The sequence below is a fragment of the Adiantum capillus-veneris genome, chromosome 4 (genome assembly GCF_014529385.1).
Source record: "Adiantum capillus-veneris isolate H3 chromosome 4, ASM1452938v2, whole genome shotgun sequence".
Taxonomy (NCBI): Eukaryota; Viridiplantae; Streptophyta; class Polypodiopsida; order Polypodiales; family Pteridaceae; genus Adiantum; species Adiantum capillus-veneris.
In genome coordinates, this window is record NC_140934.1 from 134,253,809 (window position 1) to 134,325,897 (window position 72,089).

At 41.7% G+C, this 72,089-nt stretch overlaps 1 protein-coding gene across 1 annotated transcript; it reads left to right on the forward strand.

The window, feature by feature from the left end:
• Positions 1-20,438: 20,438 nt before the first annotated feature.
• On the forward strand, positions 20,439-39,395 carry LOC147460009 (uncharacterized). Its single transcript, XM_086511664.1, has 3 exons — positions 20,439-21,890; positions 23,160-23,318; positions 39,282-39,395. The coding sequence occupies exons 1-3, from the start codon at positions 20,439-20,441 to the stop codon at positions 39,393-39,395; spliced, it is 1,725 nt and encodes a 574-aa protein (XP_086367790.1).
• Positions 39,396-72,089: the final 32,694 nt, after the last annotated feature.

Genomic DNA, 72,089 nt, shown 5'->3' on the forward strand with positions numbered 1-72,089 from the left:
ATAGCCATTGGAGCTGTTTTAATGCAGGAGAAGACCCAAGGGTGGTTTAGACATGTGTACTATGCTAGTAGGGTGCTTACATCTGCTGAGAAGAACTATGCAGTGACTGAGAGGGAGGCACTAGGGATGGTTTATGCTTTAAACAAATTCAGACATTACCTCTTGTGCAATAGGGTCATATTCCATGTGGATCATCAAGCATTGCTTTATCTTCTTAAAAAGCCTTTACTTACAGGTAGATTGGCAAGGTGGATGCTATTGTTGCAGGAGTTTGACTTCCTTATTGTTCATACACCTGGCAAGGAACATGCAATAGCTGATTACCTAAGTCGGACTGAGACAGGGGAACAACCGACAGGGATTCCGGATCAATTGCCAGATGCAGATTTATTTGAAGTTCAGAGTTCCATTTCTGATTCATGGTATGACCAAATGTTGGTGTTCCTGACTGATGGTGTTATGCCAACAGGGTTTACAACAGACCAAAGGAGGAAATTTGCCCTAACAAGCAGACCCTTTTTAGTGATTGTTGGAGCATTATACAGAAAAGGGATTGACCAGGTCATTAGAAGGTGTGTACCAGATTTTGAACAATCAGCTGTGTTGCAGGAAGCCCATTATGGAGCAGCAGGAGGACATTTCTCAAGGGACATTACAAGAAAAAAGATACTCCAAGCTGGTTTGTGGTGGCCAACTGTGTTGAAGGATGCTCATTCCTATGCAAAAAGCTGTCTGGTGTGTCAACAGTTTGGTCAACCTGATTCTAGAGACAGAATGATAGATCATCCTATACTGCCATTAGAGCCATTTCAAAAATGGGGTATGGATTTTGTAGGACCAGTCAAGCCTACAAAGTAAGGGATGCAAGTACATTCTAGTAGCTACTAACTATTGTACCAAGTGGGTGGAAGCTGTGGCATTGAAAGATAACAAAGCTCAGAGTGAGGCAAAGTTCTTGTATCACAACATCATGACCAGGTTCGGATGTCTAGTAGAGTTGGTCAGTGATAGAGGTACACATTTTTTGAATGAAGTGATTTTTGAGTTAACAAAAACCCACATGATAATGCACAAGAAATCTACCGCTTACCATCCCCAAGCTAATGGACAGGCTAAGAGTACTAATAAGACTCTTATAAAGATTCTGAAAAAGATTGTACAGGAGAATAAGAGGGATTGGGATGCAAAGCTGGATTCTGCTCTGTGGTCATTCAGAACAGCTTTCAAGGTGACAACAGGTGTGACCCCATTCCGATTGGTGTATGGCTTGGAAGTTGTAGTACCAATGGAGTTTGTGGTACCTAGTCTGAGGATTACTGCTGAGAAGATGAATCCAAAGCTGGCAGTTCAGCATAGAAGCAAGTATTTAATGCAGCTGGAAGAAGACAGGTTGATCAGCTCCTATATAATAGAAGTCATTCAGAGAAGAAGGAAAGCATGGGTCAGCATGAATGTCAAGTTTAAGGTTTTCTACGTAGGTGACTGGGTAATGCTTTACAACTCCAGGTTAGGTCCACATCCTGGGAAGCTCAAGTTAAGGTACAAGGGGCCATATCAGATTATGAAAGACCTAGGTCAAGGAAATTTTATTGTAGCACATGTTTTTGGCACAAGGGTAGAGAAATCTGTTAATGGATTCAGGTTAAAAAAATTTCAGGGCAAGCCACCCCATTTGGATTGGCTCAAACCTGCTATACCAGTGGTTGCATTTTGTGAAATGGTGGAGTTCTCTTCAGGTACTATGGACGAGGTCACTGTTGATCTATCATCAGAGTGCATAGGCTTTGCATTCAGGTCAGGGATCGGATTGTACTACATCAGAGTTTGTTGGCTCAGAGTCTAATGGGTCGGAGTTCACCTGATTACTTAAACAACATTTAAATTTCAAAATTTGTGTCAAAAAGGGTGCAAAGTCCCTTCCACTTAACTCCATCATACGAATTAGGGACGACATCATTACCTCACACACTTTTAGAGGCCTTCGCGCTTGTGCAATTCACGTAAGTAGCGCGCGCATGCATACTCCACAACTTGCTAAGCTTTCTACTACTTCTGCTTCCACTATGCCTAAGCCTAAACCTGTTTCTGTCATGAGACCATCGCCAGAGATGAGCAAGGGGAGGTTGGTAAGCTGCGTCCTCGCAGAAAAGGAGTAGTGCTTAGAGTTGATCTATCTGACCCAGAAGACGAGGTCGAAGTGCTGCCTGAGGAAGAATCAGCACCAATGTCATCAAGCAAGATGCTGCAAAGTTTAATGGGGCCTTTCACTGATTTCAGGGTGGAAATTGACTGTCAGGCAGAACGAAATGAGAAGTGGTTGAAGGCAACAGGTTTATATGATTTTGCTACTCTACCCTGGGGCTAGTGGAAAGGGAACATTTATGCAAAAACTCAAATGGAGCTGTTACGAAAATCCAAAGGTGCCATTTCTGAGAAGGTACATCTTAGTCCTGGTGTGGTAGCTCAGGTATTTCAGCTTCCCTTTACCTCTGTTACTGCAGTACCAAAATGTTCAGATGAAGATCTGAAAAAAGAATTTGGACCAAGAGAAGGAGGTAGGCAGTACTTTATGTTGAAGAATGTCGAGTATTGGAGGAGAGAACAATTGAAATGGTTTTTGGAAAGAGTATGTTTTCTAGCTAAATATGACTACATGTCTAAGGTAAACTGAGCACCACTGTATTTTGTTGAAAATGGGGGCAAGGTCAGTTGGGCACATTGGGTGTATGATAGGATTCATGCAGAAATCTTTACCTCGGATAAAAGAAAGACCCAGTTGAGTAGCAGGTTAGCAGCATTTCTGTCTGCTTTGTTTGCTTTTGCCCAGAAAGTTGATGTAGGGGAGGTCACAGTTTCTCTCATTACTCCTATCAATGAGGTTAGTCCTGGGCCGGAACAGGGGAGAATATCTGACAAAGCAGAGATTAGTCAAAGCATGGATGAAAAGCTGAGGACCATACAGGATTTTATTGAAGCTGCTTATGGGGAATTTGCTCAAGAGTTTGGATGTTGAGGCACAAACTCCTAGTAGGGTTATAGGCAAAACTTTTAACATGCCCAAAAAGAGGAAGCTAGATAGTGCTTTGCATGAGGTGGCCAAATCATTAGAATTCTCTCCAGCTGGTCCTAGCAGTTCTACTAAATCTGATTTGCTTATTACTGATGTACCAACAGCTCTGAAGATGTTGCAGGAATTACAGGGATTTGTAAGGTATCAGCAGCACAATATGGAGGAACAGTTACAAAATATAGCTGAATCTGGTCTATCTAAAGTAATGCTGCACTAGCAATCGGATTTGGTCGAATCTTTGAAGCAGGAATTGGTAGAGCTGAAGGAGAAGCATCAACAAGAGATGCAGGTTCAGTTGCAACTACATCAACAAGAGGTAGCAAAGGTTAAGCTCTAATTGGGAATGTTTCAAGAATGGACTAAGGACTTGGAAGGCAAAGTCAATTTTGAGCTGGATAAGATGTCAGGCAGAAATACAGAGTTGCAGGTGGAGAATGAAATGTTACAACAAAGGTTGAAACCTTTGGAAGCTCTGGAAAATCAAGTATTAGCCCAAGAAGATATCAATGTTTCTGGAGTGCTCATGGATGAAGGGGATCTCAATCTGGTAAGGCAGCAGTTGGTTGAGGGGATGCAGGATGTTTGGAAAGTAATGAGAGAAAGGCTGACATCAGTTATCAAGTATCCCTATGAGGCTGTGAGATCAGGCTTCATCAGTTCTCATGAAGCTGCCTTATTAGAGATAGTGGAATCTCTGAAGAAGGAAAAAAATGTTTATCAGGAGCAGCTCCAGGAGTTCAAGGATAAACAGTTGCAGGTGTATGAAGAATTCATGATACAAGGTGGTTCTGCACTTAAAACACTAGTGGATGTTTCTGTTCAAACACTGCAAGCTGCTGAGGAAATTCAACTTTTTAAAGACTTCCCTCCAAAAATAACTATTGAGTTTTCTATCTCTATCAAACACTATATCTGCGGGCAGACTATATAGTTTGTAGAGATGTTCAATATAGCTTTTTTCAACTTTTTGGCATTCTAACCATTTTCTTTGTGGTAATAAACTTTGCCATTTTGGTTAACCTATGCTTTAACAACCACACTGAGTCATTCCCTTGACTGGTTTTGGGTAAACCAATAATAAATTCCATGGAAACGAAGTCCATGGGTCACCCCGTAATGAAATCCATGGAAATTCTTTGTCATTATCCTTGAGGAATCTCCAAAGTATGCAGTAATCTCCCAACCTTGAGAAACATGTTTATTGACCTGACACTTATTTTTCAACCCATAATTTTGGACGTTCTTAAACAAGCTAGGTGTTGACAGGCATATCAGAGTGTCAATTTAGTAGTTAGTCGGAAGTGCTTCATCGGATGTAGTCAGTCGGATCATAGTTAGTCGGATGTTGCTTAATCGGATATTTAACAGTTATGATATATCAAGACCGAGGCCGGTTGTTATTACCAGTCTGTTTGTATGGTGGTTATAAGTCAGTTCTGTGAGTTGTGATGGCGCAGTTATATTCAGAGATGTTGTAGCTCTTCTTGATCAATGAAGTACTCTTGTTTCTTAATTTGAAGTTATCAATTTCTTCTATCTCTTATCTTCAGTATGATGTTAGTATCTCTGTGTATTATTTCTGAGTTATGAGATGTTGAGAGAATTGTGATGAACTAGCATTTTTTCTGTGTTGATGAACCACAACACTAGGCCAATAAAATTATCTTTTAGCTAGTGCATAGGTCTCTGAATCCTGAGATGACCTGCACTTGAACTATCATGGCTTTCTTTAAGAATGTACGCTTGAAAGTTGGTACACACACTCTACCCTTGTAGAGTAAGTACTCACCGTCAATGAAGTAGTTAGCATACTTCTCCTCTTGATAAATTTTATCACCCCCCTTGAATCCATAGCTAACAAAGGTCAGAAAGGGTCCTTGTTAGAGCTCTTTGGTCCCAAACTATACCCAAAAGTTTCAGTTGGTGTCTCAAAAGAAACTCTCATTTCCCTACTCATTGCACCTACAATCAATCTCTCTAGACTAGCACTACATGTTGATGAGAGAGATGGTTGCATCTGTGAGATGGTGCAATCATGTATAGTGAGAGACACTTTTGTAAAAGATGGATCATGCTCACATATGCCAAATGATGACTCCGAGAACTTGTTCTTGAAGATTGTGAAGCTCAATTCATTATTTTGTGGCATCAACTAAGTGCATCTGCCACTACGTTATATTGACCTCTTTGATAACATATTCGAAGGTCAAATTCCTATAGGATCTCCACCAACCATGAGAGATACCCCTAGTCTATGCAACACGTATTCAATTTATACTTTTATAGAAATTTCAATATACATCAGAGTTGCAAAAGCATTTGTATATGGGAGCATTTCTAAGCGTTCGACCTAGAATGGACTTTAAGCCATGAGCCAAATTGTATCAAGAGGTACCTAGCAACTAGTGCTACACCTGATGTACTCATGAAAATGACGAAGTGGAGGATAAATTTATGTATACACTGCAGTGAAAAAATAAAGAGAGAGAGATAGAGAGGGAAGTGGACGGAGAAGTAGAGTGCATAGAGACATAAGAGAACGTCAAAAGAGAAACTTTAAATGTCCCATATAAATGAAATAGATAAACCATGAATTAATGGAATAACAAAATTTGGGTACACCATAACTTTCAAAATGTAAATGGCTAAGTAGAAGCATCAGATCCTATGTAGAATTGACCGGTTCATCCATCCACTTTAACTCCTACTATGAATAGAGAAAATTTCACTTCATCGAGAGAGAGCTAGAGTACCTCCAACTTACTTGAACTCGACAAAAGTTGAGGTTTCTTCGTCTCCCTCCCTGGACCCGACCTCTAAAAGGATTCCGAATACCATCAGGTGGTAGGAAATCAACACCAACCACACAAGTTTAGGCACCACGCCTCTTCAGTGTCACATCAGGTGTTTAAGAAAAGCTAAGACAAGATCCCTAATGCATTAGCCGTGTAGGCCATTCAGCCATTGATGCATTAAGTGTAGCAAAAAAGAAGATCTAAAGAAAACCCCCAATTCAAGAAAGCCCTAAGTCATCGACCCTTTTATCTAAAGCTATCTTGCATATGCACAAACATTCCTTTCCAAACCAATCAGACTGTACAAGGTCTCTACCCTTACACATTGTCATGTTTCTCTGCTTCCACGATGGAAAATAGGCCCAAAGGAGTAGATCACGCCTATTTGTAAGGTATAGTTAGCAGGTTGGAAAGTACAAGAGTGCTTGAGAAGCTTCTTGGAATGTCTTCTCTTGTAGTGCATTGACAACAAGATATGCTAAAAGATTGTGTTTAGTGAGGCTTTGTTCTGAATAAGGTTGTGCTTGGCATTACCGTAGCTAAAATATATGCCTAATGTGGTGTCCAAGGAAAGTAGAAAAAGTTCTTAATGTGCTTCTCATTCGGGATGTCATTGTTTGGAATGCCTTGTTTGAGGATATGCCCAACATAAATGTGGCAAGGAAGCTTTATACTATCTTAATTGGGAAGGAATTTCTCCAAATCCTTTTACCGATGCTTGCACCTTGAAGATTGAAGCTTTATGTAGACCATCAATATAGTTGAGAGAATTCACAATAAGATTGTCAGTCAAGGATGGTAAGAGAAAGATGCCATGCTTAGTAATGCTTTGATAGAATATGTATGTTAGACAAGGGCTAAAGGTGAAATATGATGTGCCTCACAATGCTTTGGGTTGATATATATGCCAAATGTGGTACCCATAGGGAATCTCAATTATATTCTTGATGGGATTTTCATCCAAAATGTCATCACTTGAAATGCTTTGATTGTGATATATGTCGGATCCAAAGAAAGGGTTTTCTTCAAATGCTTTTATTTACGTCAAGGAGATTTCTCAGCAAGAGGTGTGGGAGAAGCATGTTGTACTAAGCAATGCTTTGGTTGATATGTAAGCCACGATGGAGTTTTTTTTAAGCATCCGCAATCAGGATGTTTTTTCTATAAAGCTGGAGTTAACATAAGCCTGCTCTGCTAAGCGAAGCGGCACTATTGGAGGACGAAGGGAGAAGAAGACTGAGCTGGTAATCATGCATGGCAGGTGAGTGAGGAGGCACCAAGCTTGGCATGCATTGCATGGGGAATGGGGGGCGCCAGCTACACTTGAAAATCATAAGAAGGTCACCTTCTAGAGGGAAGGAAAATATAATGGATGCTAATGGAACAACAGAGGGAATCACTCGAATGGGTCTAGGAGTATATATGGCCTGCAGAGCTCTAAACTAGTCCATTTTGATAGCATGAGTCACTTCCAACTGGTTGTTTCTATGCAGCTGCAAATCATATTCGTAGAGGGGATGGTGCTACTGTCTAAGTGGGGAACTCCAGCTGCCATAAGGGGGAAACGAGCCAGGTTGGTGGGGTGAGAAGGGATCGAGGCCGCCAATTTTGCACAGCCTGCGGGGCATGTGAGAATAGTGGGCTAGGAAAGTGGGGATAAGGTGCAAAGAGCTGGTTGGAAGGGTGGTGCAGGCCATTAATGCTCTAACGGGTCACCAAGCATGGCATGCCGTGGCATTTGGACACACCAGTAGGGGAGGGAGGGAGCAAGCAATTAAAAGGGATGCTACTACAGGTGGACGGGAGGAGGGGTATGCAGCTTGCTGGCACCTAGAGAGAGGAAAAATGCAGCTTTGGATACTTGAGTTGGCGTGGAAGGAGAGCTCCGATGGAGAATTTTTATGAAGCCCGGTTTGCCCTAGTGGGGAATTCTACGGTTGGCCTTTTTGAGTTAACCTACTTTTGATGTCAGATAGTGAGATGTTGTTGTGCCTTTTGGAGTAGCTACATTTGCATTGATGCAATGACTCGTGAATGCCAGAATGGTGAAGCGAGCGGCTTGGTGATTTCTGAGAGGAGCTGGCGGCCAAGGCAATGAAGAGGGGCGCTGCTGGTTGAGAAAGAGGGGGCCGAGAGCGGAGAAGGTGGCAAGAGAAGAGGAGCGCTGGTGTACTATGAAGGGCTACCGCAGGTGGAGTTCAACGGAGGTTGAAAGGTGGAAAAGCAACCATCTGAGGTCATCTGCCTCGTAAAGCTCAAACTCCATATCTTGCTCTGAATCAAGCTACCATAGCTTGCTTATCTTTCTCTCCCTAATACACAATCCATATCCCTCTCAAGTCTCAATCAAGCCTAAGCTCTATATATATCTCTGATCTTAATAATATACACTACAAGTTTGGATCTTTTCACAAGTTGAGAGAAAGGCCCTTTTCTCCACCCATTTTCACAGTTCATCAAAGAAATTTGGATGACGTATAAAAGTTTCATGATAATAAAATAAAGATTCTCATGAAAAAAATGAACTTTTTTATAGCAAATGTTGACTTTTCCACTCAGTTTTGGAACAGTCAGGACGCCGTGACTGTGTCAAGAGTGGGAATTTTTTTTTCGATAGGAAATTAGCTTTTCAGCCTTAAATTTTTTACGCTTGCGCATATAAAAAAGTCATTTTCTCACAAGGTGGGTGTGAATCTCGTTTTTTCCACTTGTTTTTGCAGTTGTGAAAAGATCCAAAACTTATAGTGATATGTTGTAATCTTAAGCCTCATGCCCAAGCTACCATAGCTCTCAGAATCCCTCATGCTGAGACGCGAAGATTTCATATATCTTGTTCTTCCTCATGCTCAAGAGACAAAAGTATCTCGTATTTAGCTTAAGCTCGATAACTTGCTCTCATAAGCTTCAAGTTTTCTCTCTCTATGAGGCCCCATGTTAATCAAGCCTCTTAAGCTTGCAAGAGAATTTCTTAAGCTCTCGCTCTAGCCAAAATTTTCTAAGTTTACACACACACACACACACACACACACACACACACACATATATATATATATATATATATATATATATAATATATATATATATATATATATATATATATATATATATATATATATATATATATCTTATGCTAATATCTCTAATAGCCTTATACTATATTTTGTCCAAAAGATTCAAACTCTTTGATCTCTTGATGATGGTGGACAACAAGAAGCAGTTCTATTTGTGAAGACTACAAGGAAAAGTGCTTGGAATGATCACCTTGGGTTTTTGTGTGATTCTATCAAAGTGGTCATGGAAGGGTTTGGATGAGCTCAAGTGTGAAGGGATGGATTCTAATGCTTGGATTAAGGCCAACATGTGATCATTCTGGGCTCAGGTGCATGCCGCCAATGACGGGTTGAGCATGTGATGGACAACAATCAGATTCAAGATTGGTTGGAGGGAAAGGCAATGGGCAAGTATGCTACTCTTGGTCTCAAATAGCAAGCAACCATACCATGGTAGCCAAAAAGCATCCTTCCATATTCAACTTGGTTTTGAAGATTTGTGGTATCTCCTGGGTTGAACACCATTGAGAGCACATAGCACTGAATCAGACCACAATAGACTAGAGCTTCACGGGAAACTAGTGCAATACCACATCCCATAAAATTTTGCAACTTTAGCTCATTACTAGTGCATGCATATAGCACTATGATATCCTATTTACTAGCAATCAATTAATATTACTGCACACATGCATCAAGAGGAAGAGTACCCAAACTTAACCATGCTTGTTCATAGTGTCTAATATGTGTAGGAAAATATGGCCTCCCTGCTAGTAAACCATGGCGATTTAGAGTCATCACCCCAAAGCTTCTACCTGTAAATCTTCATCACATACACCCTCCATTGTATTGGAAAATCTCTAAAAAACTTCATCATCTATCCAAGAGCTAGACATTGCTTTCTCTTGGAAAACTAATGGGAAGAATAAAGGAAGAACTCTCTCGATATCGACGCTTAAGAGGGTTTGATCTTCTTGCATCCCCTTGAAATGGGTACATATTAGAGAAAATGACCATCCATATTACTTCTCTTAATACACCTCACCCCTGCCAAGGAAACCATCAACTAGTATTCTTTTTCCTAAATACTCTGCTAAAGAAGCATCATTATTATAATCTTTCTATTCCTTTGTGAACATCATCAACTATTAAAAGCTATACATAGTAACAACATATATTTATTTAAAACCTTCATGATTACACTCTATGTTACTCTTTCATGATTTCTTGGTTTATACTCCAACATTTATTGTATAAATTCATTTATACAATAAATGTTGGAGTACAAGAAATCATGAAGATAACATAGAGTGTACATGAGGTTATAAATAAATATATGTTTGTTGCTGATGATAGGCTTATAGGTGATGATGTCACAAAGGAAGAGAAAGATTATAATAATGATGCTTCTTTAGCAGAGTTGAGGAAAGAAGATACTATTGTTGATGGTTTTCTTGGCAGGGTGTGATGTGTATTAAGAGAATAATATGGATGGCATTTCTCTTATATGTACCCATTCAGAGGGGATGCAAGAAGATCAAACCTCTGTAAGTGTCGGATATCGAGAGAGTTCTTCCTTTATGCTTTCCCATTAGTTTCAAGAGAAAGCAATGTCTAGCTCTTGGATAGATGATGAAGGTTTTTAGAGATTTTCCAATCCAATGGAGGGTGTTGTGGATGAAGATTTACAGGTAGAAGCTTTGGGGTGATGACTCTAAATCGCCATGGTTACTAGCAGGGAGGCCATATTTTCCTACACATATTTAGACAATGAACCAAGCATGGTTTGGTTTGGGTACTCTTCCTCTTGATGCTTGTGTCAGTAATATTATGGATGCTAGTAAAAGGGAGTCAGTGCTCTTGCATGCTTGCTAGTAATGAGCTAAAGTTGCCAAAATTTTATGGGATGTGGGTATTGCACTATGTTTCAGGTGAAGCTCTAGTCTATTGTGGGGCTCATCAGTGCTATGTGCTCTCAATGGTGTTCAACCCAGGAGATACCACAAATCTTCAAAACCAAGTTGAATATGGATGGATGCTTTTGGCTACATGGTATGGTTGCTTGCTATTTGAACCAAGAGTAGCATACTTGCACCAGCGATGCTTCATGTTGGTTAAGACAATTAATGTATCCTCATGTGAATATTATGTTACTCCAATGGTGTTTGGGTAGTTTCTTCTTGATCCAGGAGGAACTACCCAAGTAACTATATTCTCATGAAGCCACAGGTTGAAAGACTTCAAAAGAATGCTTACAGTGGGGCAAAGGTTGGGTGAACATATGTGTATGCTTACAATTTCAAATAATGGTTGGCACATGTTGAAGGATGTGTAGGCTCAAAGGGGGTGGATGTTGTGTTTCTCTGCTTCCACGATGGGAAATAGGGCCAAAGAATGCAGGTCAAGCCTATTTTTAGGATATGCTTAGTAGGTTGGTAAGTACAAGAGTGCGTGAGGAGCTTCTTGAAATGCCTTCTCTTGCAGTGAATTGATAGCAAAATATGCTAAAAGATTGTGTTTAGCAACACTTTCTTTTGCAATAAGGTTATGCTTGGCACTACCTTAGCTACAATATATGCCTAATGTGGTGCCCAAGGAAAGCAAAAAAAGTTCTTTTTAAGATTCTCATTTGGGATGTCATTACTTGGAATGCCGAGCATAGATGTGGCAAGGAAGATTATACTGTTTAAAATGGGAAGGACCTTCTCCAAATGCTTGCACCTTGAAGATTTGAAGCTTTATGCCAAACATTGATATAGTTGAAAGAATTCACAATAAGATTGTTGGTCAAGGATGGCAGGATAAAGATGGCAGGCTCAGTAATGCTTTGATAGAAGATGTATGCCGGGGCTAAGGGTGAAATATGATGTGCCTTGCAATGCTTTGGGTTGATATATATGTCAAATGTGGTGCCCATAGTGAACCTTATTAAATTCTTGATGGGCTTTCCATCCAAAATGTTATTACTTGGAATGCTTTGATTGCGGTCTATGCCATATCCAAAGAAAAGGGCTATCTTCAAATGCCTTTATCTATGCTTGCATCTTGAAGGAGTAGCAAGGACATTGTTGGGCAGGAGCTATCAGAGAAACATGTTGTACTAAGCAATGCTTTGGTTGATTATGTAAGCCAAAATGGAGGTTTTTTAGCATCAGCAATTGGGGCATGTGAAAGGAGGTCAACCAAGGATCTTTTTGAGTTAACATTTAAAATAAAGAATGATCACTGCTCTACTAAGCAAAGTGGCACTACACAAGATGAAGGAACAAGAAGTCCGAGTTGGTGAGCATGCATGGCGGGTCGGTGAGGAGCGACCAAGCTTGGCATGCGCTACATGGGGAATGGGGGTTCCAACTACACTTGAAAAGCGTAAGAAGGGGGGCAAACTACCTTCTAGAGGGGAGGTAGATATAATGGTTTTCGGTGGCACAAAGGGGGGGAATCATTCAAGTGGGTCTTGGAGGGTTTATTGCAAGCAAATCTCTAAACTACTCCATTTGGACAACATGAGTAGCTTCCAATTATTGTTTCTATGCAACTGCAAATCATATTCATAAAGGGGATGGTGCTACTGTGTAAGTTGGGAACTCAAGCTACCATATGGGGGATACGAGCCAGGTTGGTGGGGTGAGAAGTGAGGCCGCCAAGTGTATGCATTCTGCGGTGAGGCATGCAAGAAGGGTGGGCTAGGAAAGTGGAGATAAGGTGCAAAGGTCTGGTTAATTAGAAGTGTGGTGCAGGCCCTTAATGCTCTAAAGGTTCACAAAGCATGGCATACAGTGGCGATTGGACACACCAGTAGGACAGGAAGCAAGCAATTAAAAGGGATGCTCCTACAGGTGGACAAGAGGAGGGGTATGCTCACTAGCACTCAGAAAGAGGAAAAATGCAGCTTTGGATACTCGAGTTGGCATGGAAGGAGAGCTTTAATAGAGGATTTTTATGAAGCCTGATTCACCCAAGAAGGGAATTCTAGAGTTGGCCTTTTTGAGTTAACCTACTTTTGATGCCAAAAGAAATTTCTCAAAATGATGTGTTTAATCTTTGGTTCAAAGAGTTTGATTTTATTCATAGCGGTTTAGGAGATACGATCAAAATAGTGTGTGAAATAAAAAGTTCTTTCTTATTCACCTATGTGATCATAAACAGGTTGAAACAAATACAGAGCATCTTTGTACATATTTGATCCGGCCAAGCATGCCTATGTACAGGGAAAAGCAACCACTAAGAACATGATTTCTCAAAAACAAAAGTAGAGAGAGAAAGAGATGATGGCTATGGAGTGTAGAGATTCTTATTACAAGAAGTCATTAATACTGGTCAAAAGGCTTCTTGCTTTACCGCACGAGAGTGGTTATGAGAGCTACGTAGAGGTTTTCGCCCATGAAGTTGATGGGGAGTGTGTACACCATGAAAAGATAGGAGAATATGATAAGAAAGTAGAGAAAAATTTTCTTCTTCTTCTTGAAAATGAGAGAGAAGTTCTTATGGATATGGTGATGGATAGCATACCACTCCGTGTAATACATACATATACACCATATTAGAGAGTTTGAGACTTTAGAGCCAATTTGGGAATCATCGTGTCTTGAAGATCTGGCCATATGGACAGATCTCAAGCTATTTTTTAAGGCCAAATCCTTCCATAGGATAGTACTTGAAAAGCTCTTTCAAGCCATGCTCTCAAAGCTCTGGGTAATATTTGGCCTTGTGTTCAAATCTTAAGAACATTTTGAAACTGGGAATTGAAAAATCCCAAATTCACTAATATGGTGTCTATGCATTTGTCTATGAATTTGTCATAGTCTATGCAATTGTTGGTCCCAAAATTGAGCACTAATGATGCTTTTATAGAGTTTTTGCCAAGTTGGAGTGTTCTTCAAGGAAAAAGAAGGCCCCCCCCTTCTCAACCTAGAATAGACCCTGCTTTTGGAAAAATTTGCTACTAAAAACAAGGAACTGCAGCTGCTTTTGGAAGTCAACTCTCATCCCTTTCCCTTCAATTTTTGGTGCAATTTGAGTAATAAAGACGATATCTTGACAACTAATGTGATCGTAATCGAACTAGGCGATAGTGTGATGCTTTATCATAACTACGACATACCCATACTACCCTGATATATTTACGATGCCGCTTTTTATCAAAATAATTTCCGTAAAAATGTTGTTTAATCTCGTCTCTTCATCGTATGTCCCATATGGTGATTAAAAATATGATTTTTAGGTTTAGACTATTCTCCCACACTGGAAAAATTTGAAGTGTCCTCACCTCGACATGAAATCTGGATAATTAAGTCTCAATGCATTATCACGTTCCCAAGTTGCATCCTCCCCATGATAAGTTGACCATTTGATGAGGTATTCACTAATGGTCCAATTGAGAAGATGTTTGTTTCTACTTTGAAGAATAGGTTCAGGATGTACTTCAAAGATACTATCGATTGAAATAAACAATAAGGAATCATCAAGAATGTGATTTGGATCAAGTACATACTCCTTAAACAAGCTCACATAAAAAACATCATGTACCTTAATATAAGGTGGTAACAATAGTCAATAATCTTGGCCATTGATTGTTTCTATGATGACGAAAGGTCCAAAATGTCTTGCACTAAGTTTTTTACACTTACCCATTGACAAGTAGCTAAGGCTTTACCCTTAAAAATATCATATCTCTTTTTCAAAAAGTCAAATAGATCGTTTACGATCATCATAACTCTTATGTCTATCTTGAGAATTCTTTATATCTTGCCATACGAGGTTAGTCTGCAATTGCATCTCATCCAACATTTCCTTGGATGCTTAAACTTTTATGAGTGGGTCTGTCCATTGTAATGGAGTAAGGCACTCTTGGCCATATCACACTTAAAAAGCAGATATCCCAATTTTATATTGGAAAGAAGAGTTATACATGAATTCAATGAAGTATAGATATCGTGTCCACTCTATTCATGCATATAATAAGCTCGTAGTATATCTTTCATAATCTGACTGGTTCTCTCTGTTTGACCATCGATCTGTGGATGATAAGCACTACTAAAGGCCAATTAGGTTCCTATTGTTGAGAATAAAACTTCCCAAAAAGTTGAAGTAAATTTTGCACCATAGTTCAAAATTATATGGTGAGGTAACCATGATACATAAAGACACCTTTTATGAAAACTTGAGTCATATCCTTTGTCATAGTTGTCATCTTCACATGGAATAAATGAGTCATTTTTGTAAGCACATCAATGACCACAAAAATAGAATCATATCCTAGAGATTTAGAAAGTCTTGTAATGATATCCATAGATATGCATTCCCATTCCATTTGCAGTGCATCGATTGAATGAAGCTTACCAAGGTATCAAACTCATTTAGTTTTAATGCATTGACATTTTAAGCATTTTGCAACATAGTTTAACACATCATGCTTTAATCTTGTCCAAAAGAAACTCTTCCTTACATTTGGATATCCTACAATAGGTATATCATGAGCTTCTTGTAACATATGAACTTTGATCCCATTATCATTTGGGATACAAAGGCGACTATTAAAGTAGAGATCATTGGCTTCAACATGAAAGCCCGTAATTTGAACTCTTGATTTTCAGTGCAATTATCCAATTTCAACAGATATTGAGTCCTTTTAAAGAATGAATCACTGGACATACCTTCTTTGAATAAGGTCAATCAAACAAGTAGTAGAGTTTGTAATTGTTGTTATTGTAACTCTTCATGCTTGAAGCATAAGCAACTAAGTTTTTCTTTCTTGATTTATATTAAATTTCAAAATCATACTCGCATAATAATTCCATCCATCTCCATTGCATTTGTGAAGTTTGAAAGGCGTAACATAGAAGCATTCACCAAAGTTTCTTTGAGTCGCCCAAAACTAGTTTGCACACGATCATTCCAAGAAAACCCTTTAGTCATCTTGAGGGTATTGGTCAATGGAGAAGCTATCTTAGTATAACCTTCAATAAAAGTACTATACTGTCCCGTCAATCCAAGAAATCCATGTAATTATTTAACGGATTTAGGTGTAGGCCAAGCTATGATCGATTCAATCTTACGTGGGTCAATACAGACATCATCCTTGGAAACAATGGATCCCAAGTAATCCACTTTGTTAATGAAAAAAGTACACTTACTCTTCTTAAGGTTATTGGTCAATGGAGAGGTTATCTTTGAATAACCTTCAGTAAAATTATTATACCATCCTATCAATCCAAGAAATATGCATACTTCTTTGATGGATCTAGGCATAGGCCAAGCTATAATAGGTTCAACCTTGCTAGGGTCAGTACAAAAATCATCCTTGGAAACAATGGATCCCATTATTTCACTTTATCATAGAAAAAAGTACACTTGCTACTACACTTAGCATAAGTTGGTTTTCACATAGAAATTCAAGTACGCATCATACACGTTGTTCATGTTCTTTCCTATTCTTCGAGTAAACCAAAATAGCATCAAAGAATACAAGAACAAAATCATCAAGATGTTCTCCAAACACGTCATTCATAAGGTGATTGAAAGTTGCATGAGCATTTGTAAGTCCAAAGCGCATAATTGTAATCTCATAATGTCCAAATTGAGTATTGAATCTTGTCTTTGGTATACCTTTCTCCTTGATTCGGATTTGATAATAACCAAAATTAAGATCATTTTTTATGAAAATAGAAGCTCCATGTAATCGATCAAGTCGCTCATCTATCCTCGATATTGTATACTTATTCTTGGAAGTTATCTGATTTAATCGATGATAGTCGATACAAAGGCATAGAGTAACGTCCTTTTGATAAAAAAGAATAGGAGTAATCCATGAAGAAACATAGCTGGAATGAATCCTTGGTCAAGATGTTGAGTAAGCTCCTCTTTGAGTTCCACAAGCTTAGGTACTGGACATCTTATATGGTCTACAAGCAACTAGTTGAGCTCCTAGAACAAGCTCTATTTGTTGGAATTAGGGTTGCAAAGAAACACACACAGCTTGCAGAAGACGAAGGAAGCTCAAGGCACACAATAGAGAGTGTGTTACTTAGTGTGCAATGGAAAGATAGATAGCCCTAGAGTGATGGGCGTATGTACAATGCACGGGGGAAAAAACCTCCTAAAGAGGGAAAAAATGCCCCGACGGTCCTAGTGTGTTCACACACATCACTACCACATGTATATGGTAACAAATCCCCCCTGGAGTGATGCGGTGAACGAGAGCTGGCACATGAGTAAAGGGAAGTGCCATGCCCTAAGGACATGATCAGTCCACAAAGGGGAGTAAGCCCAAAGCTTTGCGGAAAGCTTCAAGCTTCTCACGAGACAATGCCTTTGTGAAAAGATCTTCAAGGTTGTCCTGTGTTGGCACATAAGCCAAGATGATCTCTCCTGCTGAGAGCCTTCCCTGACATAGTGGTAATGCACCTCAATGTGCTTTGTGCGAGCATGAAAAACTGGGTTCCTCGCAACTGCCAATGCACTCTGACTGTTAGTGTAGATAGTGTTGGCAATGTCTTGTCCAACACCCAAATCAGCCATAAGGCGTCTGAGCCATACACACTCAATAGTAGCTGTGAAGACTGCCTTGTATTCAGCCTCACAACTCGAAGTGGCCACAGTAGGTTGCTTCTTGCTCAACCATGATATACATGAACTGCCAAGCATGAAACAAAAACCACTTGTGGACACTCGCGTGTCAAAACAACCAGCCCAATCTGAGTCCGAAAAAGCATGTAAGTCTGGCGGCAATGATCCCCCCTTGGGATAAAACAAGCCAAGATGTAAAGTTCCACTAAGGTAGCGGAAAATCCTCTTGACATCCTACCAATGCTTAGACCCTGGGCTATGCATAAATCTACTGACCTGTGAGACTGCAAACTGAATATCTGGCCTCGTGTTGCATACATAAATGAGGCACCCAATAGCAGTTTGGTAAAGAGTGCCAACAGCAGTTTGGTAAAGAGTGACATCAGCAAGATCACCAGCATCATGTAGACTCAACTTCAAACCTGTTTCCATGGGAGTGGCAATAGGTTTGCAACCCTCAAGTCCAAACTTACATAGCAATGTCTCTATGTAAATTTTCTGACACAAGACAATACCACCATCACACTGCTTAAACTGTATACCCAAGTAATGATGCAACAGCCCCAAATCTTTCATCTTGAAAGTAGCATTCAAATCAGCCTTAAATTCAGCAATATGTCTCTCATTTGCTCCAGTGATCAACAAATCATCAACATAAAGAACCACAATGAGAAGTACATCACCCTCACGCTTTACATACAATGTGCTTTTTGTTGGACTGTTACAAAAGCCTTGTTTGACCAAATGAGTGCCGGCTTTCTCATACCAAGCACGAGGAGATTGCTTCAACCCATACAAAGCCTTGTTACATTTGCACACTTTGTCCTCTTGTCCTTTTATGGCAAAACCGTGAGACTGCGTTACATAAACTTCCTCAAATATGTCATCATTCAAGAAAGCAGTAACAATGTCTGATTGATGTACATCCCAACCAAAATGAGCTGCCAATGCACATAGAAAACATACATTAGTCATACGACAAGTGGGAGCAAAAGTCTCTTCATAATCTATGCCTTTTTGTTGTGCATAACCTTTTGCAACAAGTCGAACCTTATGGCGTGTTGAGAGGCACATGTTAGAAACTGACTCTGAATAGCTAAGTCGGATATTGACTTATCGGATATTTACTGAGCTGTATTTTGCTAAGTCGGATGTAACTGTCTTTCAGTTGCAGTCTGCTGAATGTCTTGTGACTGGGTAGTTAAGTCGGATTTATCTATAAAAGTGGGGAATGTATCTGCGCACGATGTATCTGTTCTTTGATATGAATGCGATGATGATGGTACAGTGCAGCAACTATTCAGTGTATTCTCTGCTTACTCTGATATTTAGAGTAGTTAGGTTTACTGTGTCTGAATTGTTGTTAATGAAGTATGGTGGAGTAGATGGTTATTATTGCTGTGTATGATGTTCATGTGTTGACCTAACCCACAACACATTTGGCGATCCGCTGGGTTAACGTTTATTTTCAAGTAATGATGCATGTCAGAGGGAGACAGGAGAGTAGGAAGAGTGTACTACACAAGGGCTCAAGCACAGGCTGGAAACATTGATCCATTTAACTATGATCATGACAATCAGCAATCACCGGATGCTCAGGGGCAGCAACCTGTAGACCAAGGAGGGGTAGGATCAGGAGCAGCAGGAGAAGAGAGAGTGAGGCAATTTATTGGAGCTTTATTCCTGGCAAGAAGAACCACCAGGAGAAGGATCCAGTTTGACCCACTTCAGGGGGCTACCAGGCAAAGACCTAGGAGACCACCACAACCCATTCCAATGGCTCAACCACCACCCAACCCAAAGGTCAAGGCAGCCAAGTTTAGAGCAGGGAGTAAGGAAGATGCTGACTGTCATGTGGCACAGTTTGAAACTAAGTGGCAGGCAAGTGGCTATCAGGTGATGTATGCTGATGGAGTAAAGATGGAACAGTTTGCTGCCACATTGGAAGGAAAGGCCATGAGTTGGTTCAGCCAATATGGCATTGCACATTTTGCTACTTATAATGCTTTGAAGCAGGCATTTCTGCAGAGATTTAGAAAGGAGAAGACTCCGACTGATGTCCTGAGAAAACTCAGAGACATTAAGCAAAATAAGATGCTGGTTGAAGACTATGCACAGAAGTTCAGAATTTTAGTAGAAAGATTGCAGGGGAATGAAAGACCCACTAATGAAATGTTAGCAGGTTATTTTTTGAAAGGATTGAGAAGCAGCTTAAAGGGAGCAGTAGCTAGCATTGATATTGCTGGAGGTCTGGATGACCTTGTTACTGCTGCTGCAAGGGTGGAGAAGAGACTTGGCATGACCAAAGCAAAAGGAAAAGAAGACAGTGACTCGGATTCAGAAGAAGCATCTGAAGACACAGATTCAAGTGGGAACTCAGATTCAGACTCACCATCAGACAGTGATGAGGAAACAGAAAAAAGAAAGAAGAAAAAGAGCAGTAAGAAGAAGAAAGTTAAGCAAAAGCAGAGTATTGAGCAAGATTTGGTAGGCAAACTTAAAAAGTTTGGTTATTCTGTTGTAGCACCTAAAGAAAAAGTGTATTGTCACATTTGTGAAAGGGATGGACATAGTACTGCTAGCTGTTGGTATAATCCAAAGAATAGAGGGCAGACAGCACCTAACATAGGAAGAGGAATACCAGAAATTGGAGCAAATCAAGCAGTACCATTTAGGGGAAGACCACCATTTCAGAGGGCAAGACCTCCTAGACCTCCTTGGAGAGAGCAGGAGAACAATAATAATAGGAGACCCTGTGTGTACTGTGGTGCACCAGATCACTGGGTAGGTCCCAATTGTGCTTTATGGGTGAAGCATAGGGAAGAAAGGGGAATGCCCATTGTGAGATATAATCAGCCCAATCAACCTGAAAATCAGCAACAGCAGCAGCAGCAAAATCAGCCAGCAGCTCAGGCAAATGTAATCTTGTTTGATGTGTGTTCTCAAGATAAGCAGATGCAAGATACTGACCAAGAACAGGAGCAGCAAGGGAATGAAGAGGAACATCAATGGGCTTGTGACTGTAACCAATGTGTGCAGGAGGATCATGTTGAAGTTCTAGCAGTGACTAGGTCTAAGGATAAAGCACCTTTGGATTGGAAGGAGCAAAAAGGGGTAAGAGACCAGGTTACAAAAAGGATTGCCAAACACCAGGCAAAGCAGGTGGATATTGAGGATGACCCAAAAGAAAAGGAAGACCAGAATAAAGGGAGTAAGGAGATGGAAAATAAACAGGATAAGGATTGGTTTGAAATACTTATTAGCTCACCTCTTCAATTATCTTTGGATCAGTTGTTGCAATTGGTTCCAGCTTTCAAAGACAGATTGTTCAGAAAGCTGCAAAACCTGAATGGACTTGGCACAATGGACAGGCAGTTTTATTCAGCAGCAGCAAATAGAATTGATCCAGCAGATGTGGACTTTGTGGTACCAGTTATTAAAGTACACTTTCTTGGAGAAAATTTTGATGATGTGTTATTGGATGGAGGCTCTGGGGTGAATATTTTACCAGAGGCAGTGTACAAAAGAATGGATTTGGGAGCTATGGCTCCAGCACCTTTTCAGGTGAAAATGGCAGACCAATCTAGGGTACAACCTTTGGGAATTCTCAAAGCCCAGGAAATTCAGGTGTCAGGATTATCCTTTTTTGTTAATTTTGTGGTACTCAGAATGTCAGACTCAGCAGCTGCATATGAAATGCTATTAGGAAGGCCTTGGTTCAGATTGGCTAAAGTAAGACAGGACTGGGGAGAAAATGTTGTCATATTGAAAAAAGGGAAAAAGAAAGTAACCATACCTATGAGGGGAAGGAAGATGGTTCCATTAAGTGAGAAACCACTGTTTGCTCAGACTATTAATTTTGCTGATGAGGTCACAGATGACCAAGAGGAAGAGTTCTTGAAGGCCAATCCAACTGTTGTACCTGTGTTTGAAGTAGATGTGGAAAGCATGTTACAGCAGGGTAAGGAACAGGATGAGCCAGATACAGGTTTAGCACCAGGACAGACAGTGCAGGGTAAGGAACTGTTGCAGTTGGTGGACCAGAAATATGCTATGTCTGATAAGGAACAGATTCAGCAGGAAGAAAAGGAGGCCAGGGATATGGCTGAGAAAATCTATGAAAAGAAGTTTGGGGCATCAAGCAGGGTAGAAAAGGAGGAGCTTCAGGAGCTAAATTTCGGAACAGAGGCAGAACCAAGAATGGTCAGAGTGAGTGCACACATTCAAGGGGAATTTCTGGCACAGCTGTTGCAATTATTGGTTGATTATAAGGATGTGTTTTCTTGGGATTATTCTCAGGTGAGAGGCATTGACCCAGCACTACATCAGCATAGGATTAATTTGAAAGAGGGTGCAAAACCAATTGTGCAGCAAAGATATAGAATGAATCCTAACTTTGCCAAACAGGTGAAGGAGGAGCTTGATAAGCTCCTGGCAGTAGGGTTCATTAAACCTGTACATGAAGTATCATGGTTGTCTCCTATACTGGTTGTGCCAAAGAAAAATGGAGCTTTAAGAGTATGTGTGGATTATAGAAAATTGAATGCAGCAACCATTACTGATCCCTTTCCTATGCCATTTTGTGATGCTGTGTTGGATGCAGTAGCTGGTCATGAAATGTACAGCTTTTTGGATGGATTTTCTGGTTATAATCAGATTAGTGTTGCTGAGTCGGATCAGCATAAAACAGCTTTTATAACTGAATGGGGAGCCTTTGCCTACACAGTGATGAGTTTTGGGTTAACCAATGGACCACCTTCATTTAATTTTGTTGCTCATAAGGTGTTTGAACCTTACTTACAGGACTTTATGAGAGTCTTTGTGGATGATTTCTCAGTGTTTGGAAAGAAGGATAAACATCTGCTACATCTGAAGCTCTGTTTTGAAAGATGCAGACAATTCAGGATGGCTCTGAATCCTTATAAAAGTGTAATTGCTGTGAGGAGTGGAATACTTTTAGGACATGTGGTGTCAGAAGCAGGAATGGCTATAGATGTCAAGAAAATAGAAGCCATTCAAGCAGCACCAGTTCCTACCAATGTTAAAGAGTTAATGAGGTTTGTTGGACAGACAAAGTGGCACTCCAGATATTTGAGGTATTTGTCTAATGTATGCTTGCCATTAACTCAATTAACAAAGAAGGATGTGGCATTTGTATGGGATGAACCTCAGCAGAAATCATTTCAGATGTTGAAGAAAATGATATCAGTAGCACCAATTTTGCAGCCACCTGATTGGTCATTGCCTTTTCATGTGTTTGTTGATGCGTCGGATATAGCAATAGGAGCTGTACTGATGCAGGAGAAGGAGAAGGGATGGTTCAGACCTGTGTACTATGCAAGCAGGGTTCTCACAGGTGCAGAAAGAAACTATCCTGTGACAGAAAGAGAAGCTTTAGGGATGGTATATGCATTGAATAAGTTCAGGCATTACTTGTTGGGGAACAAGATAGTGTTTCATGTTGATCATCAGGCCTTGTTGTATTTGATCAAGAAGCCACTTCTTACTGGAAGGCTTGCAAGATGGATGTTGTTGTTGCAGGAGTTTGACTTTCAGATTGAGCATACTCCTGGGAAGGAGCATGTAATTGCAGATTATCTAAGCAGGATTGAAACAGGTGAAGCACCTACTGGGGTAGATGATGCACTTCCTGATGCTCAGCTGTTTGATGTGCAGACCGCTGTGACTGAGTCTTGGTATGATCAATTGCTGATGTTTTTGACTGATGGAACTATACCAAGGGAGTTCAATGCTGATCAGAGAAGAAAATTTGCACTGAAAACCAGACCCTATTTAGTTATTGCAGGGGCACTATATAAGAAAGGCATTGATCAAGTGATAAGAAGATGTGTACCAGAATTTGAGCAAAGTGCAGTCTTGCAGGAAGCACATTCAGGCACAGCAGGAGGGCATTTCTCTGGAGATACTACAGGGAAGAAGATTTTGCAGGCTGGATTATGGTGGCCTACAGTTTTAAAGGATGCACATGATTATGCCAAAAGATGTGTAATTTGTCAGAAAACAGGTCAACCTGATTCAAACAGGGATAGGATGGGGGATCATCCTATTTTGCCTTTGGAACCTTTTCAAAAGTGGGGTTTGGACTTTGTAGGACCTGTCAAACCAACTTCCAAGAGGGGATGCAGATACATTTTAGTGGCTACAGATTATTGCACTAAGTGGGTAGAAGCAGTAGCATTGAAGGATAATAAAGCTTCAAGTGTGGCCAGATTTCTTTATCATAACATTATGACCAGGTTTGGGTGTCCAGTGGAGCTGGTAAGTGACAGAGGAACTCATTTTCTGAATGAAGTAGTTTCAGAGCTAACAAGGACACATATGATTATGCACAAGAAGTCTACAGCATATCATCCACAGGCTAATGGTCAGGCTGAGAGCTCTAACAAAACACTGGTAAGGATTTTGAAAAAGATTGTGACAGAGAATCCAAGGACGGAGTTTGCATTGGCCCACAAACATCACTATGCACAAGCTGCAACCTGCATGTGGCCCGAACTGAACCATCCTTTGGAAATTTAGAACGCTGCATCTTACCCAAAATACAGCCTTCACAAACATGTTTGACAGGTGCTTCAAGAGGTGGCAAAGAAGCAACCATATCATATTTCTGTAAACGCAGCAAACTGGCAAAATTCAGATGACCAAAATGTGCATGCCAAAGTTTTGCATCTAAAATAGCCCTTGAATCTGCAATAGCATTTGCAAAGTTTTGTCCACACTTGTCATACAAAGTGAGCTTATACAGCCCATGGCACAAAAGCCCAGATGCAACAATTTCATCACCAAAACTGAGATCATGAACTATACATCTGTCATCCACAAATTTGACTACAAGTCCAAGTCTAGCAAGTGCGGATACAGACAAGAGATTCTTCTTGATCCCAGGTACATAAAGTGCATCAACAAGTGTGAAGGAACTGCCATTAGCAGCAGTGAGCAAATCTTTCCAACTCCCTGAACTGGATAAGAGGCGTTGTTGGCACAAGTGACTGAATTCCCATGAGGGACAGACTCGAGAGAGGTAAACAATTCACGATGTGAGGTAATGTGCTTTGTAGCACCACTGTGGAAATACCACACGTGTGAATCTGCAGCAACTGACAAGCATGCATCATGGACATCAGGATTGTAAGTGCACTCTGCGCTAAAAGCCCATTCTGCATCAACATCAGCATTACAGTCTCCTTTCACAGAAGACTCAACAATGGCTGCAGTTGTAGTGGAACCAGCATTTGCAGTGGAACCACACTCTTTCTTCTTAGCCTCTTTGGCCTTCAACTTAGGACACGACTTGATCAAGTGATCATTGGCTTTACAATAATGGCAACGCATCTTCTTTTTGCCCTTATCACCAGAATTTCTAGACGAATTGCTGCCAGCAGAAGCATTAGGAACATAATTTTTGCCACTCGCAGCAGAACCATAAGAAGTGGTTGCATTAATGTTACCACCCTTTCTTTGAGAAGCAATAAAAGCCTGTTCAACTGCATGCTGCCTAGTCCTGTTTTTTCTAGAAAGTGACTCTTGCAACAGCAATGTGCATAATCCATCAAACTTGACAACTTCAGGATTTCGTTGGGTCATCAATCTCCAAGTACTAGCAAAAGTCTGGTAGGAATCTGGTAAGGCATCAAGAATAGTGTGCACAAGGGAACTGTCTGAAATGACTTCACCTGCAGAAATAAGTTGCTCATTGATATCCTTGACACTAGTAAGGAAAGTGTCCATATCATCTTCCTCATGCATAATCTTCGACTCCAGCTCTTTACGCAGCAAAGCAATTTTAGCCTCATTGCGGCTTGCATAAAGACCTACTAAAATATCCCAAGCCTGTTTTGCAAATTTTGCTGAACGGATGTGAGAAACAATGGTGCGCTTCACAGACAACGCAATCAATGCATGAGCCTATGCATCCTTAACATCCCAACGAGCTTGTTCTGTCGTAGGCAAAACAACTCTAACAGCTGCAATCCTTGCAGCAAGACCTGCAACATCCTCAACATCGCCTACATCCTCAGAACCAGTACGTACATCAATGCCCTACACAATGTTCCAGACACCCTTTGACACAAGAACATGTTGCATCATATAAGCCCACATAGGGTAGTTGTCCCCATCCAACCTGTCCTCAACAGCAAACATCTTGAACACATCTGTGTTGTTGTTGTCAACCATGGTAAATGCTGCACCTAATGTGAAAACTGCCCGAAAATAGGAGAAACGGAGCGGGAACAACCTGTGCTATATAGCACAAACCGTAGAAGACTATAAGGCACCTGTTATGCAAAAAACGGCACTGACAGAAATTCTGCACAAAATGACGAAATAGCATGTGCAGTACTGCCTGTAGTGGAAACGGAGGCCGAAATGAGCCCAAATCAAAATTCTGAGCAGACCAAGCTCTTCGAATGAATAATTACAAAAATAATAGTCCGCCGAGTAGTTAGATGTCGTGGGGTGTGTCCAGCTTCTAACATCCCCCCCCCCTCCTTGTTCATGTCATCCCCGACATGTCCTTTTTCCTTTGCTTCATCTTATGGTCTCCCACATCTTTAGCAGTGATTCGTATCGTGCATGTAGATTTAGCATTGTTGGGCCAAAGATATCTGTATGCATGGTGAAGAACCCCGTGTAGAATGCTTCTTCAAAAGCCTAGAGGTGATAGGATAGTAGAAACATAATTCTTTGATACAACGCATATATCACCTCCTTGGAAGGCTGACCTGACATATCATAAGCACATCTGTATGTATGCTGGAAGAAGAATATGCTGTCGGTCACCTGGCCTAGCTTGAAGGTCTCGAACACTGCTGGGATGGTTCTGCAGAACTTTCTCATCATAATGCATGTAAGGTCAGGTGAGCCAGTGAACAACTTTATGGCGCCCGTTAGGGTTTTCACCATGTATTGTACACTTATTCTCTCACCTGCCTTCACGCCCGGCAGCTTTGGGTAGTTCAGCCAAGTGGGTTGGCTTCTTTGTAAGATTTCTTATGCTTTCCACGTCCTAACCCTTGGTAGAGGACAGAAGCTGAGGTTGTCTCTGATGTGTTTAGGTGCCTCTACCAAGTGTATTAGGTATTGTGGGTACTTGGTAAGCCAAGCCTTCCTCCACTTTGGCTGAGAATCCACTATGAGCTTTACTCCTTCTGGCCTCGAGGTGTCTACGTTGTAGAGAGGTTCAGTTGGCTCTTCTCTTATTCGCTTGTTTATTGTTGCTGTCTCATATTTCAGCAACGGATACGGGAGAGAGGGTTGAAGCCATTCACGCCTGAGATTGCTGGCGTCGATTTTTTGAATTGTCATAGATTTGAAAACCCTCTGTTCCCATTGCAAGGCTTCTTTTGTGCTTTCTCTGAGCTCTGCCTCTATTGCCTTACGCAATTTTTCCTCCTCTTCTTGTGTTAGATCCTGTGGCTCTTGAGAGGATCCTGCTATGCTTTCCTCTGGCATGGGTGTGTCCACAGGATCTGCCACATTGTCGAGGTCGATGCCCTCATTGGCAGCTGGCCCTGAGCTTTCTGCTTATGCTTGTTGCCTGCCTTTCAACTCCTCAATTTTCTTGAGGAGTGTCTGCTTTTCCACTTCGGCTTCTCCTCCCATAGTCACGAGGAGGTCATTGAGTTCAACGTTTACTTTTTCAGCCTCCTCGAGCTTTATCTTTATGCTCTCCAATTCTTCTTGTAGGGCTTTTTGGCTGCCCTCCATTCTGGTTTGCATTGCAATAGAACCTTTAGCCATCATCAACCTCTGCTTCTTCTCGAGAGTCAGCTCCTTCTGGAGTTCTTGCATCTGCTCCTCATATATTTGACTCTCGGAAATGATTTGAGTCGAGCTCGTAGCTCTAACTCTAGCAGGTGATGCTCGCAGCCTTTGGATGGTTTGATATTTGACTTTTAATTGGTCCTTGAGCTCAAGGACTTTATCCAGGCTTGCTTCTTGTTCTATCTCCGCCTTTTCCTTGGCATTCCTCATGGCTTCTACTTCTTTAGTTTCTTGTGCTAGCTGGAGTGTCAGATTATCTCGTTCTTTTTCATCATCTTTTTGTTGTTGCCTCATTTGCTTCTTCCTTTGCTTGGCAGTTTTGTAGAGCCGTTGCCAAGCTGGCCTGGAGGTCAACTTCTCTCTCTTTTTGTCCTTGGCTTTGTGCCTGCCGAGTATCCCTTTCCATCTTGGTCTTTTCTTCGGTGGCCTTTAGAGTTCTTAATTCTTCATCTGATGCCATAGATTGTGCTCTTATTCTTGCTAGCATTGTCATCACCGTGTCCCAATCATTAGAGGGCGAGTGCAGGTCTACCGCATCGATAGAAATTTCCTTCAGCTCAACTAGCCGGATGCCTGGCATCTGTTTTTTATGCCCTGTCCTCGCCAAGTCGAATGCGACTGTGGCGGCTTCTTCCCTTGTATAGCCTGCAGCTAGCATGTCCAAAAATGCATAATATGCCTCATCTAGTTCTTTTTGCTCAGACGCAGGCTTGGCCTATTGTTTGGGCTCAGGTTCTTGCATTTGCTCTTGCTCCTCAGCCTGGTGTTCTTCTTGATTGTCCTCAGCCTCCTTATCTTCTGGTGGAGGGCTGCTAGGAGGTGGTGATGGTGGCGGTGATGGTTGTGGACTGGGTTTAGGGCTATCTGGTAAAGCTGCAGGTTTGCCCTTAAAGTCTCTGTCTGCTTTCGTTTTTCTTTCCCTTTCTTGGCTTTCTTGTTCATCTAGCAATGTCTGCCTTATCTGCTCCACTTCTTCCTCGGTGAAAGGGACATGGGGAATGTTTTTCGCTGCAGCATCAAGAATCTTGAAATTCTGGATATAGTCTTCAAAGCGGTCCCTCTGCACTCTTCTGGATGATCCGGACATAGAATCGAGAGATGGCTTCCATAGTTTGTTTAAATCACCCTTGAGGGCTCTTTCTGCTCGGAAACTCTCCATCAGCCTTTCGAGTCTAGCCGCTTTTTGTGATCTTGTCTCTTTGGCCGGCACTTGAGCAGATTCCTTTTTTCCTTTCTTCTGCTCAGGTTTCTCCTCTGCAACTGGCTCAAGCCGTCTCTTCAACCTTGTAGCCACCCTTGGTGCTCGTTGTGGCTCGTCTTCTTTGTCTTCCTTTACCCTTAGCCAATCATTCTGAGATGGGGGGTCAGGCCACCTTCCCTTGGCGTGTAGTGCTGCATAAATTACCTTGGTTATCATTTCTCCTAGCACTATGTAGGTTGGCTTTTTGTTGCCCATTTTTACCAAGCTGTCATGTATGTATGCCACATAGTTGATTATCTTTAGGGTGTCTTTTGTCATTGCCCAAGTAAACGTTGTGGCAATTGCACCTGGCGGCATCCTGTACTGTTGTGACCTCTTCGTGCACATGTGGAAGTACTGGTTGTACAATTGGCTCATGATCACCACCTTTGGGTTGGCGATGTCTTCAAAGGTGTAATTGGCCTTTTTCTCTTTGTACACCTTGACTTCATCCTTTCTTTTTGTCACACTGTCTCCCTGATTGGAGAGATCTAGTGCATGGGCTACAACCCGCTCCGTGATAATGATCTCTGTATCAGGTCTACCATGCAAATCTGTCACCTTGGCCACTCCATCCTCTTTGATGCTTGTTACAAACTCCCATACTCTTTTGACGTCCACCCCTGCTGGTATTGCTTTGAAATAGTTATGGAAGTCAATTTTCTCCAAGTAGTCGGCCATTTTGCTTCGGACAAATTCATTGAGCTATCTTGGCAGCATTGGCAGCTCTATTACATTGCCTTCATTGTCTTTGAACACCCCCTGGTAGATCTTTAGGTCGTTTGACTCTAACAGATCTTCCTGTATCCACGTGTTGGTGGGCTTTAGTGTTCCCTCTGGAATGACAAAAGGTTCCACCTCGTCCAGATAATATTTGATTGCCATTCTCTTCTTCTTTGCCGGTGACTTCGAGGCTGCCATAGATCCTGTTGCACTCAGCAATCCAAAGTTGGCGTTTTTTCCATATCAGCTGTTAAACTGAGTTTTACCTATCCAAATGACTTGAAAATTGAAATTATAGCTTAAAAGGAACTTGTGAAGCTGTGCATGTACTCACAGTGCAAATCTGGCCAAAAATTCCATCTAGACATCCTACGCGTAGGATGTCTTTTTCTTCAGAATTGGTTCATACTTGACATGCAGGTAGTGTAAGGCTTATGGAACATGGTTATAAGCTTGGATTTGAATTTGGATGACAAAAAGTGGATTTTTGGGCTGATTTAGGCTTTAGGTCACAATTTGGGTAGATTGTCCATCATGGGTAGCAATTGATGTCTAAATGGGTTGAAAATGGGTATATGGGCCTATTGCATCATGGTATTGGCTCCTATGATGTCATTTCTTGCACAGAAAGCTAAATTTATGCTGAAGACATCCTACGCGTAGGATGTCTTTTTCATCAAAATTGCATGAAACTTGTTCTGTGGGTTGTCCTTGGCCTATGGAACATGGCCATGCTCTTGGATCTGAATTTGGATAAGATTTGATGCCTGTAGGGCTCTGTGAGGTGTTTTTGGGCTCAAAAAAGTGTATCTTGAAGGTGTTGGAGGTCAAAAGTGATTAGAATGGCTTCAAACTTGACATATGGGCTCTTGCTGATGAGGTAATTAAATCTGGAATGTCAAAACTTCCCTTCCATGCCAAAAAGGTCCATTAGACATCTTATGCGTAGGATGTCTAATTCATCATTTTTACTCCCTGACCACACAGATGGTTTGTTGATGTGTATGTGAATGTGTTGTACAAGTTTCATGAGATTTGAACAAGATTTGATAGGTCAATGGCCCACTATTGCCTCTATGCCCTAACTTTGCGTTTTTCCATGCATATGAGGTCAAATCTGGTCCAAATGTAATGAAACTTGGTGTAGGGCTTGTAAATGTCATTCAGAACATGTGCATGACAAAAATTGTTGGGTTTTGTGCCAAAAAGTGCCTTTGAGACATCCTACGCGTAGGATGTCTCCTGATGATTTTTTTAGTGTTAGTGCTCCCAGTGCTTGCCCTTTGCCCCCCTAAGTCCCTTTTGAGCCTAATTTCAACAAAAAAGTCAAATGGATAGAGTATAACTCCCTGTGTGGACTTCAGAGCCTCCGAGCCATTTTCTGACTTTTGGAGTGCTTTTTGGCAATGAAATTTCTCAATGTTGGTCTCCATAGTTTCTTAATCCCTTGGGGATCCTTGCCGTATGGTTGTTGTCGACTTTGGCTTCATCGGAGCTCCATTTGGCAATTTGTCGCTCTAGAAGCACCCATGGTTGCGTTTACATACCTTTGATGATTTGTGGTGGTCTACCACCATAGGACTTGGTTGTTGATGGTCTAGGAAAGTCGCTCGTGAAGTTTGGTGGCAAACGGACTTGCGTTTTGGCCGCAAGTGCATTTTGACACTTTGTGTGTCTGATGCCGTTTCTGAGGTTTAGTGCCGCTTCGGGTCACTTTTTGGTCATGCGGGTCATATGGACTTGTCGAGCATGTCGAGATGCTCCTACCCATAAATTTTGGTAGCATTTGGTCGCCGTTTCGCCGATTTCCCATTTGGTGGCCTCTTGCGGGTTTCTGGGAATTAGGGTTTTTCCCGATGGTTTCCCACTGCCTTTGGCTATCCAGGACTGGTCTCCTAGACTAGGGTAAGCTGCCGATGAAGTCTTGTTGCTTTCGGGTTAGCCGTTAGGCCGTTGTCTCTACTTGCAGGTCTCTACCGCTCGCTTTGTGTGTGACCTCTACGCTAGTTTTCGCGACATAATGACAATCATGCACGAAAAGCTCAAGGAGGTGAGCCTACCTCTCATGTCTGGAGCTGGTCGAGTAAACGTGCGTGTCGTACAAGCTGCTGGAAGGTCGATCCGCTCTAGGTGGCAGAAGCTCTCTCCACAAAGTCAATAGTGAGAATGAACTAAAAATGGGGTGAAAAATTCTATAATGGAGGTCCCCAAACCACTTTTCATGAAATTTGACATGTGCTCCTATCTTCCTCCGAGATACGGTTTAGGCTCAAAAATTTCTTGATTTGGACTCCATTAGCTCTGTTTACCAGAAATTTGTCATTTCGGTCAAAACCTGGCCAAAACACGCGTTCCGCTCCAGTCTCATAATTGCACCCCCACTGTACCATAGGTTGTTCTTTAGTCACTGGTCATCCCCATATATTTTGTTTTTCATTACGACTGTTTTTCACTTGCTTTTTGTATTTTTGAAGTTTTTCTACCGAAAATTAGCAAAATTAAAAGGAAAATAGAAAATCAAACCCAGAAAATCCCCAAAATTCAGAATAGATCACAAACATCACCGCAACACATTATATATACTCACATGCAATTTTTATGGCCGGATTTCTTCGTTTTATCAATATTTTGCCTGAAAAATGGCTATTTCTACTTATATACACACATCTAGAGGCTTGATTTGGTGTTTGGCCCCCTATACCTGTAGCTTCATGCTGTATAAGGGCATATATACTTGGGTTACTCCAGAAAATTCCGCAATCAAACGTCAACCCTTAAAATGGTCGAAAATCATGCCCTTTTTTTTTGTTTCTGTTATTGGTTCCGCATTGAGTATGCCTCCCCCCCTCCTAATCGGAGTCCTCCCGGACGACAAGGTTTCGCCTCGGGGTATGTGTCGTGCATAGGTTGAAAAAGTTGTGCTAATGCCTGGCCGATTAATGTGGCCCTATTTTATGCATACTCGGTTAATCCATGGAAAAATTCATGTTGTGCAAGAGAAGGGAATAAGCAAGATGCTTATTGGCATTCGCCGTCGAGGCTTCCTGATTTCTTTGCAAGTAGCAGTTGTAACTCTACTGCTCTCTGTTTAATTGTCTTTTTGGCAAGAGGCAATTGCTTTGTCGACACTTTTGATGGAGTCGTAGCTGTTTCTGAGGATAGAATTGGTTGGGATGTGATAGCTATGGGCCTTTTGGCCTTGGCTTTCCATTGGTAGTTTGGTGCTGCCAACTTTTGTAGATGGTTTGGCACTTTCTTGTTTACCACTAGTTTGTCTGTCATTTGCATCCACATATATATGTTCTCCTTGTTGACCTGCACATGTCTGCTTTCCATTGTTGCTTGTACCGTAGGGATTTCCTTTGGCTTTTGCTTTGGTATCCAAATGTGAGTGACATTTGGGTTATGGCTAAGCATTTTCTTTGGGATCCATATCTGTTTTATGACCTTGGTTTTGGGTTGCACCGTCTGCTTTGTTGGAATCCGGTTGTTACATTGTTTTTTTTCCACCATTGCATTTCTATCCTTCCGCATCCATACGCGTTTACCTTGTTTTGGTAGCCTAGATTTTTGCATTGTGGCCAGTGACTTCAACTGTCTGTGATTAGCATGGTTGGCTTTTACCTGGTTGTTGAATGCTTGCGGTCGGGTGGAATGTGAGGTAGTGTCATACTCATCCAAAAATGGATTCGTTGACTTGCTTGGTGTGTGGGCGGCTCTCGGAATTTCCTCAGGGGCATATGTTGATGCTCCTGGTCTTGTTGCTCTTTCTACTTCCTCTAGGAGAATACGCTGGTATTCTCGCCCATATATATCAACAAAAACTATGCCCTTCCCCGTAGCAGTTTCAAAAGAGAATAAGTAAAGAACTTTTTCTTTGCTTAGTTCGTTTACATATGGTTCTTTGCTGCTAAAGTAAGAGACAATACCCTCGCTCTCGTGTTTGTAGATTCCCACATTCTTGTTATAAGTTGGAATCCTGATTGTCTTGTTATCATACATAAAAATAGCTCCGGGCCGATCAATGTTTGGTGGCGGCTCTTGAGTTTTTGAAACCATTTTCCCTTTAGCAACGTTATCTCCATATCTGTTGTAATCTTCAAGGTTGCTAACTATTAAATAGTGGTTCCCCTTTTCGTCTCGGAATCTATCTCCATCATCATACACGCGGATTATCTCCAATATTTGTGTTGGCCTCTCTTCGATACAAATGCACTTGCGGCGTTGATAGTTAGAATAGACTAGGGCTCCTCTTGAGTTCGTTCCCTCTAGGAAGATCACCGTAAGCCTGGAATCATTCAAAGGATTTTGGGAGGTGCTTCCTTCTCGCATAGGTCCATCATAGGTGAAACCTCATGGCTGTTGACTACCCATCATGAAGAAAGATTTGTCTGACGAAGTGTCAGTATCACTACCTTCCTCAATAATCGGTGCTAGCGGATCTAGCCTTGCCTGAGTTACACTCTCTTCGGTGGACACTAAGCTACCTTGGTCACCTGCCACCTTCTGGTCTCTAACAATGTATCTTCCTGATCTTAAATTCATCAAACTTATCAATGCAACTTATCACAAATTCAATCACTCACCTAGCAACGGATCAGTTTCTGCACAACTTCTTGCTTTGTTGTTGAATATACCTGTACACAAGAGTTTTAATTTCGGCAATTGAATCAAAGCATTTATCTGCTAGAGGTTATCTTAGTAATGATTGGTATAACTGGAGAGTTAATCTCAACCACTAATGTATTTTATACACTGCTGATGTTCTGGATTAGGTTGCTAATTTGAAACAGTACTTCCTTCTGATGTTGGCCAATTTACGTGAAAAAGTCTGAATTTAGTCTTTGCTTTGTCAAATGGGCAACCAAGGTCCAAATTCGCTTCTGAAAGAAGTTCTGGAACCCTTAAGCCAAATGGAACCTCACTGTTTAGGCCAGGTCAAATTTTCTCTGCAGTATGCCCCAATAGACATCCTACGCGTAGGATGTCTCCTGCTGTATTTTGCCTGGATTTTTTGCACTGTTGTTTCCCCTTGTTGTGCTGAGCTTACAACTGCTTTTACTTTTTGATTTGGACTTCTATAAGCTAGTCAATGAGTCAGAAATCTGTTCTGACGGCCTGTTGATGGTATTGATCAGTCTAATCAACTCCAAATTGGACCAAAATTGACTAGCAGGCTTGTTTGAGGCTATATAACACCTTACAATTCTCAAAGTCAAATTGTGGCTTTATTTTCTTGCATTAGACATCCTACGCGTAGGATGTCTTTTCCTTCAGAATGGATTCAAACTAAAGGCTCAAGCTCCCCTTGAGTTGCTGATCACCTTGGTATACTTAGATTTCAATTTGGAGTCCCAAATCACTCAGAAGACATCCTACACATAGGATGTCTTTTTGACCTGTTTGACCCCAGATTTGTTCCACAGCTTCCCCTTGATGTCAATATCCCTGTGGTATGCTTAGATTTTGATTTGGATGTCAAAAGTCCCAAACTTCAGCTGTTTTTCTTTTTTATTTAAAAGTGCTAAAGTCCACTTTGAGCCCAATTTTCTTACCCAAATGAGGTGAAACCCCTTTCAGTCACTCAATATATCATGCAAGACACACTCATGCAGCCATCTTATGGTTTTGGTCTCAAGTTAATGTTTTGGCACTATTTGGGTAGGATGTCTAGCAATTTCAGTCTATCTGGCCTTATCCTATCAAGAGATGGCCAAATTTCCACTTTCCAGTTGAAATTAGGGTAAACCCTACCTTCTGAACACACTGGTCAACTCAAAATCCCAAAATTCCTCCCAGATTGGCCTGTAGACATCCTACGCGTAGGATGTCTCCTGGCTTAAAATTAAAGTTTTTTTCTGACAGGAATGCCCCTGATGCTCTGTAGACCTATCAGAAACACTCACAGTAACTTTTGGACTTCAATTAGGCTTTCAACCACACTTTTGCGTCTTTTACAAACTTGTAATGATTCTACCAAGCAAGTGTACATGCATGAATTGCTCTAAATCTGAATCATGATGTCCTACTTACCTATCATGAAGAAATGGTGATAATGGTGTTTTTGGTTGCTTTTTGGCCTCTCCGAACCCTCAAGCTCTTTGCTCACCTCTTCTACCACCCAAATCCTACTCTTGAACTCGGCTACTACCTAAAAGTACCTAAGTCGAAGGATCTAGGCCAGACACACGCTTCCTAGACTCTCTCTAAGACCTAGAGAGTCCTCCACCCTTTGATCCTATCTAAATGTAAGGTGAGACTCTTGGTAAGCCAAAAATCCCAATCCTCAAGGATTAGTCTTGGTCACCTACCTAAGGTTTTCGTCCCCGGCAGCGGTGCCAATGTTGGACGGGTACGCCGCGACGGACGTCAGCACAACGAGAACTCACCTAACAAGTAATGTCAGCTAAGGACAAAGCTCGACCCGCAGACGCATGGAAGCAAGCATAAGGTGTCAACCTACACTCGACTGACTCCTAACTAATTCCTACAGAGGTCCCTACCAATTGTCTAAGTCACAGTCTTCAAGAGTGCAAAAGAGGATACTTCCTATAGCGCTTGCTAGAGCCGAACTCCCATCAAACACTTTCGAAACACCATAGAACTTGAAGGAGACCCTACTAATACCTATAAGCCGCTCTCCCTAAGGTCTATGAACCAAAATCACGACCCACAACAGCCGGTGCATAAACACATAGGATGTCTGGCCGAAATCTGCAGGTCTTTGTTTTCGATATCTGAAGTGCCTAATGTGTAGCTCTACTCAATGTGAACGCGTGGATATGCTGCAGTGCAAAATCAGATAACGTATGCTCACCCAAACAACCGATGAAGCTCGTAGAAGGAGCTCCCAAAGCCGGACAGTGCGCGCACAATGTGGGTATCGGCTTGTAGCTCTAGTCGGGGGCAACACGCTGCACTTCTCCGCACTCGATTCTGACCACTGTAGCACACGTAGCGTCAAGACGAAGCTCACACTCTCTCTCACGTACATAGTACGCTCACTCACAGACTTAAAACTTGTTTTAAAATGACAAAAGGTTTTTCAGTAAGGTCAAAAAGTGGTATATATACCTTACAACTTCTCAAACCCTAAAGTTCCAAAATCAACCATTTACTCAATCTAACTATCAAAACTGGGATACAATCTGGAAACTTCTATAAGTCCCAATATTTACAAGGTGAAAAATCGGGTTTTCCTTAATGAATGAATAATTACAAAAATAATAGTCCGCCGAGTAGTTAGATGCCGTGGGGTGTGTCCAGCTTTTAACAACGTTTACAAAAGTTGTCAACAAGGAGAAGTTGATCTTTTTCTCATCTTTAATTGGTATTCAAGGATAAGAAGCCATGATGGAAAGCAGTCACAGTTCTGGTGTGGAGATCAGTCTCCAAGTGGGAGATTCTTAAGTATATGGAGCTTAACTCACCCCTTGTAATTTTTTTGTATTGAAAATGCACATTTGTAAGGCCCTCGTTATGAGAAGAAGCCATTGTGCGTGAAGAAAAATCACTCGCCGAAAAACCAAAAATTCCACGGCCCCGGAATATTTCTTTTTGTCAAAATATTATGGCTAGACGACAGTCGAAAAGTGGTCGGTACCGATCGGTTGGCCGGTTGGTCGGTAGTGAATGGCTAGGGGCCAATGGACAAAAGTCAATGGCCGGTGGCCGGTGGCCAAGACGGACTTGTCTTCTCAAGGGTGGCCACACATGGGGGCATTGGAGAGTCCAACTTGTCTTCTCAAGGGCGGCTACACATGATTTCCTCTCATGAGAGAGGGCATCTCTTTTGGCCTATAAAAGGAGGCCTTTTCTACACACATTTTGATTGTGAAGTTGATGCAACAAGGTGGGTGTGAGAAGGTGAGAGTGAAGCAAGGTGGGAGCTCTATTAAGGGTATAATCCCTTTGTAACCTACTTCTTGTTTGAAGTACTAAATCCATTGAGTGACCGCTTTCCCGTGGATGTAGCCCACATTGGGTGAACCACGTATATCGTGTGTGCTCTCTCTCTCTCTCTCTCTCTCTCTCTCTCTCTCTCTCTCTCTCTCTCTCTCTCTCTCTCTCTCTCTCTGTGTGTGAAAATTTATCTCTCTCCAATAAGTAAGCTACTCTACTATCTATTTAGCTACATCCTATCTCCTAAGATTCACAAAGGCATTGTCTCATGAGAAGCTTGAAGCTTTTTGCAAAGCTTTGGGCTTACTCCCCTTTGTGGACTGATCATGTCCTCACGGCATGGCACTTCCCTATATGTGCCAGCTCTCGTTCACCACATCACTCCCAAGGAGGATTTGTTACCTTATGGTAGTGATGTGTGTGAACACACTTAGGACCATTGGGCATTTTTTCCCTCGCTAGGAGGTTTTCCCCCCCATTCATTGTATATACACCCATCACTCTAGGGATATCTTATCTTTCCATTGCACACTAAGGAATACACTCTTTGTTGTGTGCCTTGAGCTTCCTTTGTCTTCTCCAAGATGTGTGTGTTTTCTTGCAACCCTAATCCCAACAGGAATCTCCTTCATCTACCAAGCCGCTCATCATCAATAGGCCCCTCAAGATCAACCAACGCCTCTTCTTTATCAACTTCATCTGCCTACTCTTTTGCTTCATCCTTGTCCAAAGGGGATAGAGAATCATCCTCTACTGCACTGTCCTGGTCTCCTCCCAAAGCCAAGTTTGCTTCCTCTTTCATGGTAGCACTCCGTACCTATTGCACCACTTTAGCATATTCCATAACAACTTTGACAAGCATAGCAATGAGCATGGCACAACATAGCATCTTTACTTGCATGTCCACCTTTGTAGGCCTGACTTCCTCCACTTGGACTTTATCAAGCACATTGGTTTGCACTATCTCTTGTTTCTCCACACATCTTTCACATCTTTAGCTACATGCCAAAGATCAAATTCCTTATACGAGATGAATTGGTTTCCCAATTTGTATCAGCATCCATACAACTGCTATCCTATGCCTCCACTTCTTCCTCTGTCTCAAGATCTGGGATTTTCTCCACTTTCATCGCTTCCACATCATCTACAAACTGCACTCTTCGATCTCTAGCACACATCCATAGGATTTGACCAATGATACCTTGATTTGCTTGTGTATCTTCTACCATTCTGGAACCACTTGCACTTCTTTCACAACTCGAGCTTCCCTAACTAGCATCTTTGGGATCAAAACTGCTCCACCTCTTTGCATCCACAAAACCCTTGGCTCCTCTCACATTGACACATCTCTCTGTTTCAACCTTGGCTTCACTTCCACCACATCAACTTAGGCACCACAACATTTGATAGACCTTGCCTAGACTCACGCTTCTTCAAAATCTTGTTGGTTTGGCCTCTTGCCAAATTAACCGCTTTAGCATACATCATTGGCCCATCCGCTTTGACTTTATCTCCAAACTCCTCATGCAAGAAATCCATAAATTTTCTCAACTTCAAATATTCAAAACTTTGTGTAGCAGTTACCTTCATAAGGTGTCTCCAAAGGGCTTTGAATTCCCATTCAAAAGCTTGAAAATCTTTTTTCAGACTTTGCTTTAGACCATCTAGCTTCCACTTTACCTCATGCACCTACACATCCGGCACCTATCGAAGTCAAAAAGCCCATTCCAAAGTCATTGTGTCCACCTTTTATTCATTCCGCAACCCATTGTACCATCTTTTAGCTTTACCACGAACCAAGAGTGGAAAAACTTGGACCGCCCCTTCTTCTCTCGATAATATGCTCTCTAGCACAAATAGACCATAATCTTGCAACCAAGTCCGCATCTTCCACCCCAATGAAAGTAGGAAAACCTGTCCACGCCATCTTGCACAACATTTGCTCTTCAAAATCTGCACTTCATCACCTCCAAAACCACAACTCTTCCTTCAAATAGGAGCAATTAGATGCTCCTCAATGGGTCTTCCACCTTGTAATGGAATTGATATTTTGATGATATTTGTGAAATATTTGATATTTTGATGAAGTATTGCAATGTTGATTTGAATTGTGGAATATGATCACTTGTTGGGTGTTGTGTGAGCAGATCAGTGATTGGCACATGTTGGACAATAAGGCGATACCAGTTATTCGGAATAAAACTACCACCATTGGATTTTCTGTGGCAAGCCTTAGTATTTATGGTTTAGTTATAAGTTGAGATGTAGACAGCTATTAATTGTTACATTGAGCTCTTTATGAGCCAGGACCATTTTATGCCCAAGTGTGAACTGGATGTAACTCATTTTTGAGCATGAACTTTTCTATAAATTAAATACGTGTAAGAGGGACATGCTCACTCTTGCACGGGGGGAGATTGCACCCAGTGTTTGTGTATTCTTCTCTCCTCTCTTCTCTCTCGTCATGCTCGCGTAGCACTCCGCTCTAGGAGGTGCGCCTGCACGTGCTCTCCCTCACCCTCTTCCGCTCTCCGTCTCTTGATGTTCGCGTATAGCTTCGATTACGAGTTCGTGGATGTGCCAGGGCTACCGCGCCTCCGTTTGTAGTAGTGGTATCAGAGCCAAGGAAGATATCCTCGATAGTCACAAAATCCTGCGAGATCAGCATAGGTTTATGGAGAAAAGGGGATTAGCATGACTCAAGCTAAGTTATTTTTTTTTCAATCAATTCAATTATTTTTGCCAAATAGTGTCGACTTGTGTAAATGCATGGTGACTTGAACCGATTACGAGTAAGGCGAGCTTACCTTCTCTTTTGGCATCACGAGCCTACCACCTGCTGGGAAACACCCCTAATAAGAGCATTGTTTCAAGTTTTGAAAGATAAACGCCTGATAAGAGAATAAAATCACTGTTTAAGTTTGAAAAGCAAAGCTTAACTTTTATGTATCTATATGTTTTCCTTTCGAGTGTATTTCTTTGGTGGAGCAGCAGAAAACGCTCAGGCTTATCAAGATATTAATCGACCTTCATCCTTCATCGCTTACGGATTTGAGCCAATGGGCTATGACCCCCACACACGGGGAGACAATCGAGTTTCATCTACTTGAGAATCTGCATCTACCTCAGGCGCCGCTACCCACCCGTCGACTGTGGCTGCACCTACTTCTGGCTACCCTCCAAATTGGCACTACTGTCGAGCACAAACCCATCGCCAGTAATATCCCTCATGTCAAGACTCACACCAACCGAGACCCCTGCATGGACCAAGCCTTACGATGCTTTTCACCACCACTTTTCTTATCGGCTCCGAGTAACCAACAACTAATAAGCGTTCCTTTTTTCCTCCAACAACAACAGCCTCAACTTTTTTTTAACCACCAAGGAGTCTCCAAACTTTACCACCACTAAATAGTTTCCCATTTATTGATCGTCACAGTTCAACCTCTTTTTTTTTTCTTTTTTTTCCCCTTAAGGCTATTACCTCGCTACTCTCACTTTTCTTTTACTTTTACTCTCCTTCACATCACCTTCCCTATTATTCGGTACGCTCCATCACATCATCTCTCACCCCCCCCCCATGTTTTTTTTTTTCGGATACCTGCAAGAAGAAAACACACACACACATTCAAATCTTTTTTTTTGGGACAGAGAAGCTTAGCAGACCATAACACAGAGATATTTTTTATCTCTCTCTTCACCATCTCTAAGCAAGAGCGTGCACACACTCACACACACTCCACGAAGACGACAGTAATTTTGTTCACATAACCCTCAACGGTGAATCCCGATTTTCAGCTGATCACTCTACGTCCTAATTCTCTCCCTCGTGATGGAGACAAACGGTGCCAGTGCCCCCTCCGACTGGACCAGTGATTCACCTCTACCGGCACCAACCTTGGAGCAACAAGTATTCTTACTGCAACAGGAATTAGACATTGCAAATCAACGCCTCGCTGAAAATGATCAGAAACGCGCACGCGAAGGCGACAACGAAGATGAACGTATGATCAAAATTTTGAAGGCTACGTTCGAAGCTCAAAAATCCAGCAAAGAGGCAAAGATAAGTCAAAAATCTTTCACGTTTTTCAAGTTTGATGATCGCAAAATTGGTAAAACAGTGCTATCTTGGTTAACTCAATTCGACAATTATTTTGCTGGCGAATCTTTCACTGAAAAAGATAAAATTAAATGTGCTACTAATCACCTTTCTGGTCAAGCTTCACTTTGGTGGAGTGTGCTTCGCAAAACGGCAGAACGACCATCAACTTGGGATAGTTTTCAACAGCGGGTCAAAGATTCCTTCCTACCCCCTCAGTTTGGTCTTGACGCTCGTCGTGCTTGGGCCAAATTCTCTTGGATGCAAGAAGACACCATTTCTCGTTACACTGATCGCTTTTGGGAACGTCTTCTACTCCTCCGTATGGTAGAAGAAGTGCCTGCAGAGTCTCTCCAACGCAAATATGAAGACGGTCTTCCCAATGGTATACAATCAAAACTCAATTCCCTTAAACCAGCGTCTCTTTATGAAGCTATATCCTTGGCCTACGATGCTGAGAAAGAAATCAACTCTATCGTCCATGAAGTGCGCAACACGCGTAACCCCAATCGTCCTAATTTTCAACCTCCCAATTAGTGGGGTAACAACAATCGCAACCGCAATCGCAACGGTAATAATTTCAACAGGTATACTTCAAACCCTCGCACAAATAATTACACACAAAACCGTTCACCCCCCTTTCCCCGTAGTCACCAAAACACTCATCGCCCACAACACAACTCCGCCACTCCACCCACACACACTGCACCTCAAATTTCAAACACACATCCCAATCCCCCTGCACGTCATAATGGTGTTCGGTGCTTCAAATGCCGCCAATATGGCCATGTTGAAGCCAAATGCACCAACAATCGTCCACCCGGACCTCGCCAACCCACAGCTCGCATACACAACATCGAAGATGAATCAGAACGCCTAGACGACGCCATGGCTGATTGGACAGCCGCAACACCACCTCACGTCCCAGGTACGCCAAGTTCAATTCATGCTTTGCTCCGTCACAAAGGCAAAATTCAAAATTCAAGTGTGTCTATTTTACACGATGATGGTAGTTCACACAATTTTATTTCTGAAAAATTGGTACGAAAATTGAATTTAACCACCACACCGTCTGCATACAAAGTTAAATGTGCTTTTCAAGGAACTAGGTATAATGGCACACGTGAAATTAAATCTCTCACAATTACCATTGGTGATTACACAGAACAGTGTGATTTTTTAATTGCACCATTGCAATCCACTGATATCATATTGGGCATGCCTTTTCGACACCAACATAACCCACACATTGACTATCGCACACACACCATGAATTTCACCTTTAATGGCAAATCTATTTCACTTTCTGCTGATGCATCACTTGCTATGTTTCCCTTGATATCACACACACAAGCAAAACGTGCACTACGAAAGGATGACAAAGCATACATGATATTTGTTACTGAAATGGAGCACACACAATCCTCTCTCTCCCACACAGATAATGATTTCCTCTCACAGTATAATGATTGCTTTGTGGATGATTACCCCCCTCACCTCCCACCCTCTCGTGGTGAATTAGATCATACAATTGAAATTTTTCCAGGCTCACAACCTCCACACAGAGCACCATATAGACACAGTCCCTTGCACCAACAAGAAATCCAAAAACAAATCACCGAACTCCTAGATAAGGGCCTCATCCATCCTAGTGCATCCCCTTTTGGTGCACCACTTCTCCTAGTCCAAAAGAAAAACAAAACTTTTCGCATGTGCATAGACTACCGTGCATTAAACAAGGTTACTGTCAAAAACCGCTATCCCATCCCACGTATAGACGATCTCCTAGATCGCTTACGAGGAGCCAAATTGTTTAGCAAAATTGACTTGAAATCAGGATACCATCAGATCCGTATGCACCCTAATGATATTTTTAAAACTGCCTTTCGTACCCAGTCTGGTCATTATGAGTTTATTGTCTTACCGTTTGGTCTCACAAATGCACCTGCCACATTTGCTAGGATGATGAACAAAATTTTTCTTGATTATCAAGACTTTGTTCTTGTGTTCTTTGATGACATTTTGATTTTTAGTTGTGATGAGCACGAACACAAAAATCACCTACATATTGTCTTTGAGTTATTGTGTGACCACCAGTTGTTTGCAAACCCACACAAAAGTACATTTTTTCAAACACACATTGACTATTTAGGCCACATAGTCTCAGAAAAAGGTATATCTGTTGACCCTCAAAAGATTGACACTATCAAAACATGGCCTACCCCCAAATCCGTGCATGACATAGAATCCTTTTTAGGTTTAGCAGGCTTTTATCGAAAATTTGTCAAAAACTTCTCACACATTGCATCACCAATGACCACTCTACTTCGTCAAAAAGTACCATTCAATTGGGGCCCCACACAACAAAAATCATTTGACACTCTCAAGTATCTCCTTACACATACCCCCATCCTACAATTACCCGACTTCACACAACCCTTCTTTGTAGTTGTCACAGACGCAAGTGGCTCAGGCATAGGCGCAGTCTTAATGCAAAATGATCACCCACTTGCCTACGAAAGTCGAAAACTCAAACCATCAGAAACCAAATACAGCACGTACGATAAAGAATTGCTAGCAGTAGTCCACGCTCTAGACATGTGGAAACACTATCTTATGGGCTCCGAAGTTCTAATCAAAACTGACCAACAAGCCATTAAACATCTTCTGACTCAATCCACCATTTCTGACCGTCATATCCAATGGGCCGGTTTCATTCAAAATTTCCATCCTATGATACAATACCAACCAGGCAAAGCAAATGTAGTAGCAGACGCATTAAGTAGAAAACCTGAAGTAAATGTACTCTCTGTTACTCGCTCATGTGTCTTTGATAAAATCAAGCATGTTTATTTGAATCACATTTCTGTGAGTGATGTGCAATCTTTTCATTCTATGCCTAACACATATGCTGACGATCCACATTTTGCACGTGCTTGGTTTGAAATAACTCACAACAATGGTCTTCCCTATGAACATTACACAGTGGCAAATGGTTATCTCTATTTTCAGCAAAAGCTATGCATCACAACACCCTTCAAGGAACTAGCAATGACTGAAATGCATGCACCACCATATATGGGTCACCGAGGAATTCAATCCACAGTCGCTGCATGTCAAGATCATTTTTTTTGGCCTGGAATGAAGCACGATATCACAAAATTTGTTTCAGAATGTTTGATATGTCAAAGAGTTAAACGTCATAATGGTAAGTCTTATGGTCTATTAATGCCTCTCCCCATCCCTACTGGCCCTTGGGAACAAATCTCCATGGATTTCATCACAGGACTCCCTACCACATCCTCACACAATGACATGATATGGACCATAGTTGATCGTTTTAGCAAACAAGCATACTTTGTACCCTGCAAAAAGACATTGTCTGCACCACAGACTGCAAAGCTTTTCCTCCAAACCATCTTCCCTTATCACGGCTTCCCCAAGGTCATTCTCTCCGACCGTGATGGACGCTTTTGCAATCATTTTTCGGTCGCCCTAGCCAAAAACTTAGGCTCTAAAATGGATTTCACATCTGCATTTCACCCTGAAAGTAATGGTCAAACAGAAGCCACAAACAGTACTATTATGGACCTTCTTCGATCTTATACCACTGAAAATACTGCAAACTGGGACCAACACCTCCCTATGCTTCAATTTGCTTACAATAACACCCCTCACTCCTCCACAAACCGTGCACCCTTTGAAATTGTCTATGGCAAGAAACTCCCTGTCCCTGTATCCACTATTGGCACTGATGTCCCTGCGGCTGACACTTTAACCAGAGATCACACAAACATTTTATAAGAAGCCACAGCTTGCATTAAACGAGCACAAGAACGATACACTGCACAAGCCAATAAGAAACGAATACCTGCACCTTTTAAAGAAAACGACCTTGTTTGGCTTAGAATAGAAAAACGACGCTTAAAAAGTGTAGAAAAACATCCTAAAGTGAAATTGGCCCCTAGATTTTATGGCCCATTCAAAATTCTTCATAAAATAAATGATAATGCATTCCGCTTGGGCATTCCCTCACATTGGAAAATACACAACTCCTTCCATGTCAGTTTTTTGAGACCACACAAGGGACCTATTCCCGACACCCCTACCACAGCTGACCCCCCCTTCATTGAGGACGATGAAGAAATTCTGACTCCCAAAATAATTTTAGATCATGACATGACCACTACCCGCAGAGGAAACCCGTACAGAAGATATTTGGTAAAATACAAAAACCATTCTTTGGAAGAGTGTCAATGGATTTCTGAACAATCGCTAAGTCCGCACTACCATCACTTGATACTTGCATACCACACACCTAGAGACATAGATTCGCCGATTTAGGTAGTGCCTCTCTTCTAGTGTAGATTCGCCGATTTAGGCAACACGAATTTTAAAAGTGCAGATCCGCCGATTTAGGCAGCACTAGTGTAGACTCGCCGATTTAGGCAACACGAATTCAAAATGTAGATCCGCCGATTTAGGCAGCATGACCATTGGTGTAGATCCGCCGATCTAGGCAACACCAAATTACTAGACCACTCTACCAGTGGCTGGCCACCACTGTCGCTAGTTTGGTTTTGGTAACAATTGAGGACAATTGCTTTTCAACCCCGGGGTATGTAATGGAATTGATATTTTGATGATATTTGTGAAATATTTGATATTTTGATGAAGTATTGCAATGTTGATTTGAATTGTGGAATATGATCACTTGTTGGGTGTTGTGTGATCAGATCAGTGATTGGCACATGTTGGACAATAAGGCGATAGCAGTTATTAGGAATAAAACTGCCACCATTGGATTTTCTGTGGCAAGCCTTAGTATTTATGGTTTAGTTATAAGTTGAGATGTAGACAGCTATTAATTGTTACATTGAGCTCTTTATGAGCCAGGACCATTTTATGCCCAAGTGTGAACTGGATGTAACTCATTTTTTAGCATGAACTTTTCTATAAATTAAATACGTGTAAGAGGGACATGCTCACTCTTGCACGGGGGGAGATTGCACCCAGTGTTTGTGTATTCTTCTCTCCTCTCTTCTCTCTCGTCATGCTCGCGTAGCACTCCGCTCTAGGAGGTGCGCTTGCACGTGCTCTCCCTCACCCTCTTCCGCTCTCCGTCTCTTGATGTTCGCGTATAGCTTCGATTACGAGTTCGTGGATGTGCCAGGGCTACCGCGCCTCCGTTTGTAGCACACCTAACCCCCATCCACCAGAAAACACACTTAAAACTGCACACCTTCACATATAGATCAATGTACGCACGCTTCACTCAATCAATAAGAACATACCATCCCAATTTTGCCCGTTTATAGCAATCTCACAACACACACCTTTCTCTCTCCCACACAAAGGCCTGTGGAGGCACACACATCTGACACACCGATACTAAGCACTTTGAGCAGAGCAAAGATGAGAAGGGGGGAAAGGGGGAAGATTCAACATAGAATTTTGATATGGTTTGCTCCAAGTATGATAAAAATGCCGTCTACAACAACAGCATGACACCTGCTACCATCGGCTCCGTCAACACAAGCACGACGAGCACAAAAACCAACTTTGACAGTCTTCTTCCTCGTGGAGTTCTCCTCACTAAGAACCCTCTTACTGTCCAAAAAACTTCTTCTTCGTTGGAGCTCTCACTCTCCCCTCCAAAGACAAGCCGAGAACTCCCTTAAAACTGCCCAAAGATTGGACCCTTCGGGCATGTGCAATTCCCATATTTTTGATCTTCTATTTTTGGCTCATCTTGCACGTGATGCCACTCCTTTGCTATTCTAAGATGCTTGGGCTTCAAGTCTTGTCAGCACCCCCATTGGAATGTCATGGTACCGTGACAACAGCACGCAAGACTGCCTCCTCAACAAAAAGTTTTGGGGCTTATGGGCACCCACCCCATGGGCAAGATGCCACGTAAACAACCTTATCACGACACCGTCAACGGTCACCAAAGACAACTCCATTTTCCAAACGGTAGTTGCACAAGGCAAGACCACCATCTACCTCACGCGACTAATGGCACAACACCGCCTGAAAAATCCGCCATAGCAGCTTGAAAGGAGCTCCAAGGGCTTCACTTCCTTGTGATATCATCGATAGGCCCATGCTTTTTCTTATATACTCCTTCTCTTTTTCCTTGTACTACTCATGTGGGATATGGATACTACCACACGACATTCCCGCAAGGGTCCACCCTCCTTGCCTCCAACAAAAACCCCATAAGTTATATACAAAAACTACCTTTTTGCCACCACTTTGCAAGCATCCCCTTTTTTGTTCATGAGCCCAACCTCCACTTTGTAAAGCCCAAGTAAAAGATCATCTTGTCCACCTCAATCTGTACTAGCCTCTCCGCATTTGGTCGTTGATGTTTCCCCCAAACAAAGTGATTAAAACTTGAAAAATCAATCGGGCATCCCCTGATTGGAAATTGCCGTCAACTTCAAACTGCTATATCTTGACGATCTGGAGTCCGATTGACATGCCATTGGTTTCCATGGCCTTCACGTACCACATACTTGACTTACAAACCCTAGCAAGGCTCCAAAAACCTGAGATGATGGCACACCGATCGAGGCAACCAATACGACACAAAAATGGCCCCCGTCAATGAAACTTCAACTGGCAATATCTTTGCAATCTTGACTCCGATTGCCAATCCAAAAATACCGACATGCTCCATATGATGAGCTCTTTACATCTATCCATTGAAACCAGCTCTGATCACTTGGCATCACATGCCTTGTTTGTCTTGGATGTGCAACCACCTCTAGCTTTAAACTGCCATATCTTGCATCCTGTAGCTCCGTTTGATGCGACATTTAGACCAGCTCGGAGATCACTTCAAGCACTACATTTCAAAGAAAAAAAACCAGCATTTGAACATCCTTGCTTGCCATCCCATGTGGCCCATTTTGAAGCCATTTTGGCCTATGAAACCACATAAATCATACATCTTTGTTGGCACTTTCCTACCCAAGATTTTGCTACCTGCCTCAGGCCTTTACCATGCATCTATCAACATACATACCATTCTTGGTTCCCTCTACCATGATCGACACACTTTGGCTGAACCAACGGTCTTTTTGTCATTGAAGATGTTCCATTGAGTGGTGCCATCAAACTAGCTACAACCTAAGAGGAAGCGTGCATTTGCGCTCTAAAGAGGAAAGTAGCAAGGAAACCAATCCCTCAAGTTCTACCCCTCAATACCCTCCAGATTCAACACCTAGCAGATGATGAGGTAGAGACCGATGATGAATGGTAGGATGGATTGGACATGTGTATAACAGTAACTCTAAAGGATGGTTTCAAAGTCAAAGCACTAGCTGATACATGTGCACGTCTTAATGCAATCAATTATACAGCGTATAAAAAAGCCACAACACAACCACTGGAACATGCGCCCAAATGAAAGGACGATGAGTGAATCTCGGCCATGCATAGACACATTTTATCACCCATGCATTGCACAACCCATACTATACTCTATCGTCTCGAAGGACTCAGACAAGGAGGGGGGGAGGCATTCTGAATGCGGACTCTAGCATATGAATTTGATAGAGAAAAGGGCAATGTTTTGAAGTGTTTGAATGTTAACGTGCGAATTCTTGTTATTGAAGAATAAAATACCCTTAAAAGGAATTGAAATGGGGAAAACATAATATAATAACCCCTAGGTGTGTGTATATAGTATACACATGTCTGAAAATCCAAAATTATTACAACTTTTATTATTTTTTTGTGTGTTTTTGGGACTAAAAATACGATCAAAATGGAGTAATCCACAAAATAATGGCCAAGTACTAAAATTAGGCGTGTTTTAGTATTTTTGGGCTTTAAATTTTATTTCAAGAGTGGTTTTGTTAATTTTTGCTAATTTATTATGTCTCTAATAAAAAGGTAAAAAATAATAAATAAATGCCAAATAGATTCAGATGGAAGAATGGAAGGGACCATGATGATCAAGAAGCAGAGATGGACAACCATGTCAAATCTTGTATGATTATGAGGATTGCGACGAAAAGCCTAAAATAGGTACACAAGGCCTGATTTTGCAAGACCTTTGGAAATGGGACAATAGGAATCCAAATTCAATTTTTTTTGAAAGGATAGTATACTTTGCGATCTAGTAGGACAAACTGGGGAGTTTGGGGGGAAATGAGTCGAGAAACCTGGGTATGTATAGTCAAGGTAGGCTAAAAGTAGTCTCGTTTTCACTTACTGAGTTAGAGAGAGCTCTGGGAGACCTTCTGGCGTGCACCTTCTACAACTTCTAATGAAGTTAAAGGCTTCTTTCAAGGGATGCTTGCATACCTATAGATATTATATAACACGTGGACGTTCCTTCTAGAGAAAGCAGTTTTCAAGATGAAAAATGAAACTCTGCATTGGAATTGGTAAAGATGATTGCATGTGACATAAAAGCCACAACATATTGAAAGGGATATACAAAGTTGTTTGTGGGCCCCTCACATATACCAATGCTTAGACCCTGGGCTATGCATAAATTTGCTGACCTGTGAGAATGCAAACTGAATATCCGGTCACATGTTGCATACATAAATGAGGCACCCAACAACAATTTCATAAAGAGTGACATCAGTAGGATCGCCAGCATCATGTAAACTCAACTTTAAACCTGTTTCCATGGGAGTGGAAATAGGTTTGCAATCCTCAAGTCCAAACTTACATAGCAATGTCTCTATGTAACTTTTCTGACACAAGGCAATACTACCATCACATTGCTTAAACTGTATACCCTAGTAATGATGCAACAGCCCCAAATCTCTCATCTTGAAAGTAGCATTCAAATCAGCCTTAAATTCAGTAATATGTCTCTCATTTGGTCCAATGATCAGCAAATCATCGACATAAAGAACCACAATGAGAAGTACATCACCCTCATGCTTTACATACAATGTGCTTTCTGTTGGACTGTTACGAAAGCCTCGTTTGACCAAATGAGTGTCAACTTTCTCATACCAAGCACGAGGAGATTGATTCAACCCATACAAAGCCTTCTTACATCTGCACACTTTGTCCTCTTGTCCTTTTATGACAAAACCATGAGGCTGCGTTACATAAACTTCCTCAAATATATCACCATTCAAGAAAGTAGTAACAATGTCTGATTGATGTACATCCCAACCAAAATGACCTGCCAATGCACATAGAAAATGCACAGTAGTCATACGACAAGTGGGAGAAAAAGTCTCTTCATAATCTATGCCTTTTTGTTGTGCATAACCCGTTGCAACAAGTCGAGCCTTATGGCGATCGATCTCATCATCCGGCTTGCGTTTCAACTTGTAAACCCACTTCGTACCAATGGCCTTTTTTTGCCAGGAGGCAAATCACATAAAGTCCACGTGTCATTTTCTATAATTGCATCATATTTTAATTGCATGGCAGCCATCCAATTTTCTGAATTCTGTGCTTCATCAAAAGAAAGAGGCTCCTCAACATCATGTAAGCTAGACACAGCCAGCACTATAACTAATAAAAATACATTTTATAGCCTTATAATTCAATTTTCTACGTTGTATTTGTGGCACCAAAGCATATGCCAAACAGCCAAAAACATGCATGTGCTCAATAGAAGACTTTCTATCATGCCATGCTTTATATGGAGCAATAGACTGCAAAGCTTTCATAGGACACCTGTTTAGTACAGAAGTGGCACACATGATGGCCTCAAGCCAAAAAGAATGCGGCAAAGCTTGACTTTTGACCATACATCGTGCCATTTCCTTAAGTGACCTATTTTTCCTCTCAGCAACACCATTTTGCTCAGGTTTATAAGGCACTGTACATTGGTGTTTTATCCCACAACTAGCCAGAAATGCATTGAATTCATGAGACATAAACTCCCCCCCCCTTGATCGGAACGGAGGGTGCCCATAGTACATTTCGAGACATTTTCAGCCATAGCCAGAAATTGTTTGAAGCACATAAAAACTTCGGACTTCGCTTTAAGAAGAAATACCCATGCATGCCTAGAGTAATCATCAATGAAAGTCACGAAGTACAGGTAATTGCCCAAGGAAGGAGTTTGCATGGGCCCACAAACATCACTATGCACAAGCTGCAACCTGCATGTGGCCCTAACTGAACCATCCTTTGGAAACTTAGAACGCTTCATCTTACCCAAAATATAGGCTTCACAAACATGTTTGACAGGTGCTTCAAGAGGCGGCAAAGAAGCAACCATATCAGATTTTTGCAAACACAGCAAACTGGCAAAATTTAGATGACGAAAACGTGCATGCCAAAGTTTTGCATCTAAAATAGCCCTTGAATCTGCAACAACATTTGTAAAATTTTGTCCACACTTGTCATACAAAGTGAGCTTCTACAACCCACGACACAAAAGGCCAGATGCAACAATTTCATCACCAAAACTGAGATCATGAACTATACATCTGTCATCCACAAATTTGACTACAAGTCCAAGTCTAGCAATTGCGGATACAGACAAGAGATTCTTCTTGATCCCAAGTACATAAAGTGCATCAACAAGTGTGAAGGAACTGCCATTTGTAGCAGTAAGCACAATCTTTCCAACTCCCTGAACCGGATAAGATGCATTGTTGGCACAAGTGAGTGAATTCCCATGAGGGACATACTCAAGAGAGGTGAACAATTCACGATGTGAGGTAATGTGCTTTGTAGCACCACTGTCAAAATACCACACATGTGAATTTGCAGCAACTGACAAGCATGCATCATGGACAACAGGATTTGTAAGTGCACTCTGTGCTAAAAGCCCATTCTACATCAACATCAAAAACACAGTATCCTTTCATAGAAGACTCAACAATGGCTGCATTTGTAGTGGAACCACCCTCTTTCTTCTTAGCCTCTTTGGCCTTCAACTTAGGACACAACTTGATCAAGTGATTATTAGCTTTACAATAATGGCAATGCATCTTCTTTTTTCCCTTATCACCAGAATTGCCAGACGAAGTGCTACCAGCAGACGCATTAGGAACATAATTTTTTCCATTCGCAGTAGAACCATAAGAAGTGTATGCATTGCTGTTACCACCCTTTCTTTGAGTAGCAATAAAAGCATGTTCAACTGCACGCTGTCTAGTCCTGTTTTTTCTCGAAAGTGACTCTTGCAATAGCAATGTTCATAATGCATCAAACTTGAAAACTTCTGGATTTCCTTGGGTCATAAGTCTCCAAGTACTAGCAAAAGTCTGGTAAGAATCTGGTAAGGCATCAAGAACAGTCTGCACAAGGGAACTGTTTGAAATGACTTCACCTGCAGAAATAAGTTTCTCATTGATATTCTTGACACTAGCAAGGAAAGTGTCCATATCATCTTCCTCATGCATAATCTTTGACTCCAGCTCTTTACGCAGCAAAGCAATTTTAGCCTCATTGCGGCTTGCATAAAGACCTGCTAGAATATTCCAAGCCCGTTTTGCAGATTTTGCTGAACGGATGTGAGGAACAATAGTGCGGTTCACATACAACGCAATCAATGGATGAGCCTGCGCATCCTTTACATCCCAATGAGCTTGTTCGTTCGTAGGCAAAACAACTCTAATAGTAGCAATCCTTGCAGCAAGACCTGAAACATCCTCAACATCGCCTACATCCTTAGAACCAGGACGTACATCAATGCCCTACACAATATTCCAGATGCCCTTTAACACAAGAACGTGTTGCATCATATAAGCTCACATAGGTAATTGTCCCCATCCAACCTGTCCTTAGTAGCAAACATGTTGAAGACATCTGTGTTGTTGTTAACCATGGTAAATGTTGCACCTAATGTGAAAACTGCCCGAAAATAGGAGAAATGGAGTGGGAACAACACGTGCTATATAGCACAAACCGTAGAAGACTGTAAGGCACCTATTATGCAGAAAACGCCACTGACAGAAATTCTGCACAAAATGACAAAATTACTTGTGTAGACGTGGTTATAGTGGAAACGGAGGCAGAAATGAGCCCGAATCAAAAATCTGAGCAGTCTGAGCTCAACGAGCAACCCCAAAATATTTGTCGACCCACGAATGCTTGCCAAAACTCACTGTAATCGGAGAAAGTGAGCAGGCATGTGCTGGAGCAGCTGGCAAATAAGCCCAGGAGGACGTAACCTGCTCCCGGGGCGGTCACTTATCAAAAGCTTCCTATATCACGTGCGTTCAAGAGGTTATTAATAGTACCTGAATATACATACTATATTTACACTACGTGCCTATTTAAAAAACCCCCACCCCCCTCTGTATGTATACATTTTGATACATTTTGATCTTTTAATAATCCTCTCCAGTTAACTCACGTGATAGCATACACATTCTAAAAAGTGACCGCCCCGGGAACCTTCTTTGATACCAATTGTTGGAATTAGGGTTGCAGAGAAACGCACAGCTTGGAGAAGATGAAGGAAGCTCAAGGCACACAATAGAGAGTGTGTTACTTAGTGTGCAATGGAAAGATAGATAGCCCTAGAGTGATGGGCGTATATACAATGCTTGGGGGAAAAAACCTCCTAAAGAGGGAAAAAATGCCCCGGCGGTCCTAGTGTGTCCACACACATCACTAACACATGTATATGGTAACATTGCTTTCCTAACCATATTGTATTCACAAAGCATGGTACTTTAATGGATGTGTGTGGGATATTCAATGTAAATCTCTTTGGTATGCTAATAAGTCCATTCCTTCTTATTCAAAATTCATTTTATATGGCTTCTATATAGGTGTGTTTAGGATGACTTCGGGAGGAGAATCTTATGTTTAATCAGACATCTCTAAAATTCTAATAGATGTGGCAAGGCTACATAAGCTCCTTGCCTTGGATGGATTAGTTTGCTCGATTTTGGTTTGCTTGAAAAATCTGGCTTGCTCTTTGGAATTGCCCTGCCAGCACAAGTAGGACCAACTGTGGAGGCTCCTGTCAACGCTATAGAAGACATGCTTAAACGCATGAATGACATGATGACTATCATGCAAAGAATGCCTGTGAGAGGACCACCTCAGGGAGACGACCTATGGAGTAGTGCAAACCATTGAAATGGTGATGCATTGAAGGAAAATGGGTGCTTTTAGAGACCACCCATGAATATGGAGAGACCACAACTAGTATTAGGGTAGTAGCCACCACTACCAGGAAATAGCACAGTACTAGCTAAGTGCATGCCGTAGGTGGATGAGCAGGGTCTAGTACCCGTTACACCTTACCCTGAAACTAGTTCTATAGTAATGGGATTAGAGAAAGAGTGGTATACTCAGTCGGCTTTGTCACAATAGAGCAAGTGTATTAAACATCTCTGGATGCAACACATATTTACCTTATTGCAAACTAGGGAGCTAGACTACCCATGATCAAACTAATGCCAAAACCGAAAACAGGGAATTGTCATAATTGCAAAGCAACTGACCATTGGAAAAATGTCTGTCCTGAACAGATAAGAATGCAAGACCTATAGAGGCATGTGGTCGCACCCAAAACATTCTAAGAAAAATAAAAAAATCCCAAGAAATCATTGGCAATCACATTTAACCACATTGAACACGTACACGTACACAAAATAGCAATTTTTACCAAAAGTATCAATTCTGCTGAAATCATTCAAAACAAATAGTAAAACATGCAAATCTCAAACAACATGGACACAAAAGCACTCAAAATCATGCCATAATCATGTATTCAAAACAGAGTTTTAAGATCATGCACTATCAAATTTTTATGGAATTATATAGAAGTTAGTGCTAAAAAATACAAAAGCTATTGTGTAATTCTTTTCTGCCATGTTCAATTGTCGGCTAGCATAAGAAATAGGAAAGTCAATTTTTCCATCTCTTGGTTGGGCTAGTATACAACCAATAGCAAATTTTGAAGCATCTACATGTGGGTGAAAGCATGTTAACGTGTCACATTTTTTCATGTCCTGAACAATGCTAACTAGCACAATTTTGAGATATGCTAACTAGTACAATAACATGAGCTGAATCTCCAAGATCTATGATGTATGATATATCGGTAGAAAGCTCTTGAAACAAGGAATTCAAATGTGCAAACCTCGACAAATTTTGATATTATTTGTATAATATTTACCGCACGCCCAACTTTTTTGAGGTGTGCTAACTTGAAAATGCTAACTAGCACAGATTTTTCACCTTGTAAATATTGGGACTTACAGAAGTTTCCAGATTGTATCCCAGTTTTGATAGTTAGATTGAGTAGATGGTTGATTTTGGAACTTTAGGGTTTGAGAAGTTGTAAGGTATATATACCACTTTTTGACCTTAATGAAAAACCTTTTGTCATTTTAAAACAAGTTTTAAGTCTATGAGTGAGCGTACTGTGTACGTGAGAGAGAGTGTGAGCTTCATCTTGACGCTACGTGTGCTACGGTGGTCGGAATCGAATGCGGAGAAGTGCAACGTGTTGCCCTCGACTAGAGCTACGAGCCGATACCCACATTGCGCGCGCACGGTCCGGCTTTGGGAGCTCCTTCTACGAGCTTCATCAGTTGTTTGGGTGAGCATACGTTATCTGATTTTGCACTGCAGCATATCCACGCATTCACATTGAGTAGAGCTACACATTAGGCACTTCAGATTTCAGAAACAAAGACCTGCAGATTTCGGCCAGACATCTCACGTGTTTATGCACCGAGTGTTGTGGGTCGTGATTTTGGTTCATAGACCTTAGGGAGAGCAGCCTATAGGTATTAGTAGGGTCTCCTTCAAGTTCTATGGTGTTTCAAAAGTGTTTGATGGTGTTCGGCTCTAGCAAGCACTGTAGGAAGTATCCTCTTTTGCCCTCTTGAAGACTGTGACTAGACAATTGGTAGGGACCTCTATAGGAATTAGTTAGGAGTCGGTCGAGTGTAGGTTGACATCTTATGCTTGCTTCCACGCGCCTGCGAGTCGAGCTTCGTCCTTAGCTGACATTACTTGTTAGGTGAGTTCTCGTTGTGCTGACGTCCGTCGCGACGTACCCGTCCAACAAACGTGTCTGCAGGATTTTCACTTGTCTGCACCTCTCCTAGCTTTAGATGTCTCTCTTCCAAAAGAGTACGTATGAAGTGAAAACTCACCTCAATGTGCTTTGACCTTGAGTGAAAGGCTAAATTCTTCGCAAGATGAATGGCGCTTTGACTATCACTGTAAAGACAATTGTCTTGCTTGTATCCAAGCTCCTCCAAGAATTTGTGAAGCCACAGAATCTCTTTGCTTGCCTCTGTCATTGCTACATATTCGAGCCCAACTTATTGTTGTGCCTCTAATTGTGAAGACGTAGCCAGTAGTTCTCCTTTGACTGTCTTTGTCATATCTGCATCAGCATACCCTTGCAAGAAATTTCAGTGCCTCCAAAATACAAAGCATTTTTTGTTGTCCCTTTTAGATACCTCAGTATACACCACAGCTTGCCAGTGCTCTTTACTTGGATTTTCCATGAATCTACTTACAACTCCCACTGCATGTGCAATGTCTGGCCTTGTCCAAACCATAACATACATTAGAGAACCTACCACTACAGCATATGGAACTTTAGACATATAGGCTATCTCCTCTTGTGTCTTTGTTACCATATACATGTGGTAGTGATGTGTGTGAACACACTAGGACCGCCGGGGCATTTTTTCCTTCTTTAGGAGGTTTTTTTCCCCGTGCATTGTATATGCGCCCATCACTCTAGGGCTATTAATCTTCCCATTACACACTAAGTTATACACTCTCTATTGTGTGACTTGAGCTTCCTTTGTCTTCTCCAAGATGTGTGTGTTTCTCTGCAACCCTAATTCCAACAATTGGTATCAGAGCAGGTCACGTCCTCCTGGGCTTAGTCGCCAGCTGCTCCAGCACACGCCTGCTCACTTTCTCCGATTTCAGTGAGCTTTGGCAAGAGTTCGCAGGTCGACAAAACTTTGGGGAAGCTCGAGGAGCTAGGTCTGCTCAGAATTCTGATTAGGGATCATTTCGGCCTCCGTTTCCACTACAGGCAGTACTGCACAGGCTATTTCATCATTTTGTGCAGAATTTCTGTCAGTGCTGTTTTTTGCATAACACGTGCCTTATAGTCTTCTATGGTTTGTGCTATATAGCACAGGTTGTTCCCGCTCCGTTTCTCCTATTTTCGGGCAGTTTTCACATCAGGTCCAGCATTTGCCATGGCTGACAACAACAACACAGATGTGTTCAAGATGTTTGCTATTGAAGACAAGTTGGATGGGGACAACTACCCTATGTGGGCTTATATGATGCAACATGTTCTTGTGTCAAAGGGTGTCTGGAACATTGTGCAGGGCATTGATGTATGTCCTGGTTCTGAGGATGTAGGCGATGTTGAGGATGTTGCAGGTCTTGCTGCAAGGATTGCAGCTGTTAGAGTTGTTTTGCTATGGCAGAACAAGCTTGTTGGGATGTTAAGGATGCACAGGCTTATGCATTGATTGCGTTGTCTATGAAGCGCACCACTGTTCCTCACATTCGTTGAGCAAAATCTGCAAAACAAGCTTGGGATATTTTAGCAGGTCTTTATGCAAGCCACAGTGAGGCTAAAATTGCTTTGCTGCGTAAAGAGCTGGAGTCAAAGATTATGCATGAGGAAGATGATATGGACACTTTCCTTGCTAGTGTCAAGGATATCAATGAGCAACTTATTTCTGCAGGTGAAGTCATTTCAGACAGTTCCCTTGTGCAGACTGTTCTTGATGCCTTACCAGATTCCTACCAAACTTTTGCTAGTACTTGGAGACTAATGACCCAAGGAAATCCTGAAGTTGTCAAGTTTGATGCATTATGCACATTGCTGTTGCAAGAGTCACTTTCTAGAAAAAACAGGACTAGGCAGCGTGCAGTAGAACAGGCTTTTATTGCTTCTCAAAGAAAGGGTGGTAACAGCAATGCAGCCACTTCTTACGGTTCTGCTGCGAGTGGAAAAATTTCTGTTCCTAATGCTTCTGCTGGCAGTACTTCGTCTGGCAATTTTGGTGATAAGGGCAAAAAGAAGATGCGTTGCCATTATTGTAAAGCTAATGATCACTTTATCAAGTGGTGTCCTAAGTTGAAGGCCAAAGAGGCTAAGAAGAAAGAGGGTGGTTCCACTACAAATGCTGGTTTCACTACAAATGCAGCCATTGTTGAGTCTTCTATCAAACGAGACTGTGTTGCTGATGTTGATGCAGAATGGGCGTTTAGCGCAGAGTGCACTTACAATCCTGCTGTCCATGATGCATGCTTGTCAGTTGCTGCATATTCACATGTGTGGTATTTCGACAGTGGTGCTACAAAGCACATTACCTCACATCGTGAATTGTTTACCTCTCTCGAGTCTGTCCCTCATGGGAATTCAGTCACTTGTGCCAACAATGCCTCTTATCCAGTTCAAGGAGTTGGAAAGATTGTGCTTACTGCTGCTAATGGCAGTTCTTTCACACTTGTTGATGCACTTTATGTACCTGGGATCAAGAAGAATCTCTTGTCTGTATCCGCACTTGCTAGACTTGGACTTGTAGTCAAATTTGTGGATGACAGATGTACAATTCATGATCTCAATTTTGGTGATGAAATTGTTGCATCTAGGCTTTTGTGTCGTGGGCTGTATAAGCTCACTTTGTATGACAACTGTGGAAAAAATATTGCAAATGCTGTTGCAGATTCAAGGGCTATTTCAGATGCAAAACTTTGGCATGCACGTTTTGGTCACATTACCTCACATCGTGACTTGTTTACCTCTCTCGAGTCTGTCCCTCATGGGAATTCAGTCACTTGTGCCAACAACGCCTCTTATCCAGTTCAGGGACTTCGAAAGATTGGGCTCACTGCCGCTAATGGTAGTTCCTTCACACTTGTTGATGCACTTTATGTACCTGGGATCAAGAAGAATCTCTTGTCTGTATCCGCACTTGCTAGACTTGGACTTGTAGTCAAATTTGTGGATGACAGATGTATGGTTCATGATCTCAGTTTTGGTGATGAAATTGTTGCATCTGGGCTTTTGTGCCGTGGGCTGTATAAGCTCACTTTGTATGACAAGTGTGGACAAAACTTTGCAAATGCTGTTGCAGATTCAAGGGCTATGTTAGATGCAAAACTTTGGCATGCACATTTTGGTCATCTGAATTTTGCCAGTTTGCTACGTTTACCGAAATATGATATGGTTGCTTCTTTGCCACCTCTTGAAGCACCTGTCAAACATGTTTGTGAAGGCTGTATTTTGGGTAAGATGCAGCGTTCTAAATTTCCAAAGGATGGTTCAGTTCGGGCCACATGCAGGTTGCAGCTTGTGCATAGTGATGTTTGTGGCCCATGCAAACTCCGTCCTTGGGCAATTACCTGTACTTCATGACTTTCATTGATGATTACTCTAGGCATACATGGGTATTCCCGCTTAAAGTGAAGTCCGAAGTTTTTATGTGCTTCAAACAATTTCTGGCTATGGCTGAAAATGTCTCGAAATGTACTATGGGCACCCTCCGTTCCGATCGAGGGGGGGAGTATATGTCTCATGAATTTAATGCATTTCTGGCTAGTCGTGGGATAAAACACCAATGTACAGTGCCTTATACACCTCAGCAAAATGGTGTTGCTGAGAGGAAAAACATGTAACTAACGGAAATGGCACGATGTATGGTCAAAAGTCAAGCTTTACCACATTCTTTTTGGCTTGAGGCCATCATGTGTGCCACGTATGTACTTAACAGGTGTCCTACGAAAGCTTTGAAGTCTATTACTCCATATGAAGCATGGCATGATAGAAAGCCTTCTATTGAGCACATGCGTGTTTTTGGTTGTTTGGCATATGCTTTGGTGCCACAAGTGCAGCGCAAAAAATTGGATGATAAGGCTGTCAAATGTATTTTTGTTGGTTATAGTATTGAAAGCAAAGGTTACAGGTTGTATCATCCGCAATTCTGGTTTCTCGGGATATATTGTTTGTGGAAGATTCTGTTTAGCCCTTGTTGTCATGTACTAGAGACAGTAATGTAAGCTCACAGGACATTTATGACACTTTGTTGCCTCTTTTCAGTGGTGGAAATACGAATGTAAGTTCCAATGAGGCAAATGTACAGCCTATGGGGGTTTCTGAAAATGTTTTAGATCAGCCTATTACTGATGCAGATGTACATGATGTACTTGATGAGGAAAGGGTTGAAAATGAGTAAGCTAGAGGTATGCCAAAATGGCTGGTGCACACTTTGCGTGACAGTAAATTGGATGCACCTTTGTCTAGTCGTACTCGTTCAGGCTCTCGCCATACATCTTATGCATCAGATTGTTATGCTTTGGCTGTGTCTAGTTTACATGATATTGAGGAGCCTCTGTCTTTTGATGAAGCACAGAATTCAGAAAATTGGATGGCTGCCATGCAATCAGAATATGATGCACTTATAGAAAATGACACATGGACTTTATGTGATTTGCCTCCTGGAAAAAAGGCCATTGGTACGAAGTGGGTTTACAAGTTGAAACGCAAACCGGATGGTGAGATCGATCGCCATAAGGCTCGACTTGTTGCAAAGGGTTATGTACAACAAAAAGGCATAGATTATGAAGAGACTTTTGCTCCCACTTGTCGTATGACTACTGTGCATTTTCTATGTGCATTGGCAGCTCATTTATGTTGGGATGTACATCAATCAGACATTGTTACTGCTTTCTTGAATGGTGACATATTTGAGGAAGTTTATGTAACGCAGCCTCGCGGTTTTGTCATAAAAGGACAAGAGGACAAAGTGTGCAAATGTAACAAGGCTTTGTATGGGTTGAAGCAATCTCCTCGTGCTTGGTATGAGAAAGCTGACACTCATTTGGTCAAACAAGGCTTTCGTAACAGTCCAACAAAAAGCACATTGTATGTAAAGTGTGAGGGTGATGTATTTCTCATCGTGGTTCTTTAAGTTGATGATTTGCTGATCACTGGACAAAATGAGAGACATATTGCTGAATTTAAGGCTGATTTGAATGCTACTTTCAAGATGAAAGATTTGGGGCTGTTGCATCATTATTTGGGCATACAGTTTAAGCAGTGGGATGTGACCAAAAGTTGAGCACTCTAGTAGTGTGTGGTATTCAGACTCACAAACTTGCAGTGAGCATAATGTGCACAGTCGATTTGACTCTTCTCCATTGCTCCAACGCCCTATCTCGCATCGAACGAAATGGGAGCTAAGCCAAAAGGCTGTGATAGTGCGTATCGCTAACAAGGGGATAGGCTCAAGCATGTAAGTGTGAGTATAGTTTCCTCTTTTAGCGAAGAACATGATTTTGTAGTTGGGGGTAATATGGGTGGTGTAATGTATGAAGCGTGATCCACCGGATTTCTCCCAAGCCGTAATGCATTGCACTTGTAGGAAAGCTTCATTCACTTGGGAGTAAATTGAAGCATCATGTAGCAAGTGTAATGCATCCCATCTCCCAAACCACTTCTTTATGTCTTGCATCCATCCCGTGCTCAAGATCTTGCTTTTATGCGTCTTTTGAACTTTTTTGCTTGCTTCCCATGCAATTGTAGGAAGTCGATGTGAGGGGTTTTGATGCATCTTTATCATGTACTCCACAACCCTTTCCATGCCCATAACCTCAATTGGAAGAGATCCCGACTCAAGAAGTAGAAGCATATATGGTGTTTTTATCTTAACTTGGAGAAAGTTTGTGAGAAAACGCTTTTGGACATTCTCAAACTGTTCCAAGTAGACTTTGAGATGCTCCCGCCCCACACTTCAACTCCATAAAGAAGAACCGGTGTCACCAATGCATCAAAAAGATACTTCTTGAGAACCCTACACTTGATGTCTCCCGCATTACACATGTTCTCAAATGCATAATATGCTCTCTTTCCTGCTTCCAAATGACACGTAGCATATTTTGCCACTTGTGATTGGATGGAACCTCAAGGCCAAGGTATTTAAAGCTCTCAACAACTTCAAGTGTCTCATTGTTCTACACAATGCATGGCTTCTCCTTACGGTTGGTTTTCACAAGCATAACCTTTGTTTTGGATTCATTCACAATCATCCCACTATGCAAGCAAAAGTTCTCAAGGACAACCATAAGCTTTTGTGCATCTTCTAAAGTGTGTGCTTCTACATCATCCGCATACAACAAAAGCATGATTACCGCATTGCAAATAGTGACCTCTTCAATACCTTCTTCTTGCATAAAGTCAAGTACCATTTGTTCCAATTGATCGATGCATAGACCAAAGAGAGTTGGTGACAATGGACATCCTTGTTTAACCCCAATAATAGTGCTTACAAAAAAAATTAAAATTTCTCTTCCCATGCGTAATTGACAAATCACCTTCTCATAGATTCGAGAAACCACAAGCATAAACTCACCTGGCACTTGGAGTTCTTCCATCCTTCTCCATAAATTGTTACGTGGAATCATATCAAAGGCTTTCTTAAAGTCCACAAAACAACAGTACAATTGCTTGCCTTCAACTGACTTTCCTCCATGAGAACACGAAGAGTGACAAGATGATCAATGGTGCTATGGCATCAACAAAAACTTGCTTATCCTTTTGCACGCTTGGCATTCTCTTCAGCCCAATCACTCAATTTCATCTCCATTATGCACCCAAACAACTTTTCCATAAGAGACTCAATCATTATAGTCCGGTAGTTGTTTACATTCTTTACATTCCCTCCTTTATGCAAAGGCTTAACCCAATTAATACTCCAATCATAAGGCATACCATGTTGAAGTGCAAGGTTGAACATATCACACATCCACTCATGGATAAAATTGCCCGTCCATTTGATCATCTCCTGCTTGATACCTTTGAAGATCTCCTGCTTTGCGAGTGGCCAACTTCTCAAGCCCACCGTATACATCCTCAATAGTAAAAAAAGAGGGCATACATGGATGTGAACCATAAAATAGTATTTTTTCAGCATTTTCTTGCTCATATAATTGCCTACAATGTGTGTATATATATCCACAAACTGAAGTAACCGAAATTCTCAACCCGCTTGCCCCTTAAGTTTCTCCAAAATCTTCCACATGCATGTAACTTTTCTTAGACTTGAAAAGATTTTTGTTTTACCTCCCATCTTCTTCTCTTCTTTTGAATCAATGCCTTGTATGTATGCAAATGACTTTGATAGTTGTCTTTGTCTATAGTTGCATCAAGCTTTATCAAGGACTTTCGAGCATTTTGACATTATTTATCAAACCACCTTTTGCGTGATCTATCTTTGTTGATACCATGGAGATGCTTTATGAAAAAGCATTCTTTGGCACAAGAACAAATAACTTTCTTGAAAGCTTCCCATTTAGTTTCCAATGGTGCGTCATATTGAAGCTTTGTCATCCATAACTTTTGCTCAACCATTTCAATGTACATTGGTGTCCGTTTGAAATCCATACATAGTGATAATTTCTCTTCCCTTTGGCTAAGATTATCATGCTTAGTTGATTCTCCACATGAAAGGTCAATACATTAGGTCCGATGGTCGGATTTCGGGGTCCATTGGCCAAACATAAAATTCTTTATGCAATACATGATGGCTTTGGAGAGTAGCATATAGTCAATCACATTGTCCCCATTATGTTTTCTACATGTAAATCCATTGGTTTCACTCCACAAAGATACACCGTTGGCAATGAGCATACCCGTACTATTACACATGTGTAAAAGTAGCTTTCCATAATGATCTGGCTCTTTCTCATCCATTGAAGTACGATCATACAAGTGAACTTCCTTCAACTCCCTTGAAATGTATGGCTCTCAAATTGTTGAGTATCATGTTGCAATGTTTTTGTGCGAGCATTCATATCCCCAAATACAATAACATCACCTTCGCCTTTGAAATAAACAATGTCCTCTTCTAAATCAAAAATGGTTGATCTCTCTCTATGCAAGCATAGAAGGGAAAATCATGATGAGGAATGTAACAACTGGCTACAAAAATGGGTGCTCTTTTTGATGTTATAATTTTCAGCCATACATAATGTTTGTAGTTGTCATCTTTCACAACTGATACAAAATATTCCAATCCTTTCTTAACCATACATGCTACCCCTCCTTGCCCTCTTCATTGCTTGAGATCTTTGACCACGTTAATGAATGTACATTGTAATCCTCCAAGCCGTTAATCCTTTGTGTATCATGCTCCCAAGTCTCAACAAGAAGTACAACATCGGCTTTACTTGTTAGTTCATCAATGCCAACCCCCACATTCCATGGGTATCCATTACAATTCCAAAAACATATTTTCAATTGTAACTTAGTATCATTGGTCACGCATCCCTATTTGCTCGACGAAGTTGCCTTCTCCTTGGGCACATTTTCTTTGTGAGAGATCTCCTTGTTTATCTTATTCTTTCCTCATATGCCTTGCGACGCATGTTTTGTTGCTTAATACTGCAATCTTCACATACAAAACATTTTGTATCCCTCAAATAGATCCAACTATTATCAAGGATAATATTTCGTTTGGTCTCATCCAACATGGTGCATACAATTGGCCATTCTCCCGAGCGAGGAGCTCCTTGCTTCCCCACTCTATGTGCTCCATAGACCGTAACTCCGGAGATGCCAAAATGGATTTTGAAGAAATATTCAACAACAATGGCAAGAGAATGAGGTGTCTCTAACTTCTCTTTGGGAATTCCACGACTAAAAAAGTTCTTAGAACGTTGCTCCCGTTCCTTCAACTCCTCCACATCCACATTCTCAACATTGTTTGTTTGAACCATAGCTTGCATGAGTGAGGAATTACGAACCACATTGATACCACATACATCAGCCCAAGACTAGTTTGTGCATACATTTTTCATGTCACATACATCCCGGCTCATGGTGTCAAATTTTTCCTCTTTCAATACATGGTCATGCTCTACTTTACTCGTGCGCTCCTTCAAAGCATTCAAGTCCACAAGAGAGCATTTACATTCCTTGACTTTCTCTTCAAGTTGCATCGAATGTGTTGTTTGCATCTCAAGTGTCCTCTTCATATTCTCATTTCAAGCACAAGTACCCTTAGTGTGCCATTCCCCGTTGCAAGTGCCCATAAGTCTTCGCCTTGTTTGTTTACAGTCTCTTGCAATGATACCAAGTATGCCATGATCATGGTTTCCTATGTCGCTGGTTGGGTGGTTGTGTTGCTATCTCCACACTTAGGAGATTTTGGATCATTTTCCACAATGGTTGTGGACCTTGTTGAAGAAGATGAACCCTTGCGAGTGCCGGAAGACATTGTATGTAAAATAAGAGATAAGAGTAAACTTTCTTGAACCTGTTCACTTCAGAAATGTTGCTACAGGAATACCTTACATATCTCTAAAAATTTATATCTTTACATCACTGCGTAGAGAACATCGTGCTCTTCAATTGATGCTATAGATCACCCAAATTGGAGTTCGGATGAAGAAGTTATGACCAAAAGAGTGAATTTCTATCTACTAGGTCAAAAAACGGTTGCGTTTTATGTTGAAGGGGAGAGAGAGAGAGAGAGAGAGAGAGAGAGAGAGAGAGAGAGAGAGAGTACACACGATGTACATGATTCACTGTGGGCTACATCCACGAAAAAGTAGCCACTCAATGGCTTTAGTACTTCAAACAAGAAGTAGGTTACAAAGGGATAATATCCTTAATAGACCTCCCACCTTGCTTCACTCTCACATTCTCACACCCACCTTGTTGCATCAACTTCATAATCAAAATGTGTGTAGAAAAGGCCTTCTTTTATAGGCTAAAAGAGCTGCCCTCTCTCATGAGAGGCAACTGTGTGTAGCCGCCCTTGTGTAGACAAGTCCAAGTTGGACTCTCCTATGCGCCCATGTATGGCCGCCCTTGAGAAGACAAGTCCATCTTGAATTCAGCCACCGGCCATTGACTTTCGTCTACCGACCATTGGTCATTGACTACCGGTCAGCTATTTTTTGACCACTTTTCGGCCACCGTTCAGCAATAATATTTTGACGAAAATGAATATTCCAGGGCCGTGGAAATTTTTGCTTTTCGGTGAGAGATTTTTCTTCACACGATGGCTTCTCCTCATAACGGGGGCCTTAAAAATGTGTGTTTTTAATACCAAAAATTACAAGGGGTAATTCAGGCTCCATGCTTAACAATGAAAAGATCTACAAGGTTGTCATGTATTGGCACATAAGCCAAGTTGATCTCTCGTGCTAAGAGCCTGTCCCTGACAAATTGGTAATGCACCTCAATGTGCTTTGAGCGAGCATGAAAAATTGGGCTCCTTGCAACTGTCAATACGCTCTAATTGTCGGTATAGATAGTGTTGGCATTGTACTATCCAAGACCCAAATCAGCCCCATAAGGCATCTGAGCCATACACACTCAATTGTAGTTGAAGACTACCCTATACTTAGCCTCACAACTACAAGTGACCACAGTAAGTTGCTTCTTGCTCAAACATGATATGCATGAGCTTCCAAGCATGAAACAAAAACCACTTGTGGACACTCGTGTGTCAAAAAAACCAGCCCAATCAAAGTTCGAAAAATCATGTAAGTCTAGCTGCAATGATCCCCCCTTGCGATAAAACAAGCCAAGATGTAAAGTGCCACTCAAGTAGTGAAAAATCCTCTTGACAGCCTGCCAATGCTTAGACCTTGGCCTATGCATGAATATGTTGATCTGTGAGACTGCAAATTGAATATCCGACCTTGTGTTGCATACAGAAATGAGGTAACCGACAGTAGTTTGGTAAAGAGTGACATTGGCAAGATCACCAGCATCATGAAAACTCAGTTGCAAACCTGTTTCCTTGGGAGTGGCAATAGGTTTGCAATCCTCAAGTCCAAAATTACATAGCAATGTCTCTATGTAACTTTTCTGACACGAGGCAATACCACCATCACACTACTTAAACTTTATACCCAAGTGCTATTTCCGTAAGTGACCTGTTTTTCCTCTCAGCAACACCATTTTTTTGAGGCATATAAGGCACTGTACATTGGTGTTTTATCCCACGACTAGCCCAAAATGCATTAAATTCATGAGACATATACTCCCTCCCTCGATCGGAACGGAGGATGTCCATAGTACATTTCGAGACATTTTTTAGCCATATCCACAAATTGCTTGAAGCACAAAAACACTTCAGACTTAGCTTTAAGCGCATATACCCATGCATGCCTGCAGTAATCATCAATGAAAGTCATGAAATACGGGTAATTGCCCAAGGACGGAGTTTGCATGGGCCCACAAACATCACTATGCACAAGTTGAGTTTGCATGGGCCCACAAACATCACTATGCACAAGTTGCAACCTACATGTCGCCCTAACTGAACCATCCTTTGGAAACTTAGAATGCTGCATCGTACCCAAAATATAGCATTCACAAACATGTTTGATAGGTGCTTCAAGAGGTGGCAAAGAAGCAACCATATCACATTTTTGCAAACGCAAAAACGCAACAAACTAGCAAAATTCAGATGTTCAAAACGTGCATGCAAAAGTTTTGCATCTGAATAGCCTTGGAATCTACAACTGCATTTGCAAAATTCCACACTTGTCATACAAAGTGAGCTTAGACAAGCCACGACATAAAATGCCAGATGCAACAATTTCATCACCAAAACTGAGATCGTGTACTGTAGATCTGTCATCCACAAATTTGACTACAAGACCAAGTCTAGCAAGTGCAGATATAGACAAAAGATTCTTCTTGATCCCAGGTACATACAATGCATCAACAAGTGTGAAAGGGCTTCCATTTGCACTAGTAAGAACAATATTCTCAACTCCCTTGATCGGATAAGAGGCATTGTTGGCACAAGCGACTGAATTCCCATGAGGGACATCCTCGAGAGAGGTAAACAAGTGATGATGAGAGGTAATGTGCTTTGTAGCACCACTATCAAGGTACCACACTTGAGCATCTGTAGCAATTGACAAACATGCATCATGGACAAAAGGATCATAAGTGCACTCTGCACTAAAAGCCCATTCTGCATCAACATCAGCATCACAATCTCCTTTCACAGAAGACTCAATAGTAGCCGCATTTGTAGTGGAACTAGCATTAAAAGTAGAACAAGTCTCTTTCTTCTTAGCCTCTTTGGCCTTCAACTTAGGACACTTCTTGATCAAATGATCATTAGCTTTACAATAATGGCAATGCATCTTCTTTTTGCCCTTATCACCAGAATTCTCAGACAAACTGTTGCAAGCAGAAGCATTAGGAACAAGCGATTTACCACTCGTAGAAGAATCATGAGACGTGGCTACATTGCTATTACCACCTTTACTTTGAGCAACAATAAAGGCATGTTCAATTGCACGCTGTCTACTCTTGTTTTTTCATGAATGTGACTCTTGCAACAGAAATGTGCATAATGCATCAAACTTGACAGCTTCTGGACTTACTCGGGTTATGAGTCTCTAAGTACTAGCAAAAATTTGGTAAGAATCTGGCAAGGCATCAAGAATAGTCTGCACAAGGAAACTATTTGAAATAACTTCACCTGCAAAAATAAGATGCTCATTTATATCCTTGACACCAGCAAGGAAAGTGTCCATGTCATCTTCGTCATGCATAATCTTCGACTCCAGCTCTTTATGCAGCAATGCAATTTTTGCCTCATTGCGACTTGCATAAAGACCAGCCAAAATATCCCAAGCCTATTTTGTAGATTTCACTGAACAAATATGGGGAGTAATCACTAGTGCACTTCACAGACAATGCAATCAATGCATGAGCTTACACATCTTTTACATCCCAACAAGCTTGCTCAGTCGTAGACAAAACAGCTCTAACAGCAGTAATCATTGCAGCAAGACCTGCAACATCCTCAACATCGCATGTATCCTTAGAACTAGTACGTACACCAATGCCCTACACAATGTTCCAAATGCCCTTTGACACAAGAACATGTTGCATCATATAAGCCCACATAGGGTAATTGTCCCCATCCATTCTGTCCTCAACATCAAACAACTTGAACACACTGCAGCCTGGAAACATATAGATGGAACATGGTCCGATTTTTCCAAGGAAGCTCGAAATTTGCGCTGAGACCTGGCTATGGATGGCGTAAATCCATTTGGTCAAAGATCAACATTTTACACTGTATGGCCCGTTGTCATCGTCAACTACTTGATGTGAAAACTGCCCGAGAAGAGAAGAAAGAAAATAGAAACAACACATGCTATATAGCACAAACCGTAGAAGAAAATAAGGGACCTGTTATGTAGAAAATGGCATTGACAAAATTTTTGCACAAAATGACAAAATAGCCTATGCAGTACTGCCTGTAGTGGAAACGGACATCAAAATGAGCCCAAATAAAAATTCTGAGCAGACTAAGCTCTAAGAGGTTTCCTACATTATTTGTCAACCTACGAACGCTTGTCAAAGTTCACAAAAATTGGAGAAAGTGAGTAGGCGTGTGCTAGAGCTGCTAGCGCGACTAAGCCTGGGAGGATGCAACCTACTCTGATACCAATTGTTGGGATTAGGGTTTCAAGAAAACACACACTGCTTGGAGAAGACAAAGGAAGCTCAAGGCACACAATGTAGAGTGTATTACTTAGTGTGCAATGGAAAGATAAGATAGCCCTAGAGTATGGGCGTATATATAATGCATGGGGGGAAAAACCTCCTAGAGAGGGAAAAAATGCCTCGGCGGTCCTAAGTGTGTTCACACACATCACTACCACATGTATATGGTAACAATTGCCACGTTGTGCTGAAGCTTTGATGCTCCTTGGTTTGCGATGAAGTAAACGAATGTTGCCTCTGGGGTTGCCTGATAAATTGGTTCTACTACGACAGGTGTTGACTGAGTATACCATTCTTCCTCTACCCCCACGGGTACAGAACTTGTGTCACGATATGGTGTAATGGTGTAAGGACATGGGTCCTATGGGCAAGGCCACTGGCACGGCCAGACAGTGTGTACGCTAGGGGGAGGCTATAAGATAGCACAGTTGGGTGGAGACTAGCACACGCATTACCACCGGCCTTTCACTGGTATCCGAGCTATTTTTGGGAGGAGGCTAAAAGCGGCTTGCATGTGCGTGCGATGCCCTGCTTCTCCCTCACATTCCGCAGACAGTGACGTCTCCGTTGTGCAGCAAAAAGAAGAGAGGCGCAGTATTTCGTGCGAGCAGCTCGTGGAGAAACAGCGACAGTTGACCACGGCCACTCCACCTACGCCCTCCACAGCGCACGACCAAGGGGGGCGACCAAGGCAAACTCGACTGACAACTCGACGGCACCGAGGCTCCGAAGGCCCACTTAACCCGCATGAAGGAGGGTTGAACCCACCCCATGAGGGTAAGAGGCCAACACTTTACCATCAAGTTATTGGCCCTTGTTGTGTATAACAAGGAAAGATAGTCTACTTGTGTTGAAAGAAAAACTAGAAGGAAAGGGAAAGCTTCAAACTTCAAGGAAGTAGCTTTACCCTTCCTTTTCACTTCTTGGAGGAAGGAAATTTTTCCTCCAAAAATTCTTTTTTCCTCAAGGAGGTAGCTTCAAAGTGAAGAAAAGCCTTCACAAAAACGACGAGGTTTGCATGCAATGCAAATCGCGGAGCATATAAAACACAAAGACTTCAATTTTTCAAGATACAAGTTGTCGTTTCTTTTTCTCTCTTTGCATTAGTGTGTGTTTACCATGGCCAGTGAGGATATCGCACCTACACACACGTTTGATTTTGAGCACGTAGATCAAAATCAGTGCACCATGGGTGCTACTGACACTAATATGCATGATGATGATGATCTAGGAGATCATGGGCTTGTAGATATGGCTTCTTTGGAACATCACCAAAGCGTACTTGAAAGAAACCTCTCTGCACTCAATGCAAATGTTACCAATCTTACAGAGTTACTTGTGAAATTTATGAATTCACAGACAACTCAAGGAGCCACAAGTGGCACAGTTCAAAGGAACCAAGCTCGCACGACTCAAGGAGTCCAAGAGACAAGTGCTGCAGAAGGTAGCAATACATTACTTAAGGATATCACCATTCGTGAGTTTCACGGGGAAGAGCGTGATTGCAACAAGGATGCGGTCAATACGTTCTTACACAAATGGAGTGATATTCATAGATTGAGACACACCCCGGATATAAAGATGATTGTGGAAACAAGTCTATCTCTTAAAGGCAAGGCCTATAAGCGGTGGATGACATTTCCAATAGATGCTCGTCCTCCGTCTTGGGCTGCATTTCAAGCTTCTTTCTCCAAAGAGTTTTTGGACTCCAATGAAGAAGATAAGAATTGGTTAGCATGGGATGCATGCCGCATGTCTGGCCTCTCACACAGTACCTTTCAAAGTATCGGGAAATCGTATTAAAACTAGAAGGTCTAGATGAATTCCAAAAGATACAGGGTTTTAATAGGGGTCTTGACAAAGACTATCGTCTTCATGTCAAGACCCAACATCCAAAAACTTTGGAATAAGCCATTAGTCATGCACAAAGATATGATGATGACCAAGAGAGGAAAGGAAATGTTCCCTACTCTAAGAATACTTTTGCTAAGAGCAATGTGGCTAAGAGCCAATGGCGAGGTAGATCTCCCACACATTCCAAGAGGAAAAAGAGACAATCTACCTCTCCACGCCCACATGAGGCTAAGAAGCCTAAGCAATCATGAGATACTCCGCGTGGGTCTCTCAGCACTACTGATTTTGAGCGTGCAAAGAAACACAATTTTTGTTTTAGATGTCTTTCGGACCAACATAACAAGAAAGATTGTCCTCTTTTGCAAGGGCAAAGAAAAGGCCATGCACACGGTGCAACGCCTCACATTAGATTCATCTCCTAAATATTGTGCTATTGAGGTTCTTCATATGGAAGAAAAGCACAAGTGTTGTGTGTCTGCTTCAATGTGGCAGCCCACCTTTGGCCCCCATGATTTGATTCGCATGCATGGCATGAAGTCACGG

Excerpts from the sequence above, each read along its gene's own strand:
- LOC147460009 (XM_086511664.1), top strand. The coding sequence starts at position 20,439 with ATGCAAGATACTGACCAAGAACAGGAGCAGCAAGGGAATGAAGAGGAA. Across the intron at positions 21,891-23,159 it reads ATCCTAACTTTGCCAAACAG|ACCGCTGTGACTGAGTCTTG; the intron begins GTGAAGGAGGAG and ends TTTGATGTGCAG. Across the intron at positions 23,319-39,281 it reads ATAAGAAAGGCATTGATCAA|ATCAGTGATTGGCACATGTT; the intron begins GTGATAAGAAGA and ends TTGTGTGAGCAG.